Source organism: Adiantum capillus-veneris, chromosome 19, assembly GCF_014529385.1.
Source record: "Adiantum capillus-veneris isolate H3 chromosome 19, ASM1452938v2, whole genome shotgun sequence".
In the NCBI taxonomy this organism is placed as follows: Eukaryota; Viridiplantae; Streptophyta; class Polypodiopsida; order Polypodiales; family Pteridaceae; genus Adiantum; species Adiantum capillus-veneris.
The window spans coordinates 107,360,327-107,432,415 of record NC_140949.1 but is presented as its reverse complement, the minus strand read 5'-3'; the positions used below and the strand labels follow the sequence as shown (position 1 = coordinate 107,432,415).

General features: G+C 42.3%; 1 protein-coding gene across 3 annotated transcripts; it reads right to left on the bottom strand.

The window, feature by feature from the left end:
• Positions 1–16,207: 16,207 nt before the first annotated feature.
• On the bottom strand, positions 16,208–55,905 carry LOC147434617 (pre-mRNA-processing protein 40A-like). Of its 3 annotated transcripts, XR_015185371.1 has the most exons (30): positions 55,748–55,905; positions 55,345–55,409; positions 54,719–54,970; positions 45,840–46,028; positions 45,680–45,753; positions 45,529–45,598; positions 45,376–45,428; positions 45,247–45,304; positions 44,918–45,177; positions 44,675–44,747; positions 44,130–44,225; positions 43,970–44,038; positions 43,798–43,875; positions 43,543–43,629; positions 43,410–43,444; positions 43,043–43,148; positions 42,879–42,959; positions 42,676–42,768; positions 42,538–42,591; positions 41,398–41,514; positions 41,210–41,308; positions 19,297–19,344; positions 19,124–19,216; positions 18,668–18,775; positions 18,495–18,559; positions 18,322–18,424; positions 17,657–18,115; positions 17,348–17,509; positions 16,969–17,185; positions 16,208–16,713 (listed from the first exon to the last, which is right to left on the bottom strand). XR_015185371.1 is itself a non-coding variant. In XM_086491071.1 (29 exons), the coding sequence occupies exons 1-28, from the start codon at positions 55,821–55,823 to the stop codon at positions 17,375–17,377; spliced, it is 3,096 nt and encodes a 1,031-aa protein (XP_086347197.1). In that variant the 5' UTR covers positions 55,824–55,905; the 3' UTR covers positions 16,779–17,185; positions 17,348–17,374. The 3 variants fall into 3 exon arrangements, 2 of the variants coding, with proteins under 2 accessions (XP_086347197.1, XP_086347198.1); XM_086491071.1 differs by lacking the exon at positions 16,208–16,713 and having other exon boundaries at positions 16,779–17,185; XM_086491072.1 differs by lacking the exon at positions 16,208–16,713 and having other exon boundaries at positions 16,779–17,185; positions 44,130–44,222.
• Positions 55,906–72,089: the final 16,184 nt, after the last annotated feature.

The window sequence follows — 72,089 nt, the reverse complement described above, 5'->3', positions numbered from 1 at the left end:
TCGACGGAGTGCGTCGATATTTGCGTCGATGACACCTTTTTTTTGTTGTAGTGTCATCATCCCATCCCATCCTGAGAGCCAACCAGCATGCATCTAAGGTAAAGGACCTTTCCAAGTAATTAGCTCGATCAGATTTGATCAGAGTCCACTAATGTTGGGGTGTCTAAAAACACCTTATCCCTGGCATCTTTGATCATGGGAGAGGGAGATTCCTCCTTTCCAATAATTTGGTTGAGGTGATCTAACATCACTTTGACCATATGATCGGGGTTGTTGATTAGAACTCCTTGGTTGTCGATCAAGGAAGAGATGGTAGCCTGTCGTTTCCTTACCTTGATAGTTCTTAGTAATGTATTTTTGTTGGCATCCTCACTCTTAATACTCCTCTCCTTGGCCTGTAGTCTTAGGAGATTAGTCTTCTCCACTTCCCTTTTGTGCAAGGTTTGCTTGATCTTTAGCCATTTCGAATGTTCTTTGTCAGAGACGTTGCCTTGCATTTCCTTTGGCCTAGCTCCTCAAATATGGATTTGAAGATTGAAATTTCTTGTTTGTTGTCCTTCTTTAATGAAGAACTAATCCAGGACATCATTAAACGCAAACCTAGTGTTAAGGGGTTTAAGTAGTCACAAGTCAAAACTACGTCCAAATTAAGGACTATATACTCCCAAAAACTAGGTTTTTATAGCCCTAACTTTGGAGCATCATATGATCCTTTTAAACTTCAAAATTGCAACATGAAAGCTGTATAGATGTTCACAAGCTTTATTTTTATAAGAAAAAAATAGAATTAGAGTCTATATATGGAAGTTATGGCTATTATACTAAGATCAAATTTTGGTTCTCTCTCCTACAGTTTTGTGCTAAATAGCTTGGATCATTTTGTGTACCTTAATCATCCTTGCAATTTTGACCCATCCCTAGAGGAAAACCCCCCTCTTGCGTCTATTCGTGATGCGAGTTTTGCTAAATTTCATTGCTATCATCCGTAAATATTTTTGGGAAAAATTTGTTGAAGAAGTGAAGTTTGGCATACTTCTTAGGATAAAACACCCCTTGTGAGTCTCCTGGTGATGTCAAATTCTCAAATTCTACGTACTTGAATCTCTCCCTATGGGCTCAGATTGCCAAGTTTACCAATTCGTTACTAAATGAAAAATTAGAGTATGTTTATGTGAGAAAAATCTGAGTCATCGAGAGCAATTTTTTTGTAACTTTTTGCACCCCTACTTCCTCTTTGAATTTGACCCGTTCAACCTCCAAATTGCAAAAACTCTTTACAGTGAAAGTTATAGAGCTCCTTGCCAGCATTGTTTCCATTTCTTTATATACAAATTGCAATCAGGTTTTGTATGCAAAAGTTAAAGATTGGTTGACTAAGAATTGTTTTTGTTCAGATTTTTTCACTTTGACATGGTTTCTTGGGTAAATTCCCTCTTCTAAATCCACTAGCGATGACAAAATTTTCAAATTCATAATGTTAGTTTTCCAAACAATAGATAGAGATAAAGGTCCCCCTAATTGAGAGGGCCCTCTAAGGGCTTTATGGGGAGACCTCTCAAGAAAAGGTACGTTCTCGTCATCCAAAACTTGCTCAAATGGCCACCTCAAATTATTGTAAAAATTATTTGAGGCGGGGTCAAATTGCAATGATTTTTAGTTGAAACAAGTGTGTGACATGTCCTCAGAAAATGGAGGAGGGAGAGAGGTGGTGATGGGTGAGTCCGCACATGGGAGGAGAATACACCCAAGAGTACGCAACCCATGAGGCTCGAACCCTTAACCCTGGGGTACATCACAAAGGTCTCGCCAATTGAGCTACTAACCTTAATTAACCTTATAGGGAACTCACCTACATTCCACATAAACTTTAAGTGCGTCTTTTAGTCAAAACGCATCCCATATCTCTTTGATGTGTCACAGTGCAACACAAACGTGGAGAGATGGCTACGCATGAGCAATCAAAAGGATGTATGATAGCATAATCCACAAAGCATGGTTTCTTCAATGAAATTCTTTTGTAGTATATACTATGCAACGCTATATTGGGTAAAGATGGCCGCACACCAAAAAAAGAGTTGTCACAGCGTAGTCTCTTTTGTATGGCGGGTGATGAGAGAACCCAGGCAACTTCATAGAGGGTTCTCTCCACCCTGATCTAAGCCTTCCAGTGACTCATAGGAAGAGACTGTCATGCAAATGAGACCTTCGCAACATGTAAACTTCTCCCGAGCTCGCATCATCGACCATCTCTCCTGATGCAATTCGTACAAGCCTTCCCAAGGCGTCCGTGCAACGTCATCATGAGCAAATCCTTCAAGCATGGTTGGCTCTTCATCTTCATCTTTTATACGACTTTCCAGCTCTTTAATTGCCACAAATACCCGGCCCTATATAAATTATGGCTGATGAGGCCGGTAACTGGCCAGTCCAACTTCTGAAATAGAGAGATGGCTCCTGCATATTATATCTCACTCCATTCAACCAACTCACGCAAAAAGAATGCCTTATAAATAATAATCTTCCTCTGAATATAACTCGTCGGACATACCACGGATACCACAAATTAACGAGATCCTGCAGCTCGGTTGATGCAAAATACCTGCAGCAGCATCGTTGAGAGTTATAAAGGGGAAGGTGGCTGCAGCCCGCAATGGAGCCCAAGTGCTTAAGCCAAAGTCAAACGCGACAAGCTCTTTCGGAACTGCCATCCATAGGCTGTCCTCTTTTGGATATTGTCTTACCTGCATCACAATCCATGGGCTGGCACCATCATCAATAAAATCGTCCAATGGTGGAGGGAGAAAAAGTGGGACGCCCCAATCGTAGACCTTCAGATTCAATAATTGTCCCAAATTTATTAGTATGCCCGAATTTACTATATTAGTATGCCCGAATTTACTAATCGTCGCACATTTACACATTGACATACTCGAATCCTCTATATTTCAACGAACGCATGCGGGCGTAGTGGTTAGTGCACAATATGGCTCAGAGTGGGGGGGTTGCGGGTTCAAGACATGGGGTGCGGAGTTTTACCCCAAATTTACACGCCTACCCAAATTTACTTCTCTCTCCAAATTTACCGTATGTCCTGAATTTACAAATGTGCATATGGCGGTCCGAATCACCTCAACCGTAGATCCCATTTGAAGCTGCCCGTGCGAGATAGTGAGGAAGTTCAGAGAATGTCCCGAATTTACAAATATGCATCTGACGGTCCGAATCACCTCAACCGTAGATCCCATTTGAAGCTGTCCGTGCGAGATAGTGAGGAGGTTCCCTGTGTGCCTCTAGGCTCCGACGGGTGTGCTTTTCTTCTGCTCCAATGGCTGAACGCCATGCGCCTTTCACGCCCCTTCATTTGCTGTTTCTCTCGACCTAGTCTTTATAGAGCTAATTCACGTGGGAGAGAGATTGCGCACTTGTTGTGAACCGGCAACCAGCCTTTGTTTTGTTTACATGGAGGCCACCAAAAGCACGAACAGCGTAACTGTTTACTGAAATTAAGTTTCTTTGCTTTTGCTTTTAGTAAAACACAAGGTCGTGCAAAAATAATCTTCGTCATTTATTGCAGTTTCCTCCTTGAAACCAGTTGCCAACAAGTTGCCCGTTTTTGTACGCAACTCCTCATGGGAATAGAATTTGTTCGCAACTGGTTGGCAACCAGTTGCAAACCTGAGCGCCATGTGAAGTGGCCCGTACTTGGGCCCCAGTCACGTCACTATCCGCACCCAAAAAATGGCGGCTTACCATTGTTTTAGTATATATAAATAAATATAATGAAGTTTAAACTTTAATAAAAGTTTCCTTCTCAAATAGCAAAAAGCTTGCGGAACATTCTAGACTCCTCGATTTTCTTAAGAGTGGAAATTGGAATCAAAGTTCAAACGGTGGCTCGTGAATCGTGAGTCAGCTGGACACGTGTGCTGACGAGGTCCAGTCCGACTCCCGATTGGTTACAAAAGGGGAAAATATTCGTACACAGAGAGCTCTCTCTCTCTCTCTCTCTCTCTCTCTCTCACACACACACACGCTCTCTCTCTCTCTCTCTCTCTCTCTCTCTCTCCCCCCCCACATATGGCCACCCCCTTCGACAACACAGAGGGCTTGACGTGGGCGGACCAATGGGACTACAAGTCGGATACGCAGCAGCAGCAGCAGCAGGGGCAGGGGCAGGAGCGTGGGCGTGGAGGCACAGTAGAGAGCATGCAGGCCAAAATGCGGGAGGCTATGGCGAAGGCCAAGCTGGCCGCATTCGCAGGCGCTAAGAGCGTCAAATCCGTTTCCTCCTCTGCTCTTCAATGGCTCAAGCTCCAATATCACAAACGCTCTCGTAAACAGTAAATTCTCAGGCCTTCGGCATTTCTGCCAGGACTCAGGAGCTGTAGTGGACCGTTGGATAACGCTTGTCGATTAGCGCCACATGGCAAGCTAGTGATGATTTCTTCCATTGTCTTTTGTATTGTACACGTAGGCCATTGTGAGACATGGTTTTGACATTTGTCATCCTATATCTACAACGAATGGCCATTAAGTAGTGCATTCCCAATTTCCCATCCTCTGATGTAGGCAATTGTCAATTTTCACCTACCCCATTTTTATGTAACTACAATGTTAAAAGACTCCAATTTTGGGTTGGATGGGAAATGCCTCCCCTCCCACCTCCTCATGGGGAGGGCAATGGGTGGTCATGGTTCCCTTAGCCTGTTGGTCTCTGTTGCTCTGTGGTTCATCCTATCAGATGTTATTTTCGGTTGTCGCCATTTCTTGGCTACATGTGGTCTTTGAGTGGTTAAGGAGTTCCCTTAGTGACTTGATTTTTGCAACAATTCCTAGAGTTCCTTCTTGGGAGGTTATATCTTGGAAGGTTTGATCTCCAATGGCTTATATGGATTGATATATGAATCTGATGTTGTCTAGCGTATGTTTGGCTCTCATGGCACATGTTGTGCATTACATTATTTCGTAAATTTTTTGGTGTTCAATTTATTTCGTACTCACCAATATGAGCCCCACGATCTCTAAAAAATAAAAATCCTTTCAAAACATCTTAAATGCATAATGAAGGGTGAGCGTAGGAAATGAAAAGCCTCATGTAATTAGAAAGTAAAAAGGCTTTTCATATCCATACAAGAGGTGGTCTACTACACAATGGTACATTTCTCTTTCTCTTCTCCTTTATTTTCTCTTGAGCGATTTCTTCTCTTTAGAGTCTCCTTGCATTATGTAGATAGTGAATATATTATATTTTGTTTGAAGCCATTAGAAATACCAATTGGTGAGTACTTTTTTTAAAAAAAAAAGACTCCCATGTGCAAGACACACATAACACTACTCTCTCTCACCATGGTGCATAATTGATTTGTCTCCAAAATTAAATAGGTTGAAATTGATATGATGTTTTATTTCACTCCGAAATTAAAATAGGTTGAAAGTAATATAATGTTTTATTTCACTTTTCTTTCGCATTTATGGTTCAATTTATGCTCCTCGCAAGAACACTATTTCATAATTGTTGGGCCTACGCACAATAGCCAAGCAGATTCAACTTCTCTCAAGGTAAAGTAAAATGATCTAGCATAGGCCCGTTAGCCATATTAATCCTGTGCGCCAAGAGCCTCTCCTTGGCCATTGATAAGGCACCTCAATATGCTTGCTAGATGGATGTATGATTGGTTCCTAAAAATTGGTAATGACTCTTTTTATGAGCGTAGATGTTGGTAGTTTGTATTCCTGTTCACTCAGTCATGGTTGCGAAGGTTGTTCTACACTCACCTTCTCAACAAATTGCTTCTTAGCCAATGACAACATGTAGAAGTTGCCGACCATGAAGTAAGTTCCATATGTGGACACAAAAATGTCAATTAGCCCAACCATGAAGTAAGAGCCATATGTGGACACATAAATGTCACTTAACCCAATCTACATTTAAAAAAGCACGCAAATTCGGTCATCACTTAACCCAATCTACATTTAAAAAAGCACGCAAATTCGGTCAAATGGTTCCCCAATGGGATTAGGTAGCACAAAATATACAAAAGATGTGCTTAACAAAGTGCATTTCTTAGACTATAGATTATTCATAAAACACTTGCCATGTTGTGAGGTTGAAAACTAAGTGTCCAATTTTTTAAGGCATTCATAAAAAGGCTAATGCCAGGTTGCGGATAGTAGATAGTGATATCAACGTAGTATCGTCTCACTAAGCTTCAAACCTACCTCATAGCAAGAAGGTTGGTTTAATATTTAAAATTGTCGTATTAGATAGAATCTAGGTAAGATTCTTTCTCGTAATATGAGGTAAAATAATGGCCAGTGGTGGCACAAGTGACGACGTTAATTTGTTTGCACTTGGCAAAGAGGTTGTTGTCGCGTCTCTCTCTCTCTCTCTCTCTCTCTCTCTCTCTCTCTCTCTCTCTCTCTCTCTCTCTCTCTCTCTCTCTCTCTCTCTCTCTCGTGCGCGAAGTATCTCAAAAAGTGCCTTGCTTCTCTCTCTTCTCTCTTTTTCAAAGATGTGATGGTTCCTGGCTTCCAAACTTTTTTGAAGTAGGAGTAGACAATTTGATTGCACATTATGATGGCTTGGATATTACCTCCCAAGAGTAGGTCACTCTTGAAGAACGTGATCTTCCATGTCTTCTGTATCCATCTACAATTTTTTTTCGTCAAGCTTATCAAAACTGGACAGTTTTGGAATAAGTGGAGCTTGGATCCTCATTGGCCGCTTTCAATCCTGAACATCTATCAAAGCCTATCCCTCTAAGTAAAACCTTCATTCCGATAGGGATAGCCCCCTATAGTATGTTCTCCACTGGAAGGATTTCATAGGAGGGGGCCGTTGGGGATCCCATATGTTGCTTACTCCCGATGCCCATTTAGATTCTACCACTGTTTCTGCCATTGTTGATTGAGTGGGGCAAACCAAAGTATGAACTTAAGTTTGCAATTGATCTCCTTAGTTTGCAGTTTGTGGAAGTTTCCATTTTCAGGTCAATGCCAATCAAAATTGGCCTCAAAAAAGGGCATAAGCATATTGCTAAGAACTTTGACATCTCTAATGATTAAAATCTTCCAGTTTCGTTGAGGTTGTACTTAGTAAGTAAGTGGTTTACTTCTTTCTAGCTCATGGTGTCTCCATTCCAGAATTAAGCCAAGTATTATTTGAGTCCTTTGTTGTTGACTTTTTTGGCCACTTCTCTCCAGAAAAGGGATTCAACATATCACTCCCACTTTTGAGATCCAAGGGGACCAATGTGTTATTGAGCTTTTGAAATATCTAGCTATCTCCCCCTCCTTCCATTCAAGTACCTCTTCTACTTTGGTGCACTTTTGTACCAATTCGCTCATGTTGCTACTTAGCTTTTCAAAGCATATATAGGTGGTACCACTTTTGGGTGTCTTGGACACTACTTCAATTAGTACTTTGGGACCCCCATTCTCACACTTCATACAAAATATCACCTATCATATTATATATCAATAGATAGCTCTTCTTAAGGAGAATCTAAAAGTATGAGGAGCGCAAATTTTAAAGTAAATTTGTGAAAATTTTACCGGTCCCCACTTTTTGCAAGTGGTACCACCAAAAGGTGCAAAAAGTGGTACCACCTAAACATGCTCTGAGTAAAAGGATTCCCCATCTTAGTGCCTGCAATTTTCCATGAGCCCCAATCTCTTTCCCCAAGCCCCCTGGGGGTCAGCTTCTCCATGTTGATCATGTCCCATGTCATGATGGCCCACACTTGGTCTTGTTTGGAAATTGAGACTATCAAATTGCACACTAGGCTTTAGCATGCACTACAGGGTCGAGATTTTTACAATATTACCTTGCTCCTTGGGCCACTACCAGGGTGTTCTGTCTTTTGTGTTGTTTTTCCATAGGAGATTTTTTTACCGATTTTAGAAATTCCATCCAATTGTATTTTGCTATCTTAAGGAGAGGCCCACAAAGGATATACACAGGATCATAAACTAGTTGATCAAGGACATATGCTCACCTTTCCATCTTGATTCAAATTTTGTCCGGGGCCCATTGAAACCTTTGTTTGTAGGATTTACTCACCGTTAAGGGGGACTCCAAGATGATGAAAGACCTTTTCTTTTGTGAAACTTTCTCCTAACCATTCAAAAAGATCAAACAAGTCATTTTTTGACATTGAAATAGGTCTTGATTTGTCCACATTGCACTTGGATCCAAAGGCTATGGCACATTTCTAGATAATCGCTAGGGCCTTCCTCAGCACCTCTAGGATGGCTTTCAAAATAGCAAAAAATCGTTAGCAATTAGATTTGCCAAGAGTTGTTGGCTACCAGGTTGCACCAACCCTTGAATTTTCCCACTTGTAGTATTGGCTTCCAAGATGGTGATACGAGGGGGTGAGAGTTGATTGCGAATAGCATAGGGGAAAGTGGGCCTCCTTATTTGATTGACCTTTTAACTTCAAAGGCTCCTTAATTTTGTTATTTAACAACAGCTCTAAGAGATTGCCAGCTCATAGGGTGTGAACTATCTAGCATAGTCGAGGACCAAAGTTTAGTGCTTTCATTGCATCTTTTATGTATGACCAAACAATCCGATCGTATGCTTTTTCCATCTCAATCTTAGTAGGATACATTCTTGATCAGTGAAGTTTTTATACTCTTTGATGTCGACCATTGCTACCAAAATTTTATCATGGATTAACCTTCCATTGTTGAAGTCGTGTTGGTGGGGAGTGATAGCTTTATCTAAGAGTGGAGAAAGCCTTAGGGCGACTGCTTTGGCAATGATTTTATATGCGATTTTCATCATTGTTATGGGCCACCAGTGTTTAACATGAGAGTAGCAGGGAATCTTAGGGATAGGTTTAATGAGGCCTTTTTTCATGCGTATGTCCACACCCCCTTCAACAAGAGCTTTGTTGGCCAATCGCGTGATAGGGATCTTCAGTTCCACCTAGAATTCCTTGAAAAGCTTGGTTGTGATGCCATCCCATTTCGGAGACTTATCCTTGCCTAGAGAATATAACACAAGTGAGCATTCATCTTCGATAAAGGCCATCTCCAACATTTTTTCTTCTGAGAGTGGTATAGTTCTATTGACATTGTTCAGAACAACTTGACGAGCAATTTTTTAGCTTATCCTTATGGTCTTGGATGATTTGATGAATTTTCTCAGAAAACCCTACCATAGTTGGTGATTCAGGTTGGATATTGTACAAAGTATGAAGGGGGTAAACCTAGCCATAACATGCTTTAGCCTTTTGTACTATTATAAACAAATTCCAAAATAGGGGGATAATCTTCTCGATTGGATTGTTTCTTGCTAATGTACCCTCTTATGATATCCTTTAGCACCTGATCAACATGTTCATTTTGCCCATCCATCTTTGGATGACGCATAGTATTGATATTGAATTGTGTTTCTAGCCGCTTAAAGGTAGCTCTCTAAAAGTGATTGCTAAACTTGGGATCACGATCACTCACAATATTACTGGTCAATTTATATAAACTAAATAATTATCCACAAATAGCTCTGCTAAGTTTGGAGAGTTGATGGTGGATTTGGTTGGAATAAACTTATAAAGCTTAGCCAACCTATCTATAATCACCCATACCGAGTCATGACCTTGTACGATGGTTGGTAGACCCACAATAAAATCCACAGAGATTGTTGTGACTGACAAGGCTTCATAAGCTATCAAATGCATGAGTTTGCATTCCACAACACATATGTATTTGTTAAATAGTAGGGTTCATAACACCTAGTGTACATGCATTAGCAAAAACTCATCCGAGCCTGCATTTCCATGATTGGAGTGGTTTGTTCTTGCTAATGCTCATGGCTTAATTAATGACCACATAATACATGAAACTTGAGGGAAATATATGTGTGAATGGCACTTTTAAAAGAAACTAAAGACTTTCTACCGTGAACCGTAGCAATTGATAATATTCTAAACTAAACAATTATGAGGTAGTCCTGCTAACATTTGAAGAGTATTTGAACCATAATAGAATGTGAAAATAAATCACATCTACTCGCAAACAATGAAACATTTTCATCAACATGCAATAGCCTTGTTATGCGTGCATAATAGGTATGCAAAATTGAAGCCTAATAAGTTGAAACAACCAGTCGTTAATGTTGTCTACAATCATCAACAAGTCTCTCTCTCTCTCTCTCTCTCTCTCTCTCTCTCTCTCATGCGCGCCTGCACAATGTTGTATCGATTCTTCCCAGCTAATATTGTTGCAATCTACGTGCTTCATCATTGCCCATTGCTACATGCTTATGGACTAGCGCATAGTTTTTGTTGTTGTGAGGGAGTCTTTGAATTAGGAATACCTTTTATTTTTTTTGAAGCCATTAGGAATACCTTTTAATTTGAAATAAACAAGATCTTACCTATTTTAAAGTAATCTTGTGACTCTAGTGTATAGAAAGAACAACTTACTTTGAATCCATCTTGGTGATTATCAAGTACATAACTGACTGGTACGTGGTAACAATGTCCTTAGCAAAGTACCCTGCAAGATATTACCTATTTTGAAGTAATCTTGTGAATCCATTGTATAGAAAGAACAACTTACTTTGAATCCATCTTGGTGATTATCAAGTACATAACTGACTGGTACGTGGTAACAATGTCCTTAAAACAAAGTATCATACATCATAGTGGAAGCATAAATATTGCTTGGGTGGAAATAAGTCCATCTAGATAGCATGAATTGCATGCAACTCATAAAGAATAGATTGATAATCCCTTGGCCAAAATGAAGTATCTGCCTCTATACTTTTAACTGATACTCTTAAGTTCCTTGCACTCTCCAAAAATGGCATTGAACCATCAAGTACAATTTAACTTTGTCGTATGTAAAAGTGAACTTGTATCAGACTAATTCCAATGCCGCAATCCGTTGGTGCCTTGTCATAGATCCTAAATCAATGAGCAGGGATTTAGCATGTACTAGAAGCCATCTTTCCTGCTTTTGGTGCCATTTATATCAAAAGCTAAAAGCAAATTCTCTCTTGAGAATAAACTTTGGATGGACTTGGCAGTCTTTGCAATATAGTAGCAAGTATCAACTCTAATTCAATAAGCTATGGATTTGGCTCATAGTTGTAGTTTCTAAAGATCCATCTTGGTGATTATCAGGTACATAACTTACTGGTACGTGGTAACAATGTCCTTAACAAAGTATCCTACATCATAGTGGAAGCATAAATACTGCTTGGGTGGAAATAAGTCCAGCTGCATAGCATGACTTGCATGCAACTCATAAAGAATAGATTGATAATCCCTTGGCCACAATGAAGTATCTGCCTCTATATTTTTAAATGATACTCTTAAGTTCCTTGCACTCTCAAAAAAATGGCATTGATCCATTCAAGTACAATTTGACTTTGTCATATGTAAAATGTAAACTTGTATCAGACTAATTCCAATCCCGCAATCCACTAGTGCCTTGTCATAGATCCTAAATCAATGACAGGGATTTAGCATGTACTAGAAGCCATCTTTCCTGCTTTTGGTGCCATTTATCTCAAAAGCTAGAAGCAAATTCTCTCTTGAGAATAAACTTTGGATGGACATGGCAGTCTCAAACTTTGGAATCTACTATGCCATAGTTATAAAATAGGAAGCCTTGCTTTAGATAGTGGCATTTCAAAAACAAACCTTTGTCTAGCTTCTATGCTCAAAGGTGTCTTCATCAGATAGCCCCATGATATGCATGATAAAAACGCTTAAGGGTAAAGTTGTGAGAGCCATACTATAAACAAGCTTTCCTTGGTGTCTTTGCTAACCCAATGCCAAGCTTGAAAGGTTCAAAACTCAAAAGTCCAAAAAATTCCAAAAAATGTGATGTACCTCATTAGGGGTCCAGGATTCCGAAACCTTTTTGTGCCCAAAAGTCATTATTAAAAACCTACAAAATTATGCACCATTGTGCATGCTTGGTAAAGTTAACATAAAATTGAACTTGTCGATCACCGATGAATAATCGACCTTGTCGAGTTGTACGCCGTAGTGGAAGCATAAAAAGTACTTGCAATCAATGCATGTCATAATTGCACTGACAAATTGTACCTTAGATTTTTTAATGGTGAGAGCAAAGCTAAAACATTGCTTTACTTAAGTTCCTTTTGTTTAATGTGTTCATTTTGTGGAGAATTTTGCAAGATTCAATAAGTTCAAAATTTAAAACTTGAAATTTAACTTGCTTACCAACTTTGGAAATCCCTCTCTTAGTAACTTGGGTGACTTTTAAATTATGAGTCGTTGCATGCCTCTCGAATCTGTTAAAAAACGCAAAGGGTCAACGTTTAAAGCTGAGTATAAAAAGTGTCTTGAAGCTAAGTTTGAATTGATCAAACAGCAACTTGAGGAGGTGAGGAAGGTCAGAATATTCAACAGTACCCTGGGAACATCTAGGTTCATTGAGATTTTGCAAGAAAGTAGGGAAGCTTTTGTCATCGTAGGGAAACGATTGAAATCTGAGGAATGGAATAGGGCAAGTGTTGCCGGAACGTCTGGATAAAGTTGTGGGTCCTTGCTCAAGTAGAGGTACTTTTCATGGTATTGCAAGGTCGCTTCCCTATCAGCAAATGTATGTATGGTTGATGGAGACATTATGGCTTAGCTCGAGCATGATCAAAATTTGTAATTTTTTGGTTAAGCTAATTTGTAATTTTGCAAAAAAAAAGGTTTTTATTTTGTGATGTGATTAAACACTATCGGCTGAAAGCATGTTAACCTGTCGCGCTTTTTGTGCTAGTTAGTAGTTTCAAGTTAGCACATCTTCAAAAAGTTGGGCGTCCGGTAAATTTTTCAAATAATATCAAAATTTGTCGGAGGTTGTACATTTGGATTCCTTGTTTCAAGTGCTTTCTATTGATATATCATATGTCATAGATCTTGGAGATGTAGCTCAAGTTATTGTACTAGTTAGCATATGTCAATATTGTGCTAGTTAGCATTGTCCGGAACATGAAAAAGCATAACATGTTAACATGCTTTCACCCTACCACAAGTAATATTTATTGGTAAGACGTTTGTGCACACATTAAGAGGAGATATGGATACATATAATGCAAAACATTGCTATTATAGCCATCTTCAACAACAATATATTTTTACTTGGCAGCTCTAATATAAGGCACATATCGGTAGGTTTGCATTTTATTAGTGGAATCTTCGCAGATTCTTGATTCATTTAGATCAAAGAGCTCTGAAACCCCAATAGCACACCCCGAAATAGTGATCGACCGTGGGCGGGTAAGTCGATAACCTTGAGCGCAACTTCCATAGCCATTACACACTCCTGGAAAGCTGCTATTGAAATTGTATTTTATAAAACAAACAAGGAACAATACGCCATCCCCCGCTCGCTCGTGTTGCCAATAGTTTTGCCCTCATGATTTTGACGCCATTGCCATCCCCTGCTTCTACTCTTGCCATCGCACACCACCTGCATCTGCACTCCCTGCCTGCCAACCAGGAGTCTCAAAGGATCTTGAAAATTTTGCATTTTAGAAGGGTTTTTTAAAATCGTTAGCACATGCTCCCTCATGTGCAAAACCTTGTGGCATTAGATTGAGCCACATAAAGATGAATCTAGTCTTATGATTTCTTTTTTATTATCTTATTTAAATTGTGTCATAGTGATGAAATGTGTAGATTGGCTTATGGTATATTGCTCATTTTGTATAAATTGTTAAAAAAGAAAGAGAAAGAGTAAGAGGGAGCTTGAGCTCTTGCAAGCATACGGGAAGCATACACACACAAAGATGGAGGCAAACCTTCTTCTTCTTCATTAACTCAAGATAAGAAGTCTACAGAGCATAAAAAGGCAACATGAAGGGAAATTAGTACAATGGTCTAATGTGAACTGCTAGTGAGTGAGCTCGATGGATAAATGTACCGTCAATTCAGTAGGTAGACCAAGTCGACATAGTCCGGTTGTAGTATCAGAAGCAAAGATATGCATATACACCAAAAGGCGCACCAATGATTATGACTATCAGTGATAGTCATCAAGGAGTAGTACATGGTGACCTTGATATCTCAACACTCCTTCTCAAGCCCAACGCTAACTCCTGTATGATGCCAACCCTTGCTTGAAACCATTGCAGCTTTACCGCTCCAAGGTCCTTTGTGAAGAATCTGCAACTTGCTCATTAGTCATCATGTACTCAACGTCGATGTTGCCTTCCAAAACCCTCTCTTGGATGAAGTGGTAATGCACCTCAATGTGCTTTGTCATCGCATAAAACCTTGGGTTCCGAGCCAATTGTATATTGTTGAGGTTGTCACAATAGATGACAATCGGCCTCTGTACTTGTACTCCAAAGTCCTAAAGTAGCAATCCCAATCGTGCTACTTCACATGCCACCACTGCAACACCCATATACTCTACCTCTGTACTTGATAGAGCAACCGTAGGTTGCTTCTTGCTACTCCATGTGATAGCAACACTCCTAATGGAAAACATAAAACCCATGGTTGACATGGGATCATATGTGCTACCAACCCAATCCGAATATGTGTAACCATAGAGCTGCAACTCAATATTAGCCCTATAAAAGAGTTCATGATCCAAAGTAGCACTCACATAGCGCAATGTGTGTTGTATTGCATCCATGTGTGTCTTCCTAGGAGGTTGCAAAAATTGACTCACCAATCCAAATGTGTAGCTGAAGTCTAGATGTGAGATAGTCAAGTAGGTTAAGCTACCAACCATCTTCTTATACATGGTAGCATTTTCAAGTGCTTGGCATACATCACTCCACAGTTTCAAATTCTGATCCAAGGGCATTGCAATCGGTTTACAATCAATCATACCATACATTTCTAGCATGCTTAAACCATATTGTCTTTGTTACAGCTATGTACCCTCCGTTGTGCAAACAATTTCAATGCCCAAAAAATATTGCAAGTCTTCCAATAATTCATCTCAAACTTGTACACAAGTAGATTTTGTACACCCTCTACTTCAGCCATATTTTCACCTCTAACAATCAAGTCATCCACATAGATGCATATCACCACAATTCCTACTTCATTCTTTTGCACATACAATGATTGATCTGCATTAGACATCTCAAAACCCAAAGACACAAGAAACTCCACAATCCTCTCAGACTAAGCTCTAAGTGCTTGCTTCAGACCATAAAGTGAATTTCTTTAACCTCCAGACAAAATCACATAGTCTCATACTCACATAAGCTTGTGGTGGTATTATATACACAACTTCCTTCAAGCCTACATTTAAGAAAGCATTCTTTACATCCATTTCTTTCAACACCCATCCTAAATTTTCAACCACTCCAAACAAGCATAGGGTAGCCATCTTTCCTATAGGATTGAATTTATCCTAATAATTAATCCCATATTTTTGTGCATAACCATTGTCCACCACAAGCCTTGCCTTGTACCTAGTTGCAATGCCATTACAATTGTGCATTATCTTGTACACACATTTGCATCCGATTCCCCTCTTTCCCACTAGTAATGGTGCGAATTCCCATGTTTCATTGTCATCAAGGAAAACCGTCTCCTCATCCATAATATACCACCATTTCTCATCTTTGAAAGCATCTTTAAAAAAAAGTGGTTTCTACTACTTGTATAATCCTTGCTATATATGCACAATGATGAGCCACATAACCGTTATAAGTCAATCTTTGCACACTATTTCTTACTCTCTCATAATTGCATAGTCCAAGATCACTTCAATGTCAACATTCATCATGACCAGGACTCAAATTTGGCAGGTGAAGGATATCAACCTCCTTTTCTCTTCCCTTCTCTTGATACACTTGACGAGCTAGCATGACTTTTTCTTTCATGTCACTCCATGGCTTCTCACCATCCTGCATTAGGTGACCCTTGCAGCCCACTCAAAACCTATGACTACGTACTTGTATTTTTTGCTACCATATTATCTCTTACATCAGCCCCTACACATCAACATACCAACTTCCTATTTCATTTTTTTTTTAAAAAAAACCTTTGCTCACCCTAACTTTACCTATGATAGGATTGTAACATTTATATCCTTTCTACTCTAGGGAAAATCAAATAACTACACATTCTTTTGCTTTTGAACCAAGCTTACTTCTCAACTTAGCTGACATATGCACTTGGGCAACACATCCAAACACTTAAATCCGATACATATCCAATTTTTCACCACAAAACTTCTCTTCCGATGCCATATCATATACCGTAGCAAAACAAATCCTATTTATAATGTAAACATCTATAGCAACAACCTCATCCCAAAAATAATGAGATCATATCGTGTACTGTAGCAATACGGATCCTATTCATAATGTAAACACTTGTAGCAATAGCCTCATCCCAAAACTAATGAGATATATTCTTCCAATTCATCAACGCTCTAGAAACTTCTGTTAATGCTTATTCTTCCAAACTCCGCACGAAAACTGCGTGTGAAGTCATACTTTTTAAGAAAACCATTGAACTCATTGGAGAAGTATTTTCCCCCTCCATCTGACGTTTGGCACTTTATATGTTTTCGAGTCTATTTTTCAAGCCTTAAAATTATGAAAGTAAATAGACTCAAAACATATCAAGCGCCTGACATCCCCCCCATGTCTCAATGGAGGTGACCGTTGGTGGTGGTGAATGTTCGTGGAATAACCTCCATGCTACGCCTCAGTCCGGACTTATAAATAACTGCTAGATTCCGAAAGAAACCTGGACTCTGCCACCCATCACAACAAAGCAACTTCAAAAACTTTAACAAAAGCACCAATTACAGTTCAAATATAATGCTTGACACTATTATCTTATCATTAAAAAAATGAGCTTCACTTCAAAAGTAGACATATTAGTACAAAATAAACATCATAGTCAGGAGCTCTGCAAGCATATCTCTGGCATGGATGAAGTGCTCTGCTACCAGACCATCATGATCGTGTGCTCTCCTTGTTTTCATCCTGTCAATAGCTTTCCTTACCCTTTTGGCAGTAAAGAAAGAACATGTCTCCGGGCATGTCTCTAGTGGGTCCGATAGAGGTGGTTGTCTTAATGCTGTGTAGAGAGATGTGGCATATTCCCCCCATGTCTCAATGGAGGTGACCGTTGGTGGTGGTGAATGTTCGTGGAATAACCTCCATGCTTCGCCCGAGTCCGGACTAATAAATAACTGCTAGATTCCGAAAGAAACCTGGACTCTGCCACCCATCACAACAAAGCAACTTCAAAAACTTTAACAAAAGCACCGATTACAGTTCAAATAGAATGCTTGACACTATTATCTTATCATTAAAAAAATGAGCTTCACTTCAAAAGTAGACATATGAGACAACCAAACAAGGACAAGGCTGAGGATCTACAGCTGTTTAAGAAGAGAGGATCCGTTGTCACTCAATCTCCCCGTCTTCTCCAAGCTCTCCGTCTTCCAGCTCATCAGCTCCACTGATTCTCCGATAAGCATCACGATCTTTCTTGTGTCTCTTATGTCTATTTTCGCTGTCCGAATTGGATTCATAACCATGCTGAAGCAGCAAGTACACCAAAGCAATGAATAACTATAGATATAGAATTGGCACACACAAATAACAAGCACACAAATAACAAGCACACAAATAACGAGCACACAAAAAACTAAGATAAGAGACCACATATAAGTACAAAGAACCAACCTTTCGAGATGATTTTCTTCTATCACTACTATGCTTGCGAGACCTTTTTACCTCCTCTCTGTCTTCCTTTCCTGAACTTCCATCATCACTACTCCTGCTACGATGACTTTTTCTATGCTTCCGTTCCTTTTCCCTCTCACGATCTCGATCCTTCTCCTTATCTTTTCTTCTTTCTTCCTTTTGGACATAATTATTCCCAATATCAACCACATCAGCAGGAGTCTCTCTCTCCTTCTTGATTGGCTTATCTTTCTCTTTCTCACTAGCATCAGCAACATTATCTCGGTCCTTTCTGCTTGATCGTTCCTTTTCTTTCTCAGAAGCCTCAGCAAGAGCCTGACTCTCCTTCCTGATTTGCCTCTCTCTCTCCTTCTCTTTCTCCTTCTCTTTCCTCTCTTTCTCCTTCCTCTTTTCTCTCTCTCTTTCCTTTTCTCTCTCCCTTTCTTTCTCCTTTTTGGCCTGACAAGAAATATCATAAAGAGAAAACACTTGAGTTCTCAAAAGATGATGAAATGATAAACAATGTCAACTCATTCCCATAAGAAGATAAATTCCAGAAAACAAACAAAGTAGGACACCTGTCAGTCATATGCTATAGATTGAGAAAATCTCTACAGATAAATTGTAGTACAAACCATGGAATCCTATCACTTGCCTAGCCTTACCTTCTCCTCTTCCCGTTTCTTCTCTTTCTCCCTGGCCTTTTGTTGCAAAGCCGCCACGTACTCTTCGAAGAGTTCTTGACGACAGGAGTCATCCGTCAAAGCTCTACAAAAAACAAATAGGATTTATCCTTACGATACATCACCTATATATCATGATACACAGGCTAAATTACCGAAATTCTGGAGCATTTTCCAACAGCATCCTGCAGTCTTCCCAGCTAGAAGTTGCTGTTATGGACTGTAAAATTAACATACCGCAAATTTGACAATGCTTTAGCCTCAACAAGTCTTCTTTTGACTTACAAACGGCTTTCCTTCTAATGAAAACCAAGGAAGAGGAACACACCTTCTCAGCATGCAGAAGCTCATTAAACTCATCTATCAGCCTTTTCCTTCTTTTAGCTTCTTTCTCCTCCTTTTCTTTTGCTCTGTCTAGTAGATCCTCAAATATGATCTGGAAAGTGCATGTCAGTACACCAAAGAACTAAATATCAGATACTTTTACTAAAAATTTCTCTCACAAAAACATACACACAGCAAAGACTTGACCACTTGAAACAGCATTTAAACATTCTCAAACATGATATGGAATTTTCTTGAAGGATCGGTCTTCACTCTTTGAGCACGCGGCTGGGATGATATCATAATTCACATCTACGTATACCTGGTTAACAGTACTTTCAACAGAGTGATTCGAACCATACTCCAAGGCACAGACCCACAAATCCTTTGTCTCGTTGACTTCAAAATTGCATTACTGCAGCAAGGACATTGAATATGACTACACACAACTGAAACTAACCTTAAGGTTTGATTCATCTATCGTCCCCAAGTCACCTGCATCAGCAAGGGCATCTTTGAACATGTCGAAAGTCCAAGTTGATGTTATATTGATCTGGTCCAACAATTCTTTTTGAGAAAATAAGCATATCTTACTTTCAATCAAAGCTATTTCAATCTTAATGACCAACACACCTTTGCAGCTTTGATTGCCTCTTTTGCTATCATCTTATCTTCTTGATACTGCATTGCATGAAGCAAATTCAGTGACACCAAATCTATCATATATTCACTATACAAAGAAATCAGGCAAACAAGCACTAACATACAACTTCTACACCACTAAACTGTGTACAGGATAAGCCGTCTGTCATTAAGAAATTCCCAATGGTGCTGATAAACAGTTTTGTTTCTAATAACGTGCTTTAAGATCCAAAAGAGATCCTCACTTTGCAATCAGCTGAGAGCTCATTGATGTGTCACTTAATCCAGAAACACCCCTGTGCATGAACTAACCTGTACACAGTTCCCTTCCCAGGCGTAACCATCACCAAAACCCATATATAAACTAACGACGCTGTGTCAGCACCAGAGGACTCTTGGACCACAACGAGATGTAGGCCAAATCACAGAAATGTATGCCTTGATTTGAGGGCCAAATCAAAAACTATATTTTACCTACCAAGTACATACTTTAATGTCAATGAAGTAGGAGATAAAAATAAATAAAAATAGAGGAGAATCAACACAGATTCTACTAATGCAATCTGTGAAATCGCTTATTATACGGAATTTTGAGAAGATGTTATATATACCTGGATGAATCCAGGATAAGCCCAGATTCACTCTTTAAGGAAAGTGCAAGGTATAGACCCATGGTAGTCACCCACAAGACAATATAACCATCAGCTCCATCATGGATAATATTGACTAAATACCACGACATCCCCACTAGCGTCGTCAGTGCTCAATAGTGGGTGTAGAACTAGGTACTAACATATGCTCCCAAACACGACAAAGACCACACACACACACACACACAGAGGAGCATGTACTGAGTTTCTGTCATGACTCCGGAGATCAAGGGCAGACTCGGCCATAATGAAGCCTAGCACTAAAAGAAACATTAAATCGAAAAAATTGAGAAGATGCTTTTAACTGAAATTAAGGTCTTGCACCGGTTGCAACGATAGAGCAAGGGCGCATATCAGGTTTTTTTTTTTTTTTTTTTTTTTTTTTTCTGGGGGGGGCGGGGGGGGGGGGGGGGGGGGGGGGGGGGTGTTGCTTCGCATCCTCTTTAAAAAGGTTGGAGCTTCAAGATGCTAGCACAAGTGATTGCATCGGGAAAGATGCTCTCACATCGCATCGCAAAAATGCTCTCGCTTTATAGAGCCACACAAATGTATGACAATGTGACCATTCCATGCAATTGGTTATCGAATCTGTCTCGCGTTCCAATCCGGTGGTTGTGTTGGGTTCAAATTGTGATTGCGCAAGTTCTTTCAAAACCTCATGTTGGTGGAGCAAAGGTTGTAGTGAAGAATCTTGGGAGATTTCACATAAATAGTTTACTTTTAGTGCAAAACTTATAATTGTTTGTGTAAATGACAATCCTTTAAGGCGAATCAAAGAAATACAACGTTTTTGATGGTAAGATAACATAATGAATTAATTTTGACAGTCCCATTAAGGTGCATCAATGAACTACAAAGTTCTAGATTAGCAGCAAATACCTAACCATAGTAGCAATGGAACTCCTCGATCGTTCCATAAAATACAATTTTCAAAGCTTTAAAGCTGGGCTGACTTGATTAAAAAGTATACCAAAGCATTTCAGTCATTACACCAGAATCGCAACAACATTCATATAAGCTACGAAATACTTCAAGGCATCGTGTCACAAAATTGCTGATGTGTCAAGCCACTAACGAACTGAGCCAACCTACAGATCCTGGCTAAGGGGTCTAAACCCTAGAAACCATAGAAGAAGCACGAGTTCTCACCAACTTGCAGTTCCTAACCGAGCGGAGCAAATTATTAAAGAAGTTTCTACCAACTTATGGGACCCCGTCTGATGGGGGCCCAAGTTCCTCGGGTTCATAATAAAATAAAGCAAGACCAACACACACACTCTCTCAAAAATCATTGCGTAGAGAATTGATGGCGTGGCAGCAGCTGTACGGACACCCCGCGTTTTGCACTGACATGCCACGTGGCGGACTGTACGACAGTCCGCATTTTGCATTGAGAGCTCGTGACATGGCAGTTGTACGGATTTCCGCGCTGGCAGCTTTTGGGCTCAAGGCTTTTGGACCACATGCTTGCCATGTAGCTGCTTTTGGGCCTAGGGCCTTATGTGCCATGGACTAATTCTCTAGCACATTTTCCCCGTGTGGAAGTGTAGAGCAAGGAAGTGCCGGTTGGAACTGAGTTGAAGGAATATAAAGAAATACCGAAAGGGGCGCCAGGGTTTGGGGCCAACGCTCTCTTGGGGTGGAACTTCGCCACGCCACATCTCAGGTGTCGTGCATCTCTTTCAATTCAGTTGTTTGAAGTGCTTAAAAGATTGTTCGGTCTGTTCTTTTCCGCTGGCACGTGGTGCGCTTCCGTTACATTGAGCTCCAGTGGTGTGCTTTTTTCAAAGCATACCAATCCTACCAAGAACAGACAGAGCATCATGGCATTTATGGATTCGGCAGAGTACCTGCAGTTTCTTCTCAACAAGCTTCATGACATAATCTCCTAATGCCGCAGAGTTTCCAACAGTTTTTGAATTACATGTTACCCCCTCTAATGCCCTAGAAAGTCCCACCTCCTCCAACACCAGAAATTACGAGAGCTTTCAACCAGCAACCTTCACAGCTGTCTGTTCCAATTGGGGGAGTCTTCAAGAACATGGTGCAACTGTCTGGCCCTGATCCAGTGCAACCACCTTTGCCACCGTCGTTGCCACCACCTCCCCCACTACTACCACCACCTGCGTACAATGGATGGAGCCCATATGGATATCCTTATTATCCATATCCAGGGTATGCACCTAACCAACCAAAGGATCTCAAGGAGGCAACACGACAGTCAAATTTTTCACTTCTTCTGGAGTGAAAGATTGGAAGAAAGAATTGCAGTTTCTACAACAATTCAACAACATCTATCCCTTCGGAAATTACACAAAAGAAACAAAGATTTCTGGAGCAACTAAAGGATAATGCTATGCGTGGTGGAGTTCTATCGCGACACAACCGGACGTTCCAAGGACATGGCAAGCTTTCAAGACAATTTTTGCACACAGTTCTATGACTTCTCTATTTGAAGTCCGGATCTTGTCAAAATGGGGCAACTTTAAGATGCTTGCCAAAGAGATCATGGAAGACTACAACCAAAGGTTCCTCGACATCAACCCTTCGCTATCTTTCTTCAAGTTGATTCCCTGAATCCCTTGGAGGACCGGTGCAATCGATACACAATTAGACTGTCATCACCATTACAAGAGTATTGTCTGTCTAAGCAATTAACCACAATGAAAGCGTGTAACAGGGACGGGCACCACGTGCCAACGGAAAAGAACAGATCGAACAACTTTAAGCACTTCAAATAACAACTAAACTAAAAGAGATGCACGACACACGAGGCACAGAGTTGCGGAGATCCACCCCAAGAGAGCACTGGCCCCAAACCTTGGCGCCCCTTTCCATATTTCTTTATATTGCTTCAACATGGTACAACCCCCATGCCTCTGCTTTGCAATCCCCCTAGGTAGACTGCCAGAGTGAGGCCAGGGGTCATATTTTAAGACCCTTGGCCTCTAAAAGAAGTTTACATGAAAGGCTACAAACTCAAAAGCATATGGGTTCAAAAGCACAACCCAAATTAGCTAGTGCAAAAGCAAGAAATCCGTACAACTGCCATGTCAGCACCATCATCGTACAACGCGGAGCTCCGTACATCTGCCACATCAACAGTTCAACGCAAGTTGCGGGTGATCCGTACAGCTCTGCCACGTCATCAATGTGAACGCCATTTATTCCCTAGTGACTTGGGCCCCCATGGACGCAGTCCCATAAGTTGGTAAAACTTTAACGAGTTCGCCCCACTCGTCGAGGATCTGTAAGTTGGTAAGAACTTCTGATGCTTCTTATTCTTCTAGGATTTAGGCTCCTTAGTCAGGATCTACAGATTGGCTCCATTCTTCAGTGGCTTGAGATGTCAGCAGTTGGTGACATCCCCCTTCTTGAAAGAAAGTAATCATCCGTGATTACCGTATATCAGCAAAGCAACTCAAGTTAGTTCAGAAATTTTCGAGGGTCATCCCGAGAGACATTCCAAGAAACAATCAGTTTCTCATTCCAAATTGCAGCTCTTGATATCCTGGATCGTTGGCTTTCAAGAAGAATCTCATCCAATAAGGAGTATATTCTCATTCCAGATCGAAGCTCTTGACATTCGGGTGTAGTAAAATTAGTCATCACGCCCAAGCCGCGCTGATATCCAATAGGTGTCTTGATGTACCAAAATTACATACCCAAGCAATCGCATCCAATTAGGAATATTCAATGGTTGGCACTTCACAATACAACACAAATGCTTACATATGCATGTTACAAGACACAACGAACAACACTGTTCAGGACTCCCCCAAAACAGGCGGTCTGCGATATGAAGCTACTCAACAACCGCCTCGTCACTCCCCCCGTAGGAAAAGGTCTGGGCCATGAGCTCAGAGGACTGACGTAACCAAACGCACCCCAAACATCCCGTCTGTGTCGATCGCAGGTTTTCCAATATACAACAAAACACTCCCCAAGCATCCCGACTGCGTCATTCTGAGGTTTAGACAATACCAAAACAGCATGTCTCACTACTCCGCCCAAAAGTAATCACCAAGCACTGAAACCAGTCTTAAAACCAGAGTCAAAACAATTCAAATCGGCACCAAGACAGGTTCAAAACTGATACCATCTATTTCAAACAAATTCCAAACAAGAACACCAAACAAATTCTCAAACAAAATTCAGTAAACTGCTAATTCAAACTGAAAAGGCATTCCCGACATCAATCGAACTCAAAAAGACGACTGGGTTCACATCTGAAATCTGCACCAAAACTAGGGTTAAATTTCTTCCATAAGGTTGTAGCCGACCCCAGCATGATCCATAAGCTCTTGAATAGTCGACAAACAGTGTTGCTCTACCGGTAATGGTAGTCCCAAGACATAGCAATCACACTCGCCTCCATTGAGCAGGGCAGGTCACATGGGAGATGGATTTATTGTAGATTTGTGGATTTCTGCAAAGCATTTGACATAGTATCAAGAGCTCAATTGATGCGCACACTGCACGAGATGGGGATGCCCATTGTGTTGATTTGGGGAATTATGGCTCTATACAGATCAGTGGCGGGACATGTACGCACCCCAGAGGGGATATCTAATTTAGTTCACTCTACCCTTGGGATGAAACAAGGTTGCCAATGGTCTCCTACTCTATTTGGTATATATGTTGATGAGGTGTCTGATTACATTGATAAAGAGGGTGATAGAGGTGCCCAACAGGCAGGGACATGGATCCCATTGTTATTATATGCTGATAATATTGTGTTGATCTCTGACTCACCAGAGGATATGTACTATGCAGTGACAGTTAGATCGTTACACACTTTTGCAAAGGATATGGATTGTCAGTAAACATTAATAAAACCAAGGTTATGGTGTTCAACACCACAACATAGTGGATCAGGAGATCAGCACCGGCTTTCACATATGGTGAGGAGATTGTAGAGTATATAGATGCATACACTTACCTTGGGGTTGTCTTCAATGCGCAAAGGTTTGCTTTGGGGAGAGCAGCAAAGACTAGACTGACTAGAGCTTATGCGGCCTTGGAAGGCTTGGAGAAGATATGTTCGCAGGTTTAGTTCCAAAAACCTCGGACAAAGTTATGGCTTTTTGATACTTTAATAGCCTCAGCTATGTTGTATAAGGTGCATTGGCTAGGATGGTTGGAGACGTATGGAGAGGCCCTTGGTATCTATGATCTCTCAATTGATCAGAGCGAAGGTCTTTGTACGCTACGCTATCATTCGAGCAGAGCTAGTTGCCCCTTCTATGGAGATTAAGGCGCTTACCAAATCAGTCTCCTTTGTGCACACCTTGTAGAATACTACTAGAGAGAGATGCTAGACTGGCCCTTGAGTCTTCTCAACAAGTGCGAGCACAGCTTGTGGATTTGCAACAAATCTTACTACTGCTAGATGTCCAAAAGCTCTTGGGCGAAATGAAGAGAACGAATGGAACCGATGCAGCCGGGCATCCACACCACACTGTTGGCGTGAGACCACAAGAGGAAAGAGAAGAAGAACGTGCCGAGGTGCACAAAGAATCTTCGGATCGGAATGAACGGCCTACTCCAAGGAAAGGCCAGGAAAAAGCGCTCTCTTTGCTAGACGAGAGCAAGGACATCTCTATCTCATCTTCATCTTACTCTCCTGATTATACTTCTACTTCTCGATCGTCTCGTCAGAAGAAGGAAGCCGCTACTACTACTACCCTACATCAACCCAAAGATAAGCCTCGATTCAAGAAGCATGGTCGCAAGTCTCAACATCGCATGAGAGTCTTCAAATCGGGCGACAAGGACATCAAGTTCGAAACCTACAACGGGCGGAGAGATATCTCCAAAGCATTGTCCTTCATCAGACAGTTTGAAGTCGCCTTTACCAATGGGCACTTCACAAAAAGATCCAAATTGCGCCATGTGGGGATGCACCTCAAGGAAACGGCAAGTAATTGGTGGTTAGCCAAGATTCTGGAAGGTTCTCAGGCCAGAACTTGGGAGACATTCAAATCTGAATTTTATAAACAGTTTCTTCCGCCTGACTTCGAGCAGGAGATACGTAAGGAATGGGACTGGCTCGCCCAGGGGGAACATGAGAGAGTCACTACCTATGTGGACAAGTATTGGTTGGTTCTTCTGAAGGTCACTCCCTTCATGAAGATTGCCGACAAGGAAAAGAAACGAAAGTTCGAAGCGGGTCTCCAACCGCAGCTTCGAAAGAGTATGAAAGTGTATCCGCATGACACTCTTCAGAGGATGATGGAGTTAGCAATCATTGCTAAGGATTTGCACTCAACCGGGACACCCAGAAAAATGGAGCATAGCACTTACCGTGCAAGACAAAGAGAGGTCTACGATGACCAAGGGGGCCAAGGAAGAAAACGTCCTCCATCTAGGGACCATGATCATTCTAAGAAGCCAGAGGGCAATGGCAAGCGAACTAAGTATCTCTCTCCTACTCAACTCCAAACCTTCAGAGAGGAAGGAAGATTCTTCTACTGTGGAGAGTGTAACAAACTTGGACACTCCAAGTCAAGAATCAACCGCGACAGCACCAAATAACCACTTCAAAACAATTCACTATTAAAAAAAGCAAAAGACTCTCTAAGAGAGAGAGAGAACTGATGCTTTTGATTTTAAAAGCTTTTGGGGCTCTGCTTTTGGGCATCCCTTGTAACCTTTAAATTAGTGGTGAGGGCCTCACTTCTCAGAGCATCTGGACGCATAGTCTGAGAGTGAAACCCTAACCGCTCTCTTGTACTTTGATGATTGATTAATACAAAAAGAAATACCGAAAGGGGCGCCAGTCTTTGGGGCCAATATCTCTAGGCACGGAACTCCGCCGGGCCAGTGCAAATCTATTGTGATCTGTGAATTGTTTTGAAGTGGTTATTTGGTGCTGTCGCGGTTGATTCTTGACTTGGAGTGTCCAAGTTTGTTACAGAGAGAAAGGACATATGAAGCCGGACTACCCTCTAAAGCAGCAACGGCAAGAACAAGCCTCTACGAGGCAAGATAAAGCAAGGAAGGAACCCGCTCCACCAAGCTCGAACTCAATTCCAGATGTTCAAGGAAACACTGCAACGGAGAAGGGGAAGCGTCAGCTTCTGAAGGGCTGGGGATCTCTGAACAACCAGCGAGTACTGATTCTTTATGATCCAAGATCCACGGATAACTTCATCTCCCTGGATACTGCGGAACGTTTGTGTCTCACACCGGCTCAGCTTGGCACACCGGTTACATCCGGGTTGGCATTCGAGGGGTTGACAACCAATGCAACTCCCGTGCAAGGGCAGCTCAATCTTCGGATTGGCGAGTACAAGGACCGCGAATCATTTTTGATGGCACCCATCGAGGGATGTGATATCATCTTGGGTATGCCATGGCACTTCCACATGACACCTATCCCCGATTATGTGGAAAAGACCCTCACTTTTGATCATGGGGGTAAGAAAATAAAGATTCCTGCTGATGTAGGAGATTGGTAGTTCCCAATTGTAAGTCATATCTCCATTAAGAAAGAAATGAAGAAGTGTGTTTCTGCTTACTTGATTTTTGCACGTGAGAAGGATAAAACTAGTGGGGATCCACTCTCTAGTCTGGAAATTAAGCGTTTTCAATTTATTGAAACGTACAAAGATTGTTTCACGGAAACACTCCCTGATGAACTACCTCCGGTACGCCCGGAAGATCACCGCATAGATCCTCATACCGGGTAGCTCGCCTCCCAATCAACCCCCTTATCAGGTGAGTCTTGCTCAGCAAGAGGAAATTTTGAAGCAAGTCAACGAGCTTCTAGAGAAAGGGTTAGTACGGCCAAGTGCTTCACCCTACTGCTCTCCAGTTCTACTGGTGCAGAAGAAAGATGGCACGTTTCGAATGTGCATAGACTATAGGTCTTTAAACAAGATCACGATCAAGAATCGCTTTCCGATCCCTCGGATTGATGATATACTTGATAAGTTGCAAGGTGCAAGTGTCTTTAGTCGCATAGACTTAAAGAGTGGGTATCATCAAATACGGATCGCCCTTGAGGATGTCCATAAGACTGCTTTCCGCACAACCTTTGGACTATATGAATTTTTGGTAACGCCTTTCGGCCTGACCAATGCTCCTGCGACGTTCAATCGCATGATGGACCGCATTTTCAGCCCGTATCGATCTTTTACGGAAGTATTCTTTGACGACATACTCATCTTCTCTAAGTCAGAAGAGGAACACCGGAAGCACTTGGACCTAGTGTTTCAAGAATTGCGAAAGCATGAGTTGCATGTGAATGCAAAGAAGAGCGAGTTCTTTCTCTCAGAGATACACTATCTCGGCCATATAGTCTCTCACAATCAAGTGAGTATGGATCCTGCCAAGATCCAAGTGGTAGAAGATTGGCCTATTCCCACTACGGTACATGATGTACGTAGCTTCCTGGGATTATGTTCGTATTATCGAAGGTTTGTCCGAGGATTTGCTCATGTAGCAGGACCACTTCATGATTTGACAAAGAAGAAGATTCCTTTCAGATGGGGATCAAGACAACAAGGAGCTTTTGATCCGCTCAATTACTTGCTAAGCCATGGACCTATTCTGATAGTGCCTGACTTAAGGAAACCATTTGAGGTTCACTGCGATGCTTCAGGCGATTGCATTGGAGCAGTGCTAAACCAAGAAGGCCATGCAGTGGCCTACGAAAGCAGACGGCTTAAGGATGCAGAGTTGCATGCATCAATCTACGAAAAAGAACTCACGGCTGTGATTCACGCCTTATCCAACTGGAAGCACTATCTTCTAGGAGCGGATTTTGTGATCAAGACTGATCACCAGAGTTTGCGGTATTTTCTTACGCAAAGGAAACTATCTGAGAAGCAGATGAGATGGGCAAACTTTTTGTCTACGTTTCACTTCCAGATCCTTCACACGGCTGGGAGTAAGAATGTGGTCGCGGACGCATTGTCTAGGCGGCCAAGGGTGAACGCTATCACTTCGGTATATCATCAAGAATTAGAAGCACTACTAGATTTGTATCCGAATGATCCAGACTTCTCCACCGTTTGGGGAAAGCTACATCGTGGAGAGAATGAGTTTCCCTATTCCATTCGGGACGGTTATCTCTACCACCATCAGGCCATATGTGTGGCAGAACCATTAAGAAAGAAGATCATGGATGAAGTACATGCTTCGCCTTATGCGGGTCATCGGGGTATTCTCCCTACGACCTTAGCAATAAAAAGATATTTCTTTTGGACTAGCCTTAAAGCAGACATTGACAAGTATGTCAGGGAATGCTTGGTTTGCCAAAAAGTGAAGTATGATCGGCATAAGACGCCTGGGTTGTTACAACCATTGCCTGTGCCTAATGAACCTTGGGAAAGTATTGCCATGGACTTCATCATGGACCTCCCTAGAACTCAAACCGGAAATGACGCGATCTGGACCATTGTGGACAGGTTTAGCAAGCAAGCACACTTTATATCACAAAGTGATGACGTGGCGGACAACAAAAACCCTAATTTCTGCCAAAAACCCTAAAATTCCTGCAAACCCTAATTTCTGCCAGAAACCCTGATTTCCGGAAATCGCGGAGGTAGAAAAAAAAAATTTAGAAAATGATGAGCGACGCGAATTTTGAAAGACTCTCTAAGAGAGAGAGAGAACTGATGCTTTTTATTTTAAAAGCTTTTGGGGCTCTGCTTTTGGGCATCCCTTGTACCTTTAAATTAGTGATGAGGGCCTCACTTCTTAGAGCATCTGGACGCAGAGTCTGAGAGAGAAACCCTAACCGCTCTCTTGTACTTTGATGATTGATTAATACAAAAAGAAATACCGAAAGGGGCGCCAGTCTATGGGGCCAATATCTCTAGGCACGGAACTCCGCCGGGCCAGTGCAAATCTATTGTGATCTATGAATTGTTTTAAAGTGGTTATTTGGTGCTGTCGCGATTGATTTTTGACTTAGAGTGTCCAAGTCTGTTTCAGTGGTATCAGAGCACGGCCGATTTCTCTTCTACAGGAAATCCGATCCCCGAATTTTTTTTTCCGCGGCACCTATGGCTTCAGGCAATGATCAGTTGACTCCCTCTGCATCTAGAGATGCGGGTTGGGATCACAACGAAGATTCACACAGAGAGTATGGCCCGCCTCGGCCTACTCAGGCGGAGCAATGAGAGATGGAGCGTCGTCAATTGATTCACGATGCAACAAAGATAATGCTCAATTTTGCCAAGGACCCGAAGATGGCAAAATATATGAACCAGACCTCTTTGGAAGAGGTACAGATGGACCGGCAAAGAACCGCAACACCACTCCCGAAACCCGCTCTCAAGAAACCTTCTACCTCCAAGAAAATATACGGAGAAGGAACTAGAGAACGTGGTTGATGCACGGATTGCTCAGCTATTTGACACGCAAAAGAAAGGCAAAAAGCACGGCAAAAAGCAGAAGAAAGGCACTGACTTCCCGGGATATTTGGGTCGTCGGTCGACATTCGACAAGGCAAAGAAACACAAGAAGCGTGTTCGATTTGAAGGAGTACCCAGTTCTTCTTCTTCTTCTTCTTCTTCTGATAGTCCTTCTAGCTCCTAGGATTCGAGCAAAGAAGATAGAAAAGGTAAAAAGCGAAGAAAGAAACAAAGCTTCGGAAAGGGCAAGAAAAAGGCAAAGAAGGCTACATCTCGCCCAATGAGTGACAGTTCTACTGACGACTCGTCTACAGACAGCTCAGATTCTGATGATGGAAACTTTTAGCTCTGATACCACTGTAACAGACTTGGACACTCCAAGTCAAATATCAATCGCGACAGCACCAAATAACCACTTCAAAACAACTCACAGATCACAATAGATTTGCACTGGCCCGGTGGAGTTCCGTGCCTAGAGATATTGGCCCCAAAGACTGGCGCCCCTTTCGGTATTTCTTTTTATATTAATCAGTTCAAAGTACAAGAGAGTGGCTAGGGTTTCACTCTCAGACTCTGCGTCCAGATGCTCTGAGAAGTGAGGCCCTCACCACTAATTTAAAGGTTACAAGGGATGCCCAAAAGCAGAGCCCCAAAAGCTTTTAAAAATAAAAAGCATCAGTTCTCTCTCTCTCTCTCTTAGAGAGTCTCTTTTGTTTTTTTAAAAGCAAGTTCTCTCTCTTTCTCATGGCGTAGAGAAAAAGCAAGATTCGCGTCGCTCGTCATTATTTTATTTTTATTTTTATTTTTAATAACAACCTCCGCGATTTTCGGAAATTAGGGTTTCTGGCAGAAATTAGGGTTTCTGCTGTCCGTCACATCATCACTTTGTGACATACCCCCCGCTTGAAAGCATTGTAATCGACCGCGATTACGCCTGCAAAACCGACAAAAGCCATAAACCGTCTTAGCAGACACTGACTGTTAGTACCTATGTACTAGGAACACACATCTAGCACATGTACAAAATCGACAGTCACATCACACGACCAGATATGACTTTGCCGGACTTGCAGAAGTCATTTGAAGTATATTGTGATGCTTGTGGTCGTAGTCTGGGTGCGGTCTTGATGCAAGATGGCCATGTCATAGCTTACGACAGCCGTTTGTTCTCTAGGCCGGAGATGACAGCACGGATCTATGAAAAAGAGCTTTTGGCGGTTATCCATGCTCTTACTCAGTGGCGGGATTACCTACTCGGAGCAGATTTTACTATCTTTACAGACCATCAAAGTTTGCGCTACTTCTTGTCACAGAAGCAGCTTTCGGAAAAGCAGATGCGGTGGGCGAACATCTTGTCACAGTTCCACTTCCAGATTGTCCATGTGCAGGGACAAAAGAATGTGGTGGCAAATGCTTTGTCTCGGAAACCGTTGGTTCTGGCTGTTTTCGCGATACATCATAGGAGCTTCGAGGATATGGTCGATCAGTATGACACAGATACAAATTTTGCAGATATTTTCACACGGATACTGGATGGGAGACAATACCTTGATACTCCCTTCGGGAAGGCTACTTGATGAAAAAGACTATGTTGTGCGTTACATAGCCGTTGACGGATAAGGTTATGACTGAATGCCACTGTCCACCTTTTACGGGTCACCGCGGAATTGCTACCACCATGAAGGGGGTAGAGAGATACTTCTTTGGGCCGAGACTCAAAAAGGATGTGGAAGAGTTTGTGCGCCGTTGCTTGGTATGCAAGAAGGTCAAGTTTGACAGGCATAAGGCACAGGGATTGTTACAGCCTTTACCCATACCCACCCACCCCTGGGAAAGTATTGCAATGGATTTCATTTTTGATCTCCCAAGAACACAGAAAGATCACGATGATTTTCCGATTACATGGCACGTCTGAGACGATTGTCTCCGACAGAGACCCCAGATTTATGAGTTTGGTTTGGAAGGCAATTTGGGAGAACATTGGCAGGCAGTTGCAGTTCTCGTCATCGTTCCACTTGCAGACTGACGGGCAATTTGAGATTGCCAATTCAGTGATTTTAGATTTATTGAAGTCATGTATCTCGGATCAGAAGACTCAATGGAAAAAGAACTTACCTTCGGTGGAATTTGCCTACAATAACACGATACACTCTTCGACGGGGAAGACGCCATGTGAGCTTGTTGAAAGTACTGCGAAGGTTCCATCCTTCCTGAGCATAAAGATTAGATATTTGAAGCGGATGAATATTCGCGAGATTTGGATACGGCTTTTGCCAAGGTTCGCGAGACTTTGCAAGTGTCTCAAGAACGACAGAAAAAGGCAGCGGATCGCCATCGTCGCGACTTGAAATTGAAGGAGGATGATTGGGTGCTCTTACTTTTGAGAAGGCACGCCTATGAAAGAAAAAGGGAAAGGAGAGGCTTTTTCCAAAGCTTAGTATGCGATACTACGGACCTTTCCAGATCACTGACAAGATAAATGATGTCTCCTTCTGATTGAAACTGCCAGATACTTGGAGGATTCATAATGCGTTGCATGTGAGTCTCTTGAACCCTATTAAGGGTGATGTGCCTAATGATGGGGAGCCTGATGAGCAACCCAAAGTGGAAGAAAACGAGGAGATCCTTGTTCATGAACAGATTTTGGCACATAACGATACGAAGAAAGGTAAAGTCCGAAGGCGGTTCTTGGTTAAGTTCAAGAACTTTCCTGCATTTGATGCGAAGTGGATGGAGGAGGAGGACCTAGCAGATACTCCTCGGATTGTGAAACTTTACCTCGATGTTTTGGTTTAGCATAGTCTACTCCAAACGGAACCCAGAAACTCGGCTTGGCCGAAGATCTGGTGCAGTGGGATGCACAAGAGGGGAGTTACTCCGCTTCTTTGTCAACAGATGCCTCGATTTTGATACTAAAGTCACTGATGTCTCTTTGAGCTTCAGGGATACTAAGAGCTGACAGTATTCTGCTTGATGACTTTATGAAATGGAATTCCTGATAATGATACTGATTTGTTCTTGACTTCTTGTGAGTGCAGGAACTGATAGCCGAAATGACTGCAGCATTTTGGTCTGATTGATCTCGAATAGACATGGTTGCAATAGGGGTTAGTCAATCGACATCGATGAGGTCCCGATTGGACCTAGATATGATTGCTAGCTACATTGCCGAAAAATCATGGTCTAAGATCCGAATGAATGTTGAATGTCCTGTGATGTCGTGTAATGTGACTGTCGATTTTGTACATGTGCTAGATGTGCGTTCCTAGTACGTAGGTACTAACAGTCAGTGTCTGCTAAGACAGTTTATGGCTTTTGTCAGTTTTGCAAGCGTAATCGTGGTCGATTACAATGCTTTCAAGAGGGGGGTATGTCACAAAGTGATGACGTGGCGGACAGCAGAAACCCTAATTTCTACCAAAAACCCTAAAATTCCTGCAAACCCTAATTTCTGCCAGAAACCTTGATTTCCGGTAATCGCGGAGGTTGAAAAAAAAAATTTGGAAAATAATGAGCGACGCGAATTTTGCTTTTTTTTATTTTAAAAAAAAAGAGAAAAAGACTCTCTAAGAGAGAGAGAGAGAGAACTGATGCTTTTTATTTTAAAAGCTTTTGGGGCTCTGCTTTTGCGCATCCCTTGTACATTTAAATTAGTGGTGAGGGCCTCACTTCTCAGAGCATCTGGACGCAGAGTCTGAGAGTGAAACCCTAACCGCTCTCTTGTACTTTGATGATTGATTAATACAAAAAGAAATACCAAAAGGGACGCCAGTCTTTGGGGCCAATATCTCTAGGCACGGAACTCCGCCGGGCCAGTGCAAATCTATTGTGATCTGTGAATTGTTTTGAAGTGGTTATTTGGTGCTGTCGCGATTGATTTTTGACTTGGATTGTCCAGGTCTGTTTCACTTTATACCAGTCAAGAAAACAATCAAAGCAGATCATATGGCTAGGGTCTTTCTTGCACAGATCTTTAAGCATCATGGAATGCCCAAGTCTATTGTGAGTGATCGAGATCCTCGCATGACAGGAAATTTTTGGCATGCCTTGATAGATAATCTTGGTACGAAGTTGAATTTTTCATCTGCCTACCATCCTCAAACGGACGGGCAAAGTGAGATAGCCAATTCCACAATATTGTTAAAAGCTTATATGTCAGACCAGCAATCTGACAGGGAGAAATATTTACCTCTTGTCGAGTATGCGTATAACAATACCATACACTCATCGACGGGGAAAGCACCTTTTGAGATTCTCTATGGTAAGCCTTTGCTTCCACCGATCCTTTTAACTAAGGATAAGATCTTTGCAGCAGATGAATTTGTCCGAGACTTGGACATAGCCTACGGGCAAGTTAGGAGAGCTATTCTATGTTCTCAGCAAAAGCATAAGAAAGCTGCAAACAAGCACAGGAGGAATCTAGACTTAACAGTCGGACAGTTAGTCTTACTCAAGTTTGAGAAGGCAAGACTTAAGAAACAAGCATCTCATAAGGGAAAGGTGGTAAAACTTTCTACCCGTTATTATGGGCCGTTTAAGAGCACTGAGCAAGTGAATGATGTCACCTTCTGATTAGCGCTACCGCTTAATTGGAGGATCCATAATGCCTTCCATGTCAGTTTACTCCGGCCATATGTGGGACCGCCTCCGAGTCAGCCAAGTGCTGAGAAACCTCCTGAGGTTGAGGAAACAAGAGAAATACTCCAACCGGAGCAGATAGTAAATCATCAGGAGCGGCCCTTCAAGTCCGAAAAGATAACACGGGGAGTATTTGGTTAAGTTTAAGAACTATTCGAATTTAGATGCTCAGTGGATGACGCAGGAGGAATTAGCAGCTTATCCTGAGATAATGGAGGTATATGTCCAAGCACTACAGTTGAGGTCAACTGTTTAGAAGCCAAAGGGATGTTGCTAATTGGACTATTTTCTTAATTTTTTTAAGATTGATCTCTTTTTCTAGGATATTTTATTATACACTAAGAACTGTTAAAAAGATTGTAGCTACAGGAAGTGCCATCAAGAATAGACAACTCTAATGTGTCATTTGATGGGTGACGGTAAACATCGCGAAGGAGTTTCCGTAAGTTCGGTGGAAAGAGCCGGGTTACGAGTGCCCTTGATGCATGACATGATGGGTGACGGGTGCATCAGAAAGAGGGCATTCCATAGGCTAAGGAGGAAATCCAAACTGAGTAAGAGAATACGCGTAAGAACGCAAGCACAAGAATAAAGATGGGTTCAATGAAGCTTTTTACGAAAAGCAGGAACATTCGCGGGAGGGCAGATGCTTTCCCGCGAGGAGTCTGTGTCTGCATTGCATCTGTGCCCGTGTTCTGCACCCGGGGACGCCTGGAATGTGTTTGTGTCGCATTGTTTCTAACTCACTGAGTGGTTTTTAAAGTTTAAACAAGTTCACACTTTATTTTATAAAGTGGCCGGTCATTTTTAAGTGACCAGCCCTCTTATAATAAAATAAAGCAAGGCTCTTCTAAAAAAAAAAGCTACGTTAAAAACCCAGCGATAATAAGCTACGCAGGGCTGAATACAGCGAGCTCTCTCTCTCCTCTCTCTAGAAGCGCCAGAAACAGCGAGCTCTCTCTCCTCTCTCTAGAAGCGCCAGAGCTTCTGCTTTGTGTGCCCTATTTCCGCCAGGTGCCTGGGCCTATAAAAAGGCAGCCAGCTTTCCAGTTTTGTACATGCCTAGAGTAGCAAAAGGAGTTAGCACTGAGGATTCTGGAGCAAGTGCCGGCGACGGAAATCTGCGAGAGTTTGTGTGTCGACGGAGTGCAGAAGTCGCTTTCTCGAGCGAGGAGCAACAGGTATAATTTGTCGTTTACACATCGCGAGTATTGCTTTGTGTGGTTGTTTTGCAAGAATCCTCCCTCACAAGAAGTCCCTCACGGGAAGTACGACCTTTGCGTCTAAGTACCTTACGGGAAAGTACGGCTTCGCGCCTAAGTCCCTTACGGGAAAGAACGGCCTTGTGCCCAAGCCCTCTTACGGGAAAGAACGACCTTCGGGTCTAAGATTACAAAACAAAGGGGTTTCCTCGGGTTCTCGTGCTTGTATATGAATTCTCCCTGAATAAAGAATACTCTTGACCGGGGGGGGGGGGGGGGGGGGGACCAGCCCCATCTTCTGGTCCCCAATAATGTGTCGATCTTCTCCCTCCTCTCACATTTGCAAAGTTTTTTTTTTTTTTTCAGATTTCCGAGTGCTCGTGTACGCTCCCGTTTTGTGACACGGTTCCAATGAGGATAGATGGTCAGATGACCACAGGGAGCCCAAAGGAATCATTTCCTAAAATTTAGGGAACTACTATCTTGGGCCATGAAATGCGTTCGCGTCATTACCTTCGGTATGACCAAAGGAACATTTTATCACTCTGCTGCAAAGTCAACTGATGCACCAGTTGAGAGATTTTTAAGCAGGAATCCCAATGCGGGGAAATTGCATGCATGAGTGCCAAGTGGCACTTTTTGGTCAATTTACAAAGTCTGGGAGAAGAGAACATGTAACTGACTTTTTGGAGGAGTTTTGGAGGCTGATAACTGTGATTTTCAGTCATTTCTCTCCATTTTTTAGCTTCCCATGAATCCATCTAGGACCAAGGAGCTCATTTTCAGCATTGGAAGGCATCAGATGCGTGTTTACATGTTTACAGGGCTTGTTTGCTGCGTTTTCAGCAATACGCAGGTTTTGGCAGCCATGGAATCTTCCCCTTTTTGCATCTATTTGTTCACAGATGCATTACAGGTCAAGGGCAGCAGAGGGGACGCTTGATTTATGCTGGGGGGATGCTTCATTGAGAACCTGTCACAGGTTAAGAGCTATGGAGTGCTTTCTTTCCCTCTCATGTACAGTGTTGTGCCAGGAGTGATGCCCTGCACGCTACACATTGCTCTCTCTCTCCACTACGTGCAGTTATGTGATGCCCCACAAGAGGGCTCTTCATTTGACTCATGTACAGCTGTGTGGGTTCATGCTTTTGTGCTGAGGCAAGGGCCTCCTTGAGCAGGAACAGGGGTAGCTGACTGCTACTCCAAAGCAGGCACCGGTGAGGGTCATAACCTCACCGTACAGGTACGTTTTCAGCGCTGTGTATGCGCTGTAAATTGACTGTTTTTCAGCCATACGGACGCCAGAACCATTGGGAATAGTGCCCCACCGGCAGAGGACAGTTAGGGGACTGTTTGGGGCTGAAAACAGGGCAAAAACCAGTAAATACAGCATGCTGAATTTACTGTTTTTTGGCAGGAATCAGAGGGTTTATGCCAGTGGAAGTAAGTTCCAACAGGGGAATTGGTTTCGCGCAAGTTTTGGGGTTGTTATGTTGCCGAAATTTGGTCAAATCAAGTGGTATCTAGTTGGAAATAGACAAAGGATTCCCAAGACTCTACTTTGTAAATTTACCTTCTCAAAGTATAAAGAAATACCGAAAGGGGCGCCAATTTTGGGGCCTACAAGTTGTCGGCGTCTTCTCGGGGCATTCTAGCTTCCGAGCCGTGTGTGTATTCAAGTGTTAATTCCCGTCGCAAGTTTCCTTTGCAAAGTGCTCTGTGTGTGTGTCTAAAGTAAAGAATTTCGGGTGAAAGCCAACGCCTACCGCCCCACACCAGGCCGGTTTCAGCTAGACTTCAGAGGGAGGTGCTTTTGGGGGACATCACTCACAGACAGTCACAAATTGACTTCCGACGCCTAGTGCCGCCCTCGCCTAGAGCAGGATCTATACCAGCTATTTTTGAGTCAAGACTCACGTGAGGCATGGCGGCTCTTTCATGAGCACCCTCCCCCCCACATCACTTCTATGGAGGCCTGGAGCCAGTACGCATCATCTTTGTACACAGTCCCTGAGCAGTCCCCCCTTCCCGACCCCCCCAATCCATGCCCCACACACATGTGCTTTTTTCACCGTTGAGATGGTGAGGAAGGCCATTGACAGGATGAGGACTGGGAGAGCATATGATCATGATGGCTAGTGGCTAAGCATTTCACGCATGCCAGAGATCTACTAGCAAAGCTTCTAGCAATTATGTTTAACCGTGCCATGTATGAGGGCTTGCTTGATACTTGGAGCCTATCTACTATTGTACCTATCTTCAAGACGAGAGACCCTATGGAGCCTAAGAATTATCGCACTGTCATGATTGGACACACATTGGCACCGGTTGTACGCATTTATTCTTGAGTAGCAGATGAGTAGATGGGCAAAGAGGGAGGGGATACGCACAGCCGGGCAGGCAAGGTTCAGGAGGGGTTTTTCTACTCTTGACCATATCTTGACACTCAGAGCAATCATTGAGGAGGGCAGATCACATGGGAGACGGATCTATTGTAGCTTTGTGGATTTCCGCAAAGCATTTGACACAGTACCCAGAGCTAGATTGATGCGCAGATTACAGCAGATGGGAGTACCCACAGAGCTTATTTGGGGGGTCATGGCTTTATACGGGTCAGTAGTGGGGCATATACGCACCTCAGAGGGTCTATCCACACCGCTTCACTCAACTATTGGATGAAGCAAGGTTGCTCGCTCTCCCCTACTCTATTTGGTATGTATGTGGATGAGGTTTCTGACTACATTGAGAGAGATGGTGATAGAGGTGCACAGCTGGCAGGGACATGGGTTCCACTATTGTTATATGCTGATGATAGTGTGTTGATCTCCGACTCTCCGGAGGGGATGCAACGTCACTTGGATGCTTTGCATGGGTTTGCCCAGGAAAGTGGTCTGTCCGTCAACCTTGGTAAAACCAAGGTCATGGTATTTAATACCACCCCACAGTGGATCAGGAGGTCAGCGCCCGCATTCACATACGGCCAAGAGACAGTGGAGTATACAGATGCTTACACTTACCTTGGAGTGGTTTTTACTGGGCCAGCATTTTCATTGAGGGCAGCAGAGACTAGATTGACCAGAGCCCATGCAGCATTGGGTAGATTGGAAAGGATGTGTTCACAAGTTCAGTTTCAGGAGCCTCGGACGAAGCTCTGGCTCTTTGACATTTTGGTGGCTTCTACATTGCTTTATGGCGGGAGAAGCCTCTGGTCTCTATGATCTCGCAGCTCATTAGAGCTAAGGCTTCAGTACCACGTGCTATTGTCCGAGCAGAGCTAGCTGCCCCCCCACTAGTGGTTGAGGCGCTCACCACATCGGTCTCCTTCATACACTGCATGTGGAAACTTCCCAGAGACAGATATGCGCACCTTGCACTTGAGTCCTCTCGACAGTTAGCCATGCAGGGAGATACAACATGCTTGTAGGGGGAGATGACATCATGGTTTCAGGCGCATGGGTTCAGCATAGACAGATTGCCTCCCTTCCAATACTCACTGGATGCACCCTCTCTGACTCTTACACAGTCCGAGATCACAAGGCTCAGTGGCCAGGACCTGACTCAGCTAGACACCAGGAGGACATGGATATAGCCAGCACAGGAGCTGGGCATTAAGATGGCTTTCTACAGAGAGATCTTCTCCACCTTACGGAGGACGGTTTTGTGACGAGGTCCAGATACATGGACACCACTTGTCTCATGGGATACGATGTGCTATTGGCCAGATACGCACATCTTCACACCAGCTGCGGATCGAGATTGGGAGATACGGTAGAGTACCAGCAGAGGCCAGGACATGCCCCTTGTGTCACATCAAGCCTGAGACAGAGCTGCACTACACATGCCACTGCCCTGTCCACTACGAGATACGAGGCCGCTTCCATTGCTTGTTCAAAGAGGGCTTTGGACCACTCTCCAAAGTCATGCGGTACGAAGATCAGAGATGCCTAGGTTTGTTTTTGCTCGAGCTGCAGACAGAAAGAGAGCTTGATGAGAGGAGAGGCTGGCCAATCTCAGAGACAGACCACAGACTTCTTCAGAGCTGTCACTGGACACTCGTAGGAGCTACTACCACAGCAGACCTCGTCGCCTCACACCTGAGGCACACTGATCAACCGAGCGACCGAGTTGGGGAGATCCAGACGCCCACGACTGCGGAGGATTGCACAGCATCGACGGAGGCTGCATCAGACCGACATGCACGACGCCTGATCAGACTACTAACCATAGAGGAGATTGATGAGATCCCGAGCAACCCATGCTGGATCTCTTGTGATCTAGCTATCCCAGCTAGCTGCTTAGTTCACACCTAGCAGTTTATCATATCATCTCATCTAGTCTCAAGGAAACCTTAAACAAATCGAGACACAAGGATATGAAACTTTGCCTATGCTTTACAAACATTTTCAGGAGCCCAGTACAAATAGTGGTTGTTTGACTACAATTTACCAGTATTCCCTGTTTGAGTTTCCCCAATGCAAGACTTTAACCAACATTCTAGAGTGGGTACAGTGCTGGCTGCTGGGGGACATAAATCTGTGGTGTATTCATATCACACCAGAACTGTGGCAGATGCTCTTTTATTATCCATAGTGAGTGAGCCACTGTTCGTTCATCTAAGAAAACCATGATTCCCTATCTCCTCCTGCAGCAAGCTAGGTTGAAGCCTTAAAAGCTATATGGGAGAGCTGATTTGGAGGCATGTCTTTGACTTTGTGTTTGAAGCAATCACTCATGAAAGCATGAGGGTCTGAATCCTCTCTATTTGGGTCCATGTGGGGGCAGCAAGCAGATGTGCCATATAGCTACAACATACATCTGGGCAGGGTTTTAATGCAGTTTTCCACCTCTCTCTCTCTCTCTCACTCTCTTATTTAGGACAGTAAGCTTGAGCTTGTCAATGCGTGCAAAGCGTCTCTCCCAAACGCTTTTTCGCGCTGACCACTATCCTTGCTCCCTTAAACACAGTAAAAGCGTTCAATATCCAGATACAAGTTATTGAGCTAAGAATTGCATCAAGTACATGTTTCCCAACTTGCATCAAATGTACCTTTTTCTCCAAGTCCTCAAGAAAATCTTCAAAAAGATCTTTCGGAGTTGATCCAGTGAGGTTTGAGCAAAGTGCCTCATAAGCAGGATCCTCCTTGATCTGCATGGCCATACAGTCAACAGAAGTCGAAGGTTAGTGCAAAAATCAACACATAGGATGCATAGACCAGAGTGAGGTTTTGAACTTGCTTTTAAAACATAATCTTTCCAAATGGTTCGAGCAGTGAGAGTTCCACATATTTTATGGTCAGCCAGCAGTTCCCTGAATTCGTCACGGTTTTTCCTCTCTCTCCTTCTTTGTTGTTCCTGGAAAATGCCAAAAATACCTAGATAAGCATATACCTAGATGAATCCGGGATAAGCCCAGATTCACCCTTGAAGGAAAGTGCAAGGTATAGACCCATGGTAGTCACCCATAAGACAATATAACCATCAGCTCCATCATGCATAGTATTGACTAAATACCATGACATCCCCACTAACGTCGTCAGTGCCCAATAGTGGGTGTAGAACTAGGTACTAACATATGCTCCCCACCACAACACACACCACACGCGCGCACATGAGCATACATCAACACAAAGTTCAGCGTACTGAATTTCTGTCATGACTCCGGAGATCAAGGGCAGACTCAGCCATAATGAAGCCTAGCACTAGAAGAAACATTAAATCGGAAAAATTAGCACAAAAATGAGGTAGTTGATAGGGCAAAAATACCTAGATAAGCATACACTGCTTGAAAACATTGCAGGAAAAATACGGAAAAACACAACTTTCTCATTTCCATGACCCAGCTCAAAAATGGTGTTAGGTCGATATGAATTCAACTAGGATAAAGATAAGCGTCCAATCTCAAAGCAGAATGCACAAAACTGCCACCTTATTGGTTCAAACTGGAGTTGAATGTGTGGCCTTATTGAGCTTTATCCCAGCCGCAATACGACTGGAGTCTCAACCAAGAAGCCGTCCTGAATCCTGCCCAGCCAGTTATTTATCGTTCTTTCACATTCATTCACCTGTTTCTCCTCCAGACTATGCCACTCCCCTGCCCTAGCTCGCACCCTGACATTTCCTCCATCATCCCCATTGCAAATATGAAGGAAGCTGTGCTAGAGCCGCTAGTCTGTTGGCCAGTCTAGACATACTATTCCAAGAAACACATTACAGGTGCCTCAATTGAGATTTACATGCATGGATTAAAAAAAGTCCTAGCAGCTAGATGAAATCCTTCAGGATACAATATTGCACAGAGTCTGACACCCCAATCAAGATGCGCATACAAAAACAAAACTAAACCAGATCGAAAAGGAACAAAAATCTGTACTCAACCTTCTGAACTCTCTTTTCATCCTCTTCTTGAGCTTCTAGCTCCTTGATGTGCTCCTGAAACCGACCACACCGATAGGTCACGATAAGCACACTCAATATACAGAAGACTAAAGTTGTGACATCCAGTAATCAACTTACCTGGAAAATCTCCAATCGATCTATTTTCTCAAGGCGAGAACATCGTTCATCATCTTCAAGTTTGTCGACTACTTTTCTCCATTGTGTACTTGCCTGGAGTGGAGAGAAACGAAACATTGGAATGTGCTAACAGAAACAAAAACTATGTACACTTGAAATACATGGACGTTGATAAGGACCACCAATATCCAGTTAATTCACACCTTTATGAAATCACAAGACTCCAAAAACGATTTGTATTCAGCCAGAAACCTCTTCCTGTCCTCACGTGCCTTTTCTCTCTCCTGGCATGGAGCATACTCAAAATATTAAGCCACAAGCCATTAAAGATCATAAAACACTCATGTATCAGAGTGCGGTATACTACTTTTTTCTCTAGATCTTGAAGATAGTCCTCATAAAGTTCTGCACGATCTCGCTCCTTGTCGACAGCAATAAATCTAGGGTCCTCTGCAAACAATGCTGCACCTTTACTGCATCAAAGACACAAACAGAACTATGAGATCCCAAAAAGAAATGCTGAGTCAATTAACTTCAGTCTAGAAGGCTCTATAAAGCTGCAGCAAATCAGTACCCTAGGTCTTGCTTAGTTTTTTAACTAAAAAATTAAAAAGCGCACTGAAACAATAACTGCAGTAGCCAGTAGCAACAAAACACCAAAGGCACCATCTCTTTATGTTACAAGAATTTCAAAGCAATTTCCAAATACAAAAAAGAGACAGAAAAATCAATACCTCCATCTCATTGTTGATGTCAGCTCTTTTGATTCCTGCAAGTTTAAGATGGTTAAAATCATCTCAAAAAAAAAGTAAGAGAACTCAAGAAACTCGGAAGTCACAGACATTTCACTTCTTTTGAGATTGATACCTGTAACATGACTACAAACTCTTCCCTTGCTTTTTTCTGTTTAAGGCGCCTTTCTTCACTTTCCTGTTTCCTCTTTTGAGCGACATACTGCTCAACAAAAATACATCTTAAGCCAACTTCATACCGCTATAAAGACTCTGTAAATAGTCTATCACAAATTTTGCCTCATAAAACACCTGTTTCCCCCATACAGTAGCAGGCAAAAATGGTTTTCAATCAAGAGCACTATCTGTCAACAAATTATCACCAACTTGCCTCATTAAATGCTTGTTTCCGCTCCCCTGATGTTTTGAGAACTCCGTAGCGCTTATCATTGATTATTGCACGCATTGCCTGTCACAATTGTTTAATTGCAACTTTCAAAGTGTTTCATGCGTGCAGTGCCTCAAAGCAGACACAAGATGGGAGCAAAATAAAGCAAACGGACCTGCTCCCAAGACCACTCTGATCCAACATTCTTAGCTTCAAGCAACTCTTTAAAGACAGTTTTTGCTTCCTGATAAGAACAAACCTCACCGCTTGACATATTAGTATTTGTTTGCTCTCAGCTGGGAGACAGAATTGCAAAGAATATTTGCTCAACTTACAGTTTTATTTGAAAAAACTGGTTGATCCTCATCCACAGAAACTAAATTATCTTCACCAGCAGACACACTGCTTTTTTCTGAGATTAACTTCTTCTTCTTTTTGAAAACGAATAAGAAGATTTTAGTCAGAAAAAGAAAGAAAATTTCGTCCAAGCAACACAACAGGAATGTTCCTACTAAAATGAATCGAGGAAAAGCCCCAATTCGCCCCCAATGAAAAGTGGATAAAATAGAATCATGGTGGTTAAACAAGCACTCTTTGGAAAATAGAGCCACAAACAATAAGGATGAGTCAAACAAGGGCAACTTCTCACTCCATACACCGACCACGTCGGTGCCTGCGTTCTGGACCATGATTTACTTTTTTTTTTCCGGGGGCTGGGGGACTGCTATCGTGTGCGTGGTGGTGGTGGGTAGGTGAAAAGAAAGATGGGGCGGGCTTGCTCAAAACCTATGGCGAATGACTGCGTCTTGTTTAACAATCAACGACTGAAGAGGCACATCACTAAAATCACCTTTACATAAAGATAATACTGACTGAATACCTCGACTTCCTCGGTCACAACTTCATCAGGTGGCCCTTCCTTATCTGGAACAGACTTCAGTTCCGCATTAACACTGAAAACAACAAAAGAGTTTAGCTAGGTGCATCCGAAAGTGGAAATTGATGCACCTATGTCCGCACAAACAAAGGTTGCAAAACTGCTCATATGTACACGCTGAAGTGAATGCATGTCTACTTTGTGTTCTTCATTCTTATATCCTAATTGGCACAGATGTACACACACATCTGATCGGCAGAGATTGTAGTGGGCGTGGTGACAGCTGGAGAACCAGTTTCCAATGCAGTAGTGGCCTCCCCTTCAGGCTGAGACACCACAGATGGCGGTATATAAGTTACAGAACTGGTATTCACAGGAGCAGGACTTGAAACGGCAGGTAATGCTGGTGAAAGAGATGTAGCAGATTGCGTCCCAGCAGCATTCGCAGCTTCCAAGCCCTGTGCTGGTGAAGGACTGGCTGCACTTTCTGCTTTCTCCCGTGCTAGCTGAGAGCACAACAAGATAGTCACCATCCAAACCAACCTACCTGAACCACCATCCAAAATCATACTAACCTTCATCTCTTCTGGCATCGTCCATTTCGATTGTTTTGTCAGCTTGTTATAGTAGTACCTGCAAATTTGGAAATTAATCTAGTTTCCTTGGCATAGCAAATCAAACATGAACCTGTCCTGGGTTCTTACTTCCTTCCATCCGCAGCTGTGAACTCTTTCCAAACAGTTGACGCGTCAGCACGCTGTAACATGGACACATGTCACTGTTATTTCATAATGAGCCCAGAAGACCAGCAAATACCAATACCCCTGTTCAACTTTGAGAACTGACTAGAAGCCCACCTCTGTTGGTGTCATTAACTCTTGCGGCTTCTCCCAGCTTGAGATTTTTGTTTTCTTGTTGTAATAGTATCTTGCATAAAGTCCAACAGTTTATTAAATAAGTGATTGCATCTGAAAGGTATTTCAGAAACAGCAAGGTAAAGTATAATACCTCCTTCCATCAGGCGCTGAATGTTCCTGCCAATCTGAAGCATTTGGAGGAGGTGATGGAGCCACTGCACCTGTCTGAAAAATTTACATGCAGAACAAGAAACTGATATCGTCAAAACATGCTCAATACACGAGATGATGGCTCAAGGAATGTTTCTTACAGTCCCCATGTTCAATGGTGTATTATTAAGTTGACTTGTTTGTGATAAGGCATTTGGCTGGTTGGACATATTAGGCCATGCTTGGGTATTAGGCAGCACGTTTTGCACCAACTGAGCTGGAGCCGGAGGATGAAATGGTGCAGCAGATGCACCGAAATTTGGGTGTGTAAAGGGTGCAGATGAAGAAAACTGCATAAAGCAGTAACTGACATTAATAATAAAACTGACTGCAGTCAATCAGCACTCAGCAAGACTCCATTACGATCTAAATTCCAACATACTCAAAAAGACAACTACATACATAATAAACAAGTAACGCTCCATTTCTAATTTTCCTTACACCTTAAACTTGAAAATGAAATTCGAGAACATTCCATAGCAGAAGTCATAGAGAGAGAACGAAAGAAGGATTTTATTAACGTCTTCAAAAAGCCAAACTAGACCTATGAGACAAATGTAAATATATCTAGATGAATCCAGGATAAGCCTAGATTCCCCTTAAAAGGAAAGTGCAAGGTATAGACCCATGGAAGTCACCCACAAGACAACTATAACCATCAGCTCCATCATGCATAGTATTGACTAAATACCACGACATCCCCACTAACGTCGTCAGTGCCCAATAGTGGGTGTAGAACTAGGTACTAACATATGCTCCCAAACACAACACACACCACAACGCACACGCACGCATGAGCATACATCCACACACATGACACAAATGTAAATGTTTAGTATAGCTGAACTGAAAATGAAGGAGTCAAGGACTATAGCTAACTGATAAGCTGGTGCTATGACTCAATCTAGAGTATACAATGGGTTCTTCTTCCCTTTTTTTCTTTTTTCTTTTTTTGGGGAAGGGCAGGGCGGGGGTGGGGGGGTACCTGCTGGAGATGACTATGATGGATCGAGGATGGAGCTCTGCTACAAGGGGGCTCGTTATTCAAGAATCTATGTATAGAGTATAAAAGCATGATATGCACTTTAGCTAGCTCAACATGTACTATATTGCTGGTGTGGTATGGTGTACATCAGTGAAGGGGGTGTCAGCAGCTTCCTGAAGAATGTGCCTGGATCTGATCTGAGTCGCTCTGCAATCTCTCGGTGAAACTAGTATCTCCTCTATGTCATCTTTCGCTGATAGAGCCAGGGCGCCTGAGAGCCAGGTGCTCGCTGCTCCCTGCTGGCCCTGAGGGTCTCTGCTCTCTAGAAAGTGACTCCCTGACGTGTGGGGCCATAGGTCAAGTGGATCGCTTGCGAGACAATGCATCTGCCACCACGTTCTTCTCTCCTTGAACATGGACGGTCTGAACATGAAATTGCGATAAAATATTTGCCCACCTCATCTGTTTGTCCGAAAGTTGTTTCTGAGATAGGAAGTATCGCAAACTCCGGTGATCGGTGCAGTGTAAAGTCGGCTCTGAGTAGAAAATGGCACCACTGAGTAAGAGCATGGATAACTACCAAAATCTCTTTCTCATAAATTTGTGCAATCGTTCTTGGCATGAAAACATTTTACTCTCATAAGCTAAATCGCGGCCCTCTTGCATTAAGACCGCTCCCAGAGTGCCACCACAGTTATCACAGTAAACTTCAAATGGTTTTTTCAAGTCTAGTAATACCAACACTGGACGCACTAGTTGTCAACTTTTCTCTCACATTCTTGAAGGTTGCAATCTCAGATAGTCCCCAAGAGAAAGGAAACCCCTTTTGGTGTCAAAACATGCAAAGGAGAAGCAATCTTCGCAAAACTTTTGAATGAACCGCCGATAATAAGAGCACAAACCCAAAAAGCTTCAAACTCCGTGTACATTCTTTAAAACCGCTCCCAGAGTGCAACCACAAGCATCACAATAAACTTCAAATGGTTTCTGCCAGTCTGGTAATACCAACACTGAACAAACCAATTGTTAACTTTTCTTTGATAGTCTTGAAGGCTGCAATCTCAGATGGTCCCCAAGAGAAAGGAACCCCTTTTAGTGTCAAAATTGTCACAATTGTGACTATGTTACAGTATTACATCTACTCTAGTTGCAAATACGCAAAGTGCCATGCCAAGGAGAACCCCTACGTTTGGATGGTCACGACCCTTCGCTCAAGAGACATACCTCTTCACCAAAAGCCACACTCCTTCGACGATTGGTCACACCCCTTCACTCTACGGTTGTGACTCTTCGTCCAATGGTTGCAGCTCTTCGCCAAAAGGATGTGTCTTTATGTCTAAAGTCATGTCTCTTCACCATGAGACGTGTCTTTTTATTTGTGTCTCTTCATCTCTTATATAAGGAGCCTATTGTACTTAGTTTTCAAGCATTCATTCAATCAATCAAACACACATTCAGTCTCTTGAGTCTCAATTTGATTTTAAGTATAAAGTTTTTAAGTCTTAATTATAGGACTAGCACCACTAATCCTCACAGTGGTATCAGAGCAAAAAAAATTCTTGGGCCTCTCGACTTGGCGTCTACCTAACTTCGTCGTTGCCTACCCTACCCGCAACCCTCATCTAGTGTGTTGCATGGCAGCAGCGCAAGACTTTTACGTAAAACCTCAGCAACGCAATACTTTTAAAAACCACCACAAAGGTTTAGTTTAAGTGTCCGGTAGGCCCCTAAAATTTTACCTACATGTGACACACTCTAATAAGTGCACCTAATTAAAACAATTAGACTTACGTTAAAAAAAATGTTAGCTAGCGATGCCAACATTTCCACGCTGCCCTTCTCTCACCCTCTAGCGCTGGCCTTTTGGTTTCCCTTTGCACGTCGTTGGCACCGCATCCATGGTAGATGACACGTTCAAAGTGCCCATCCCTTTCCTTTTGTACGTAGACGAGATTCCCGAAGGTGTTTTCCCAAAAACAAAAACCTTGCACCCGAAGTGGTGATTTTTTTTTATTTTTCCGACTCTAGAGCCCGAACTCGTTCCAGACATAGTTTCGGCTCTTGACGTACTCGTCCCAAAACCTGCTCCTGAACCTGTTCGTTATTCCCTTTGAGACGTAACTATACCGAATTCTCACGATGAAGAAGGTTAATCAGAGGATACCCTCGCTCTCATCAAGGAGCAGATGGCTACATTTTCCACAAGCCTCAGATCACTTCACACTCGCTTAAATCAAATGCTCAACTGGATTTTGAAGTCATGCCTTTATCTTATTACGATGTGATTCTTTGTCAGCATTGGTTATCTCAATATAATCCAACTATTAGCTTTCGAGGACATACTATCAACTTGTTCAAAGATGGACATGAACTAAATTTACATGGGCTTTATCATGCGGAACAAGTGATTCAAGCCTCACGTGTACAAGTCAAACAACATAATACAGGGGATTATGAAACGAGTATGATTTCCGACGCGAATGCAAAAATTATAATTGATGAATTTTTTAGTTCATTAACTTCTCTTGAATCAATTGATGAAGACAAAGATGATTTCAAGCGAGAAGTTTTTCCAAGTGATACTTCGTTACCAGACAAAGATAAGGATATGGTTGCAAATTCCGAGTCTGAAGACGACTATGCTTTCTTTGATTCTTTGTTGGATGACGATATGCCAATTGCAAGTCGTGAAATAACAGTTTCTAAAGAAGAATTTTGGGATTCATTATTGGAAGATGATTGCAGTCTTAATCAAAAATCCTCTCCAGTGATTCATAAAGATGACGTTACCCCCTTCGAAGAATGTCTTGAGAAGATTTCCTCTTAACCAAACTTTTCGCAGTTATTATTGGAAGATTTTGAATCAGAAATCTTACATCACATGAAGGATTTTGAAGATCAACCTCTTATTGCAATCAACCTGATTATGCCAGATTCCTCTAAAACGTCTTTGAATAATGCAATGACATGGGATTTAGCAGTCAAAGCAAAAAAGTTTCGCAAGAAGCAAAGGTTCAAGACAAAAGGTTTCAAGTTACTCAAAGATTGAAGATTTTTTAAGATTTAATGCTTTTCTAGAATTCTATCAACATCAGAAGTCATTCCTTTAACCGAGGCTCTCATTTTAAATGGGAGGGAGTGTCACGATTGTGACTACGTTACAGTATTACATCTACTCTAGTTGCAGATACGCAAAGTGCCATGCCAAGGAGAACCCCTACGCTTGGATGGTCACGATTCTTCGCTCAAGAGACATACCTCTTCGCCAAAAGCCACACTCCTTCAACGACTGGTCACACCCCTTCACTCTATGGTTGCGACTCTTCGTCCAATGGTTGCATCTCTTCGCCGAAAGGATGTCTTTACATCTAAAGTCATGTCTCTTCACCATGAGACGTGTCTTTTCATTTGTGTCTCTTTGTCTCCTATACAAGGAGCCTATTATACTCAGTTTTCAAGCATTTATTCAATCAATCAAACACACATTCAGTCTCTTGAGTCTCAGTTTGATCTTAAGTATGAAGTTTTAAGTCTTTGTTATAGAATTAGAACCACTAATCCTCACAAAAACATCCAAAGGAGAAACAATCTTCGCAAATTTTTTAATGAACCGCCGATAATAAGAGCACAAATTCAAAAAGCTTCAAACTTTATGTACATTCTTAAAATTTGGCCAATCTCCAATGGTATCAATCTTGGTCGCGTCCATTTTTACACCCTCCGCCTAGACAATGTGTCCCAGAAAGTGTATATATGGCAAGAAAAACTCGCTCTTTTTCCCATTAACCACCAGTCAATGTTTCCGCAGTGCCTGAAAAACCAGTAATAGATGGTGTCGGTGCTCTGCCTCACGCTTGGAAAATACGATGATGTCGTCGAAAAAGGCGCCTACGAATGACCTACTCTCTCTAAAAGTCATGTCCATCATCCTATTGAACATTGTAGGAGCATTTGTGAGATTGAAAGGCATCACCAAGTACTTGTACAATCCAAAGGACGTCCTGAACGCGGTCTTATATACATCTCCAGGAGCAATCTTGATCTGATGATGGCCACTTTTCAGATCGATTCTACTGGAACATGTAGAACCTTGTAGCATGTCCAATTTATCATCAATCCTGGGCATTGAAAACTTGTTCTTAATGGTGATTTTGTTGAGAGCTCTATAGTCAATGCACATTCTCCAAGATCCTTCTTTCTTTAAGACTAGCAAGACTGGTGAACAATAAGGTGATGTATTGGGCTGAATGAGACCCTTCTCTAGAAGCCGCAAATAACCACAAGGGTCCGGGCCATAAGTATGAACAAGCATTCTCAAACATACTTTCTCACTACTCCACCCGGGAGTAAAATCACCAATCATTGAAACCAGAGTAAAACAATTCAAATCGGCACCAAGACAGGTTCAAAACAGATACCATCCATTTCAAACAAATTCGAAACAAGATCACCAAACAAGTTCTCAAACAGATTTCAAACTTAAAAAGCAATCTCGACATCAGTCGAGCTCGAAAAGTCGACTGACTTTCCATCCTAGAACCTGCACCAAAAATTAGGGTTAGGTTCATTCCGTAAGGTCATAGCCAAGCACATCATGGTCCATCAGCTCTTGGACAAACAATGTTTCTTTGACGGCGATGGTAGTCCCAAGATAGCGATCGCACTGGACCTTCAAGGTCATCTACTCGTGAAGAGACATCTACTAAGAGATGTCGAGAAATTTCAAGTTATAATCTGCTAGGGTTTATAATCTGCTAGGGTTTCCATGGCAAGCATTTCAGGATACCCCACTCTGCCAGAAGTTGCACTCCGAAAGAGGATGTCAGAAACCATATAACTTCGGACAAATTTTTTTTCTTGAAAGCTTGCCAAGTACTTTGAGTGTGCGGCTTGGTAGCTATAGACATCAACATCTGCATGGCACTGCTTTTGAGAAAAACAGTGACTCGAAACAAATATCGGATCCTTCTTTGCAAGTGATCTTAATGGCTTATGCCCTGCAAGACATGAGCGGTGAAGACGGGAGCGCGCACGATGCGCGATGAAGTAAGGGTGGGAGTGGCTAATAAGTCCGGGTTGGAGGGCGAAGATACTTCAAATAAAATTCCAATAGCTCTGTTTGCTCTTTTGTAGGACCGGTATGCTTTCAAAAAAGGACACACATGATGCTCTGATACCACTGTAACAAGACGGGCACCACGTGCCAATAGAAAAGAGTAGACTGAACAGACTTTTAGCACTTCAATAACAACTGAACTGAAATAGAGAGAGACAACACACGACACGGAGTGGCGGAATTCCACCCCGGAGAGTATTGGCCCCAAACCTTGGCGTCCCTTTCGGTATTTCTTTATATTGAATCAACCCAGTACAAGTCGGTACTCCAGACTCTGCACCTTCTCCAGGAAGCATGCCAGAGAATGAGCCCTAACCTATAACCTGCCCAGGGTTTGGGCGTGCTGCTACTATAAATGGGATCACCATAGCTTGAAAAGTGTCCTGCTTTTGCCACACGCAGGCAAGCAATAGGAAAGGGGTTTGCAAGTTGGTTGCAAGTATAACTTTGTGTGTCTGTGTGTGTGTGTGTGTGTGTGTGTGTGTGTGTGTGTGTGTGTGTGGCGGGCAAGCAATAGGAAAGGGGTTTGCAAGTTGGTTGCCAATGTAGCTTTGTGTGTGTGTGCGCGGGCGTTGCCTCTTTGACTACCCGCTTGACTACAGTTCATGCCTGTTTACCTTTCATCCCCTCTCGGCTGGACGTCCTTGGCTATTCGCCTCCCATGGGTTACCCTCGAATAGCTTCCTAGAAGCTCAACACCTCCCCATCTGTAGCCACGTGGAGTGACTGAATATGGCCTCCCATAATAGAATAGCATAGATAGTATAGATAAAGAAATACCGAAAGGGGTGCCACCAATACCTCTGGGCACAGAACTACGCCAAGCCATGTCGACTTAAATTTAAAGTTGTGAAGTATTTTAAAGTGATTCTCTCGTGTCATGCCAGATTCTCAACTTGGGTGCCCAATCTTGTGACATAGAAAGAGCTGGACAGAGCTCTTGACAAGAAGGTGAACCAAATAATGAAAGGCTTGAAGCACTCTCGGAAGAAGAAAAAATCAATGGATTTTTCCATTATTTAGGCAGTCGACATTCAAGGTGGCAAGCAAGCCGATCCAATAAGCATACCGATCCAAGAAGCATGGTCGTTTCGAGGATGACTCTTCATCTTCGGAGCTAGTGAGGATGAGAAAAGGCAGAAGAAGCAGAGAAAAAGCAAGAAAAGCAAGGAAAGCAGATTTCTAAAAAAGTATAGACGGCATGGGAGGCCATCTAGCAAAGAAGGAGAGCTCGCCCTCTTGTGACAGTGAGCAAATGAGCAAGAAGAGCAAGGAGTTCAAGGTAGGGGATCGGGCCGTCATGTTTGAGACGTTTTCAGGCTACCAAGACACCCATCAAGCCCTTGAGTTTATAGTGCAGTTTGACGTCACCTTCTATAGAGGTTGGTTCATGGAACACTCACAGGTGCGAAGGGCGGCATCTTACTTGAAAGGAATTGCACAAACATGGTGGTCTACTCTGTTGTTACACAAAGAAGCACTTGCAACCTGGATAAAATTCAAGAAAATTTTCACGTCAACTTGGATATCAAACAAATATGAAAGAGATGTCATCAGGGCTTGACATCATTTGAGAATGACTAAGCAAGATACATTGGATGACTACTGCCAGAGGTTTTGGGATACTTATTTGCCAGTGTCTTCCTTTCGGAAGATTACTTGAGGAACCAAATTGAGCATTTTTTATGTGGTTTGCAAAAAGAGATTTGACGGTATTGTCTAGACCAAAAGTCTGACTCTATCCAAAAAACTTGTGAGACATGCTAAGCAAGGATTTGGAATGTACACTACGGACTAGATAGTATCCACCTCAAGAGGGTAAGAGTCTTCTTGTGAAGAGAATGAATCGGGGGAACCGGATGACAACTCATCACACAATTCCAGAGTAGTAAGAGAATCAAATGGTAGCACATCAGAGGGTTCCGACAAACTAAGGGAACCAAATGCAAGTTCTTCAGAGTACTCTGGAGAAGAAAGGGAATCTGATGATAGTGCATCTCAGGGTTCCGACAATTGAGACTGACGTGCCACACGATAGGGGAGGCTAGGGAGGCTACTCACAAGTCCCAGGGCAAATGGAATCAGCTCGTAGCTCAGATAATTCCACAGATCAAGATTGAAGTGCCAAGGATAGGGAGGCCAGCAGGGCTACCCACGCGTCAAAGGGCACAAGAAAAGAATAGAAAGGTAAGCTAGGTCCACCGAATAATTTGGTCAAGGTTACTTTTTGGCCCTCGATGCAAAGTGGATGGAGGAAGAGACCCTCGCAAATTCTCTTCAGAGAGAGCTGTAAATTAAGCTTTTGAGCCATTAGCACTCTCTCTCTCTCTCTCTCTCTCTCTCTCTCTCTCTCTCTCTCTCTCTCTCTCTCTCTCTCTCTCTCTCTCTCAGTACTCAGCTTTAACCCAACAGGGATAAGACGTCTCAAAGACATACTCCATACAACAACTTCTACAGAAACAAATTCTTCAACCCTTATGTAAGCTAAAGACTATAAATGAATTCTATTACGAACCTACCTAGAAGAGGCAAAACCTAACCAAAGTAGTACAAATTTCAAAACTTGAGTATATGTGATCTCAACTTCACTCCTTGTCCAAACAAGAAGAATAAGACTGTCACCTTTATCAAGCATAGACTCGACAGCAGCTATGACATCCCTACTCACGTCACAATGCCCAAGAGTAGGTGTAGGTTTGTATAGAGTTCATCCATGCTGTGAACGTACTCTATAAAACCAACGAACTGAGTTTCTATCACACTCCAAAGGTGATGGACATACTCAGCCACAATAAAGGCTAGCATTTGGCAAGTAAGAGCAAAAATACAAAAAGCACTAAGATCTAAACACACAAATGCACACACGCACAAATGCACACCTGAAATGTAGGTGTGACTCCAACAATAGCGGGAGGTGCAACTGCAACTGCATTGGGAGGTAATGAGGGTTGAGGTGGTCCTGGGGAAGGCCTTTGCTGTTGGCTGAAGTTTATTGATTGAGGCAAGGATTGACTTGGCCTTTGCGCAAACTGCGGATAGTGATTACCCATTCCTGGCATCATTCCTGGAGGTGGCCCAACTCCTGGGCGAAATTGTTGACTGCTCGATTGAAGAAAGGGTTGCTGCCCAAACTGCATTGACCAAGAGACAACATAAGCATTTCTGAACGCAAAGTGCACAAAATTTGTGAAGACACAAATCTTTTTTTGTTACAGAGGGCTATGAAAAGATTCACATGATTTGAAATGGGCTTCACATTTTTCGTGATACAGTTGAGCTTAAAGGAGGGCCTTAATAGTTGTTTAAAGTGGTATTGGTGGTTCACTTTTTATCTAGAAATTAAAAGGGTGTCAGTTGAAGTTAGAGAAGGATGTGCATCTACTAGTGACAAAAAAACCAATAAGCTTGTGGATTTTGAAACGCTTGAATGACACTGCCCACTGTTGACAACTCAGAAAAAATTAAAATTTCAATATACTATTCCATCAAATTATCTATCACTCACCCCGGGAGCACTAGGAGGAGCATTATTTGTTGCCGAAGGAATCCCATTGCTGGCAGCATTGGACCCTACACATCATAAAATCAAGCCCAATTCTGATTACTGTCGTTGGACATTTTACACACATCAGCAGACGGCCTAGGTAAGCCGATAGTCATACAGTTGAGGTATGATGTGCAAAACAAAGAAATGGAAGCTATAGAACTCAAGCATAGCAAAAAGCATGAGTGCACATGCGCATAGCATTTCTTGCAGCTCGGAGCAGGCATGCACGAGTCAATCTGGTTGATGTGAATGTTCCACGAGTCATCTCTGTTCTCGACACTCTCTCGGGAATTGTTCGCATTGACTACTGCACTCTCACAGACACAGCAGGGTAAAAAATAACACATTGTGTATGTCAAACCTGACATCCAGGAAGGAAGAGTCATTCCTCGGCCACGTCCGGCACCGGAGTCTGGAGGCGGGGGCATGCCCGCCATCGTCAAAACCCTAGCTCGCACGCAGTACCCTTTCAAAACCTGCGTGAAGCTCAAGAATCTCTGCGTAAGAAATATAGCCTTGATCTAAATTCGAAGATTTTATCAAGCCGAGTAATTTAATTTCTTGTCTGTTTTTTTTGCAAGAGCTAGTTTTGCGGGTTGAGTCACTAAAGTAACACCTACATTTAAGGGGGGATCAAGGGCGGGGAAGTCCACGCATGAAGGCCGAAGAGATCGCAGCCGTAGGTATCAAATCAAAAACTAAACCTAGACACGCCCTAAATTTGGACAACCTAGGGAATGCATGTTAACTTACAATATAAGGTCGTAAAAATGTGTGCATACATGATGCGCACGCGAGTGAGGTGGTTAGCCTATGTGACCCTAAACCTAAACTACGAGGTCACAAGTTCAAATCTTAGAGGTGCGCCTCATTTTTCCCGTTGGTCAGGTTTACTGCGCCTCGTTTTTTGCATGGCGGTGTTTAGTGCGCCTCGAGATTCTGCCCCAAAACCCTGACCGTCAATCCCATTACTCCCCCCCCCCCCCATTAAATATGGGTGTTACTTAGTGCAATGGGTCGCATCCACAGTGGCTCTAGGCAGGGGCGGGGGCGGGGGTGGGGACAAGGGTGGGCGGCGGTAGCGGCATGCAACTCTAATAATAGTCCACACTCTCACACTCACATGTTGTATGGTGTCCATGTCGTTGGATTCAAAAAAGAGGATATGTCCATGTCATGTTACCTTGTGGGTCGATGAAGATAACATCGAGTGAATTGCATCAAAACTTACTACTTGTATCCCCATAGTGATTGTCAGTGATATCATACAAACACCCTCTGCGAACTTGTCCTCAAGAAGCAAATGCATGTCTGTCATGATGCATGTTGCTTAACGCACACAAAACAACACTAGGGAGTTCAAATATGAATTTTCATATGATACTCAACCAAACCCTCTTGTGGGATCATGGTGGATTAGAAAGAGAACCATGCATGGTGTTAATGCATGCCTATGACAATGTTAAATACACTATAGAGTACGCAATGGAGATAAAGTAGAGTGTAGGCAAAACTAGATTGATTGATTTTTAACAGAAAGTTGATAGGAAAGTTGAGGCTTCATGTCCAAAGCTACGTTGACAAAGAAGACTTTTCTTTTATCTCTCCAACATGAGGATGTTATTCTAGGGGCATTATGGTTCAACCGCATGGGCGCCAACATGAAGTTCCCTGAAAGGAGAATTTATTCACCTACAGGGAAAAGAGCATGTACATAGATGCTAAGAAGTCGGGGAAAGCCATATCCCTAGTAAATACCCTTGCTTCTGATAAGTCAATGAAAAACTCTATTTTTGCGTATATGATTTTTATTAGAGAATCTGTAAATGATTCTAATGTTTCACAAGTAGCAATAAAGGGAATCAAGAGGAACTAGAGTTGTCTAATTTCCTAAATCGATTCCAAGATTTTTTCATTGATGACATCCCTAGTGAGCTACCTCCAAAACAAGGGGATGATGACTATGCAATAGAGCTTCTACTAGGAAGCTCACCGCATAATAAACCTCCTTATTGAGTTTTACAAGCTCAACAAGAGGAGATCTGTTGGAATTAGGGTTGCAGAGAAACGCACATAGCTTGGAGAAGACGAAGGAAGCTCAAGGCACACAATAGAGAGTGTGTTACTTAGTGTGCAATGGAAAGATGGATAGCCCTAGAGTGATGGGCGTATATACAATGCACGGGGGGAAAAAACCTCCTAAAGAGGAAAAAAATGCCTCGGCGGTCCTAGTGTGTTCACACACATCACTACCACATGTATATGGTAACAAATCCCCCCTGGAGTGATGCGGTGAATGAGAGCTGGCACATGAGTAAAGGGAAGTGCCATGTCCTGAGGACAGGATCAGTCCACAAAGGGGAGTAAGCCCAAAGCTTTGTGGAAAGCTTCAAGCCTCTCACGAGACAATGCCTTTGTGAAAAGATCTGCAAGGTTTTCATGTGTTGGCACATAAGCCAAGCTGATCTCTCCTGCTGAGAGCCTCTCCCTGACATAGTGGTAATGCACCTCAATGTGCTTTGTGCGAGCATGAAAAATTGGGTTCCTCGCAACTGCCAATGCGCTCTGACTGTCGGTGTAGATAGTGTTGGTAGTGTCCTGTCCAACACCCAAATCAGCCATAAGGCGTCTGAGCCATACACACTCAACCGTAGCTGTGAAGACTGCCCTGTACTCAGCCTCACAACTCGAAGTGGCCATAGTAGGTTGCTTCTTGCTCAACCATGATATACATGAACTGCCAAGCATGAAACAAAAACCACTTGTGGACACTTGCGTGTCAAAACAACCAGCCCAATCTGAGTCCGAAAAAGCATGTAAGTCTGGCGGTAATGATCCCCCCTTGGGATAAAACAAGCCAAGATGTAAAGTGCCACTAAGGTAGCGGAAATTCCTCTTGACAGCCTGCCAATGCTTAGACCCTGGGCTATACATAAATCTGTTGACCAGTGAGACTGCAAACTGAATATCCGGCCTCGTGTTGCATACATAAATGAGGCAGCCAACAGCAGTTTGGTAAAGAGTGACATCAGCAGGATCACCAGCATCATGTAGACTCAACTTCAAACCTGTTTCCATGGGAGTGGCAATAGGTTTGCAATCCTCAAGTCCAAACTTACCTGGCAATGTCTCTATGTAACTTTTCTGACACAAGGCAATACCACCATCACACTGCTTAAACTGTATACCCAAATAATGATGCAACAGCCCCAAATCTTTCATCTTGAAAGTAGCATTCAAATCAGCCTTAAATTCAGCAATATGTCTCTCATTTGGTCCAGTGATCAGCAAATCATCAACATAAATAACCACGATGAGAAATACATCACCCTCACGCTTTACATACAATGTGCTTTCTGTTGGACTGTTACGAAAGCCTTGTTTGACCAAATGAGTGTCAGCTTCTCATACCAAGCACGAGGAGATTACTTCAACCCATACAAAGCCTTGTTACATTTGCACACTTTGTCCTCTTGTCCTTTTATGACAAAACCGCGAGGCTGCGTTACATAAACTTCCTCAAATATGTCACCATTCAAGAAAGCAGTAACAATGTCTGATTGATGTACATCCCAACCAAAATGAGCTGCCAATGCACATAGAAAACGCACAGTAGTCATACGACAAGTGGGAGCAAAAGTCTCTTCATAATCTATGCCTTTTTGCTGTGCATAACCCTTTGCAACAAGTCGAGCCTTATGGTGATCGATCTCACCATCCGGCTTGCGTTTCAACTTGTAAACCCACTTCGTACCAATGGCCTTTTTGCCAGGAGGCAAATCACATAAAGTCCATGTGTCATTCTCTATAAGTGTATCATATTCTGATTGCATGGCAGCCATCCAATTTTTTGAATTTTGTGCTTCATCAAAAGACAGAGGCTCCTCAACATCATGTAAACTAGACACATCCAAAGCATAACAATCTGATGCATAAGATGCATGGCGAGAGCTTGAACGAGTACGGCTAGACAAAGGTGCATCCAATTAACTGTCACGCAAAGTGTGCACCAGCCATTTTGGCATACCTCTAGCCTGCTCATTTTCAGCCCTTTCCTCATCAAGTACATCATGTACATCTACATCAGTAATAGGCTGATCTAGAACATTTTCAGAAACCCCTCATTGGAACTTACATTCGTATTTCCACCACTGAAAAGAGGCAACAAAGTGTCATAAATGTCCTGTGAGCTTACATTACTGTCTCTAGTACATGACAGCAAGGGTTGAACAGAATCTTCCACAAACATTACATTCCGAGAAACGAAAATACGTTTTGTTTGCGGATGATACAACCTGTAACCTTTGCTTTCAGCACTATAACCAACAAAAATACATTTGACAGCCTTATCATCCAATTTTCTGCGCTGCACTTGTGGCACCAAAGCATATGCCAAACAACCAAAAACACGCATGTGCTCAATAGAAGGCTTTCTATCATGCCATGCTTCATATGGAGTAATAGACTGCAAAGCTTTCGTAGGACACCTGCTAAGTACATAAGTGGCACACATGATGGCCTCAAGCCAAAAAGAATGCGGTAAAGCTTGACTTTTGACCATACATCGTGCCATTTCCGTCAGTGACCTGTTTTTCCTCTTAGCAACACCATTTTGTTTAGGTGTATAAGGCACTGTACATTGGTGTTTTATCCCATAACTAGCCAGAAATGCATTAAACTCATGAGACATATACTCCCCCCCTCGATCGGAATGGAGGATGCCCATAGTACATTTCGAGACATTTTCAGCCATAGCCAGAAATTGTTTGAAGCACATAAAAACTTCGGACTTCGCTTTAAGCGGAAATACCCATGCATGCCTGGAGTAATCATCAATGAAAGTCACGAAGTAGAGGTAATTGCCCAAGGACGGAGTTTGCATGGGCCCACAAACATCACTATGCACAAGTTGCAACCTGCATGTGGCCCGAACTGAATCATCCTTTGGAAACTTAGAACGTTGCATCTTACCCAAAATACAGCCTTCACAAACATGTTTGACAGGTGCTTCAAGAGGCGGCAAAGAAGCAACCATATCAGATTTCTGCAAACGCAGCAAACTGGCAAAATTCAGATGACCAAAACGTGCATGCCAAAGTTTTGCATCTCAAATAGCCCTTGAATCTGCAAGAGCATTTGCAAAATTTTGTCCACACTTGTCATACAAAGTGAGCTTATACAGCCCACGGCACAAAAGGCCAGATGCAACAATTTCATCACCAAAACTAAGATCATGAACTGTACATCTGTCATCCACAAATTTGACTACAAGTCCAAGTCTAGCAAGTGCAGATACAGACAAGAGATTCTTCTTGATCCCAGGTACATAAAGTGCATCAACAAGTGTGAAAGAACTGCCATTAGCAGCAGTAAGCACAATCTTTCCAACTCCCTGAACTGGATAAGAGGCGTCGTTGGCACAAGTGACTGAATTCCCATGAGGGACTGACTCGAGAGAGGTAAACAATTCACGATGTGAGGTAATGTGCTTTGTAGCACCACTGTCGAAATACCACACATGTGAAGCTGCAGCAACTGACAAGCATGCATCATGGACAGCATGATTGTAAGTGCACTCTGCGCTAAAAGCCCATTCTGCATCAACATCAGCAACACAGTCTCCTTTCACAGAAGACTCAACAATGGCTGCATTTGTAGTGGAACCAGCATTTGCAGTGGAACCACCCTCTTTCTTCTTAGCCTCTTTGGCCTTCGACTTAGGAAACGACTTGATCAAGTGATCATTGGCTTTACAATAATGGCAACGCATCTTCTTTTTGCCCTTATCACTAGAATTTCTAGATGAAGTGCTGCCAGCAGAAGCATTAGGAACATAAGTTTTGCCACTCGCAACAGAACCATAAGAAGTGGCTGCATTACTATTACCACCCTTTCTTTGAGAAGCAATAAAAGCCTGTTCAACTGCACGCTGTCTAGTCCTGTTTTTTCTGGAAAGTGACTCTTGCAACAGCAATGTGCATAATGCATCAAATTTGACAACTGCAGGATTTCCTTGGGTCATCAGTCTCCAAGTACTAGCAAAAGTCTGGTAGGAATCTGGTAAGGCATCAAGAACAGTCTGCACAAGGGAACTGTCTGAAATGACTTCACCTGCAGAAATAAGCTGCTCATTGATATCCTTGACACTAGCAAGGAAAGTGTCCATATCATCTTCCTCATGCATAATCTTCGACTCCAGCTCTTTACGCAGCAAAGCAATTTTAGCCTCATTGCGGCTTGCATAAAGACCTGCTAAAATATCCCAAGCCTGTTTTGCTGATTTTGCTGAACCGATGTGAGGAACAATGGTGCGCTTCACAGACAACGCAATCAATGCACGAGCCTGCGCATCCTTAACATCCCAACGAGCTTGTTCTGCCGTAGGCAAAACAACTCTAACAGCTGCAATCCTTGTAGCAAGACCTGCAACATCCTCAACATCGCCTACATCATCAGAACCAGGACGTACATCAATGCCCTGCACAATGTTCCAGACACCCTTTCACACAAGAACATGTTGCATCATATAAGCCCACATAGGGTAGGTGTCCCCATCCAACCTGTCCTCAACAACAATCATCTTGAACACATCTGTGTTGTTGTTGTCAGCCATGGTAAATGTTGCACCTGATGTGAAAACTGCCCGAAAATAGGAGAAATGGAGTGGGAACAAGTTATGCTATATAGCACAAACCGTAGAAGACTATAAGGCACCTGTAATGCAGAAAACGGCACTGGCAGAAATTCTGCACAAAATGATGAAATAGCCTGTGCAGTACTGCCTGTAGTGGAAACGGAGGCCGAAATGAGCCGAACTTAAAATTCTGAGTAGATCAAGCTCGTGAGCAAGCGTGTGCTAGAGCAGCTAGCGACTAAGCCCGGGAGGACGTGACCTGCTCTGATACCAATTGTTGGAATTAGGGTTGCAGAGAAACGCACACAGCTTGGAGAAGACGAAGGAAGCTCAAGGCACACAATAGAGAGTGTGTTACTTAGTGTGCAATGGAAAGATGGATAGCCCTAGAGTGATGGGCGTATATACAATGCACGGGGGAAAAAAACCTCGTGAAGAGGGAAAAAATGCCCCGACGGTCCTAGTGTGTTCACACACATCACTACCACATGTATATGGTAACAAGATCATGAGGCAAGTGCATGAATTGGTGGAAAAAGGGATGGTGAGGCCTAGCTCTTCTCCATTTTTTTCACCAATACTTTTAGTGCAAACGAAAGATGGCACATATCACATGTGTGTCGACTATAGAACACTAAATATGATCACAATATATAAAAAAAGATTTATCGTGCCGCGGGTAGAAGATCTATTTCATAAGTTACAAGTTGTGGCTTGACAAATGTTCCAGACACATTCAAACTGTCGATGGATCAAAATCTTCAGGCCACTCAAATCCTCTTGAGGAGTACAAGTGACACCTCCAGGTAATCTTTCAAGTTATGAGAGAGAATGAGCTTTTCATTAATCAAAAGAAAAGTGAATTTTTTTCTACAAGAGATTCAATATTCATGTCACATTATCTCTAAAGATGGTATCCGTATGGATCCATCAAAGTTGGAGGTAATAAAAGCATGGCCTAATCCAAGGAATCTACATGAGCTAAGAAGCTTTATTGGTATGTGTGCATACTATAGACGTTGCATAGCAAAATTTTATCAAATAGCAGGACCATTACATGAATTAACAAAGAAGAACGTTAAGTACTCATGGATTGCTAAAGAACAAAATCCTTTTGAAAAGCTCAAAGAGAAGCTTACCTCCCAACCAGTCCTTATGCTTTCGGATCTCTCAAAGCCATTGGAGGTCCAATGTGATGCTTGTGGTGATTGCCTTGGAGCAGTTTTGCTTCAAGAAGGGCATGCCATAACATATGAGAGCTGAAAAGGCTCAATGCCGATAAACGGATCTTGGGCATATACGAAAAAGAGCTTTTAGATGTTCTACATGCCCTAGACACATGGAAGCACTATCTCTTGGGGGCTCCATTCATCCTACGAATAAATCTCAAAGCCTGAAGAAATTCATGACGCAAACCAAGTTCTCCAACAAACAAATGAGGTGGGCAAATTTTCTTTTGCAATTTAAATTTCATATTGCTCACATTGCTCACAAGCACAAGCAAGTGGCCGATGCATTTTTACGACAGCCAAGGGTAAATGTGGTGTCTATAGCAACTCACAATGATCTATCTTTTATGATAGATGAGTATGCTATTGTCCAAGACTTTAAGTAGGTAAGTACTACAACCTTTGCATTAGGTAAGAAAAAAAAAACATTCACTTTGGAGGATGGTTATCTTCCAAACGGCAATAGGCTATGTGTTACTCACCAATACAATAAGAAAGTTCTGTATGAATCCCATGCTTCTCCTTATGCGGGGCAAAAAGGGATTCCATAATCTACTCTTCAAGGAGTAGAAATGTATTTCTGTTGGTCTACCATGAAAAGTAAACATACAAGAGCATGTTTCAAAATGCATGGTATACCAAAAATTGAAGTTTGATCGAGGGAAGCAACTTGGATTGTTTCAGTCAACAGGCTTAGTAAGAAAACACGCTCTATGCCTGTCAAAAAGACTATTAAGGCACATCAAACGACAACCCTCTTTAGATCTCAAATTTTCAAGTATTAGGGCTTGCCAACATCCATAGTGTCGGACAAAGATCCTAGTATGACCATAGAAGGGTCTCTTTGAGAATCTAGGAAGTAGATTAAATTTCTCTTTCGGCCTATCATCCACAAACGGATGACCAGAGTGAAATAACTAATCTAACGATTCTTGAATCTACTAAAAGCCTATGTCATGGAAGTAGATCAACATTCTCAAAACAAGAGAAGTACCTACCTCTTATAGAGTACACGTACAATGACAATGTACATACTTCTATGCGGAAAGCACCTTTTGAGGTTAAAGAGGGAAGATCCAAAAGTCCCTTACTACTTAAAGTACATGGGAAGATATTCACTGCTGATCAATATAGCTGAGACTCACAAGAATCCTTTGCAAAGATTAAAGAGGTTATATCCATCTCAAAGCAAAGGCAAAATGGGGATTGCTGCTAATAAGCACAAAAGAGCCTTAGCCTTTAAGGAAAATGATTGGGTCTTGCTAAAGTTTCTCAAGGCTCGTCTAAGGCATACTACGAGCAAGAATCCTACGGGCCACCAAGAGTATATGCTAAACTAGCAAAAAGATACTATGGTTCTTTTATTAAAAAAAATCTTAAGCCAATCAATGAGATGGCTTATTAGTTAAAGTTGCCCACCCATTGGCTCATTCACAATGCTAACCATGAGAGCATACTCAAGCCTTACAAAGGAGAGCCACAAAAAGAACCAATAATGGAGGACCCGCCAGAGATGGAAGATCAAGAAGAGGTGTTGCACTCCGAATCGATTCTTTGACACGAAGACAAGGTACTAAGAAACGGTAAGATTATCCAATGATATCTTGTTAAGTTTAAGAATTATCCTTTGAAAGATGTTAGATGGATGCAAGGAACCTAGCTTAAGGATAATGTTAACCTTGTCAATGCTTGCAATGCTAAACTAGAGTAAGCAAATGAATAACATTTTTGTCTTATAAGACTCGTTCTCTTTCTTTTATTGTGCACAAAATTTAAGAAGTATGCACGCTTAGAATCATTTTTGTGGTGACGACGTCTCCCAAACACCAAGTAGAATTTGTCACTCTACTTTGGAAGTATGATATGGACTAAAGAGCAGACATGCTTGTGGCAGCTAAGTCTCTAGAGCACCAAATGGATTAGTCATCCCTTTTGGAATGATGTCGTAGGGTAAAAAGGGATCCTCTACTCGCTAAGAAACATGGACTAATGACTAGGCTTTATCTTCTCTAGCTCATAGTCGAGGAAGACTTATGGATAGGCTTTAAAGGGGTCCAATGAGAATTTAGATGCATAAAAATAAATAATTAAGTTCTTTCTCTCAAAGAGGAAAAAGAGGACACATGTCCAAATGATATAATTAGATAATACGATAGAGAGAGAGAGAGAGAGAGAGAGAGAGAGAGAGAGAGAGAGAGGTGGACCAAGCTTGAGAGGGGATATACTCTCCCACACACACACACATTCTCTCATTGTGTGGAGTGCAAAGTGCAAGAGCTCCATCTCCTTCTCCAAGCTTGTTGAGAAGTGGAGAGCCTACACCAACACTCTTGGCTATGGAATGCAAATCGAACCAAGAGCCATGCTTCAATGCTTAAGCTTTCCACCTTCTTCATCTTCATGACTATGCTATTATGCTATGCTAAGCAAGAAGAGTGATGATAAGTGAGGAACTTTTTCTTTCTCCTATGAATGATTCTTCTTCCTCTTCCCTACCCTCATTCCCCGCTAGTTCTCTCCACCTTTGAAGGTGTTTGAGGCCTTGGGACTAAGGCTTGAGATAGTTAATGCTTTTTGCAAATTTTATGTTATGCTCGTGATGCATGAAGCTTTCCATCTTCATAGCATCACCAAGGTCACAAGGAACACAAAGATTGTATTGTACCAAGTCTCTCTTGATGGGAGAATCTATAATACAAACGCCTTTTGGAGGGGGGACCGGCTCTAAGTAAATCCGGTCTTCAACTATTCTCATGCTCTCTAATACTCTCTCTCTTGCAAAATTATTGTTCATTCCAAGTTAATTAAGTACTATGTTTATGTTGCTACCATCAATTAAGTTCACCCTTTATGTTCTCAAAGTGATCTCACAAAAATGCTCACTTTAATTCTCTTAACTCCGCTATTCTCAAAGCTCATAGGCCATTCCCATTACACCGCCTGTGGGAGTGCCCCTTGGAGGGCGACGAAAAGTGGGCTAATGGCGAGCATGGGATTGCGATTTTGGTAAGATCGAGTAGCAGGCAAGGCCCTTGGCATGCGTGGGTACATTGGGCAACTTGCGGCCAGTGGTGGCAACGCTTGGGCAAACAACCGCCGACAAAAGCGTGCAAGCATGGGAACAAACCCCTGCATAATCGAAACACTTTAAAAATTGCAGCTGACCACTCGCTTTGAGATATGCCCACGAGTCACCATCCCAAATTGGGATTTGAACACAAAGCCTAGCACACACACTATTTTGAGTATAGTGAGCTAAGCCAAGTGGGCAACCACTTCCTTGTGAGAATCCACCCGAAAAATAAGATCTTAGGCTCAATTTAGCAGGGGCACACACACACATACACCTATTTTTAGAAATAAAATTAAGTGGATTGGTGTGTCTGATTAAGGGGCTTAGGGGCTCGTCGGAGAGAGCTCGGAGAGAACTACCTCCACACATGGATAATGCAAGCAAGAGGTTTACGGGGATGAAGCAATTGAAGGGCTAACACTGCACAAAATCTACACTAATTGTTGCAACCTAAATGCAAATGTGAGTGCTCAATTGGAGAGTTTAATAGAGGGGAATTAAATCAATTGTTTGGAAATCAAAGAATTGCTTCCAATCAATTTAGCATAGAGGTGATGCTCTAATGCATGCGCTAATTGCAAGCTAATGAAAAACTATTTCAAGCTAATGGAAAACTAATGCTCCCTAATCAAGCCTGCCTAATCCATGGAGGGTAGTGGCCTCTTGGGTCTACCAAGGATGTGCCCACATATTGGTAGGTTAGAGCTCAATTAGTAAGAGGTGCAATTAGCTAAGAGAGAATGCTAATCTCGCCAAAGCTCTGATACCACTTGTAGGATCATGGTGGATTAGAAAGAGAAGCATTCATGGTGTTAATGTATGCCAATGTGAGTACAAAGGGCTCATTATATAGATCTAGCTAAGGCATCTCATCTGGCATCACTGATGACATCATATAGAGCTTTCAAATCATCCCATACAACTTGCAAACTCGTGGGTGACCTTTCAGGCCACTTCAGAGGTCCATTAACTAAGTCTAGGTGAGTCCACTCCCTCTAGTAATGACCCCATGGGTACCCACACCCTTGAGTACCTTTTCCCCATGCTACCACTTGGTTCTGTGCCACATATGCATCCCAGTAGGATAGAGGAGGTACACACCAACATAGGACAAAGCTCACACCTTACACCTCTCATATTCTAAATCCTTGTTGCTTGAAGTGGATGTAGTATTGACCAAGTTACGAGCGTCAAAATGTTGTGCCATACCATGTAACCATTCTTCTCCTTTAGAGAACTTGTATGAATACCATACTAGAACTCATCAATATCATATTATTTGCTCAAATTTGCAACGAATGGTGAAACAATTTTCACGGTAAACATGTCAACACAAGTGGCCAGCAAATTAGGCTTAGAAGGATTGGACAAGATTAAACTGCAAGTAATAGCTTCATCACTCCTAATTGAGCCAATTTCAGCAAGAGAGGTTGTGCTGAACTACTTATATATTCCTATTATTACAAAAAATGAGGTTGTTAAGTTCATAGATTCCTCACCTCCCAATCTCAAAAACATTAAACATTCTTTGAATACCACAAGAATCGTATTGCTTAAAAGCCCTCTCGATTAAAAAAAAAGCTCCACAATATTATTGTGCATCAGAAAAGGCTCGTGAGATTTATAAAATATCACCCAGGACACAAGATGTTCCAAGCCTTACGGAACACACATAGGAAACAACACCATAGGCAATATTCGTGAATGGAATCTACTTGAAACAATTCAATGCATCATGAGGGGAATCGTGTTTTGCATATTGTACAATAAGTACATTTCCACCTTGTTATGCATCTGCATCCATGAGTGTGTTTTATGTGACAACATTATGCATTGAAAATTGATAAAATGCAACACTTGTGTCTAACAAGCCACTTTTGAACAACCGAATTGCTACCAACAAGTACGTTAGTTTCAAATCTATACTGTATTGACGTTGTAGAGTGCAACATTTTGGCCTATGTCTAGAGCCCCCATAGACATGCAAGATTGCAACAAGCCAACAGAATCGTGGCTATACCATGCCTGTTATCTTTCTACAATTTTTAGTAGATAACAAGAGCATTTTCTAACTACTTGTTTTGCAAGACTTGATGTAAGAGAGCTACATGAAAAAGACTATGATGATCCATCCATGAATTGCATTTCTACAAGGCACCATTCCCAAGGCATATGCATGCCATTATCAATGAGATACTATGAGTTCCAACATGTTTATGAATGCCAATGCAATTCCAACCGATATGTAGATAGATCTCTTCTATCACGTTTAAACATGGGTTCTCACCAAATGTTTGCACAACAAACAAATGGCATATAAATCAAATATACATTCTCACCACTTATTTGCACAACAAAAGTAATGACGTCTAAAATCATGGGTGGGCAACACATCCATTTGGTTGAACAATCCGAGTAATTTTACATTGCACCTAAGAGTAGGTGCCTTCTCAAATCTCTTGAGAGATAACATCTAGTAGCCTAATAGAACACATGGTTGGATGGAATGTGCCAAGCTAAAGCACTGCTATGAAGTGGAAAAGGAGACCACAATAGACGTATGTCCATAGATGTATAACCATTGAGATATTTTTGCAATGCACATTGAGTGGGGATGAGTTCAAAGTGTGAAACATCATGAACGCATTCACGTTTTGGCTACTTCCAAGCACAACTTTCATTTTCAAGAGCTTAATGTTTTCTACCACCTTCTGGCATGCTAGAAAGTACACGTACATTTGCTAGAGCATTACATCTATCAACTTGTATTGCATGCTTAAAGTCCAATCCTCCAAGCTTCACATGGAAGCATTTGACAAGGCATTGTTTGTACTAAGCCAAGGTGATCTAGTCAAGAGCTATCTTGAGAGTTTGAAGTGAACCTAAATGGTACCAAATCATCCACCACTAGGGTTTCCAAATCAATTAAAATACATGCTCCAAATGCAAACAATAGAAAATCTCACAACGTCTTTAAGAGCATATTTGAGAGCAAACTAGCGAATGTATTCTTCATACCGAGCCATGCCTCAAACTTTGGCTCACGAATCTTTAACGGGTCATTATTTGGATCATATGGAGCCATCCTAACCACCATACATATCTACTCTAATGCATGAGAGCAAGGATTTTATCCCAAAATATTGGATCAATGGAGGAAACAACAACACAAAACTTGATAGGCATGATGGCCAACAATCCCATGAGGGCCAAATGGGTTACAATTTGATCCATCTTGGTTTTAAGATCTAGGATTGGGGATGCCAAATACTAGAACTAAGTCAAATAACACCAGGGATATATAACCACTTGATTTTCAAAAATGGGTCAAGAGATCCTTAGGGATGTAGTGAAAATTGATAAATAATTATTTTATTGCAATTGATAGGTGGCAAAAGGATAAGTGAACTAAAGACAATGTGAAAGGATAGCACGTTTATGGACATTTCATTATTTAAGTGCTCTTTATGAGCTATGGTCAATATTATGTCCAGGTGGACAGTTTGTATTCATTTTGAGCATTCAAAAAATCTATAAATAAATATGTGTAAGAGGAAAATGCTCACGCTTGCACAAGGTGAGATTGCATCCAATGCCCTATGTTCATCTTCTCCTCTTTCCCATCTCCTCTCCTCGTGCCCATGTAGCACTCCACTTTAGGAGGTGCACATGCACACACACTCATGCTTTCTCTCACTCTCTACCACTCTCAAATCCGTCTCCATGTGGATCAGTCGTGTGTATGCATCACCACATATGCAGATCTGTTGATTTATTCCTTGTAGTATGTTGTTCTTTATAGATTTGTAGGCACGCCTCACATTTGATTGTTGCAGTGGTATCAGAGCAAGGTAGCTATGTTGTTGGGCTTGGAACGATTACAACTATGGAGATTATTAAAGACAAGTCATGCTTACCTTAACTTGATTTTTGTTATCTACGATTTTTTGTAGATAATTATTACTAATCTCATCGAAATTGCAAGAGTGTGTGCATAGTTAAGGACTTGTGGATTCTCTATTTAGTGAGAAAAAAAAGATCATATAGCTAGTTTAACTAGGAGCCTGATTGCAATCCATTTGGTTGCAATGATCCATTGGATAAGATACAAATAATGGACATCATACATGGCTAGATATGTGTGTGTGTGTGTGTGTGTGTGTGTGTGTGTATGTACTGCCTATATTAGTAGGGCTTAGAGTAGAAGAAGAGAAGGTTTGGCAATATATTTCTTCAAATTGAAGAAATTTGAGGTAGAATAAAAGCAATGGTAGAGACTCGCATTAGAAGGAAAAGGAAAAGGAAAAGCAAGGGGAATTGAAATGGAAATTTTCTCATTTATTCATCCATCCATCATAGTAAACTGGCCCCAAATTAGCAGCATATAGAAAATTATAGTGGATGACTCCTATCCAAAGAATTTAGCTGCAGAAGGAGAAATTTTAAGGAGTGGTTTATCTCGCCATGTGCGACAAAGAAAAAGAGGAAAAGAAGCTTTTAGCGCTATTAACGATTTGAGAATAAATGAGATCTATAAGCCTCGACCTCAAGAAGTTGTCTTCAAAGAGAGGTTATGATCTTTCAAATCACATTCTAGCACGAGATTTTAGGTCACGGGAGTGACAAGTTTCCTACTCGTGAGAATGAGGTTGGTCACAAATAACTGCAATGGAATTAATGTACTTTTGAAACCAATCATCAGACTAAAGCATAGAAGAATGGCGAGCAACGTCACTCTGCATATGTGGCCATGTAAGCACAACCATGGTAGCCCTCATAGCCAAACCTACAAACATGTGATGATGGTGGCAGCTAGAGGTGACAACCCATGAGCATCTACAATGCCACATCAGCACGCAGGGGGCCTCAACCAGGTAGAAACCCTTCTCGATGCCACCCATGTGTAGTAACTAACAAGGCAACTGAAAACCAAAAGAATGGAAGCATTCCCGGGGGGGTATTGTGATCTTGTGGCAATACCACTAACAGTGGCAAAGGAGTGTGGACCAAAAGAGAGGTGTAAGGATAATCACCCCAAAGTGAACCCTTTCGATAAGCTCGTCGCTCAACATGAGATTCCCACTGGGAGATCAAATGCACACCAATGCCCACCAACCCCTGCATGATAGTGCATACTTGCATGGCGGCCACAACCCCCTCACCACAAGTTGTTAGTGAGTGCCTTTTTTTATCTACACTAGCAGCCTTAAGCCTCACATGATATGCCATCAATTAGTGTCACTATACATACGCTCAAGTTGAGAGCGGTTGTGCACCCTCATAGACGCCCACTATCCCCCTTGCCTCAGTCCAATCATGGATTTTCCCTTTTTACTCAACCCCCCCCCCCCCCCCCCCCCCCCCCCTCTCTCTCTCTCTCTCTCTCTTTATGGAGTGGAGGTGTGGGGTGGAAGCATCACGAAGTCTACTTGGAAAGAGTTTGAGAATGTCCAAAAGCGTTTTCTCACCAACTTTCTCCAAGTCAAGACACAAACACCCTACATGCTCTTACCTCTTGAGTCCGGATCGCTTTCTATTGAGGTCTTGGGCATGCAAAGGGTTGTGGAGTACATGCTTAAGACACGACGTAGCCCTTTGTATCGACTTCCTAGAATCGCATATGAAGCAAGTCAAAAGGTCCAAAAGACATGCAAGAGCAAAATACTAAGTTCAGGGTGGATGCTTGACATCAAGAAATGGTTTGGAAGATGGGATGCATATCACTTGGTCAAGGATACGTCGATCGACTCCCAAGTTAATGAGGCCT

What these genes read in the sequence shown, in the direction of transcription:
- LOC147434617 (XM_086491071.1), bottom strand. Translation starts at nt 55,823, where the DNA reads ATGGCGGGCATGCCCCCGCCTCCAGACTCCGGTGCCGGACGTGGCCGA. An exon ending in ACAATCTCTGCCGATCAGAT is followed by an intron (nt 44,748 to 44,917) that starts GTGTGTGTACAT and finishes TGTTGTTTTCAG; the next exon opens with TGTTAATGCGGAACTGAAGT. An exon ending in TTGTGACCGAGGAAGTCGAG is followed by an intron (nt 44,226 to 44,674) that starts GTATTCAGTCAG and finishes GTTTTCAAAAAG; the next exon opens with AAGAAGAAGTTAATCTCAGA.